The following is a 72,089-nucleotide window of genomic DNA, read 5'->3' on the forward strand; positions in this document are numbered from 1 at the left end:
TTGGTTTTAAAGTCTTAATAAATATTAGAATAGTTAAATGACTATTTTGCCTAATATGAAATTAAATTTTAAAGGGCAAAAAAGGCGAACGATATTTCGCTAAGAGTCTTCGTGTTTTTAATATAATATAAATAGATAGATAGATATAGATAGATTAAATTATTTGTTATAGAATATTAATTTAACAGTAGTAGTTCTTGGATTTTACATGGTTACTTATACTTTTTTCTTCGAGGAGCTATATAAGCAACATTTTCATTCCTATATCTCCAAAAGACTAAAAATGTCAATCTTCATTTAACAAAATTTTTGAAGAATTGTGTGCTAAATATATAAAAATATCTGATAATTTTAAATTTACTATATAAATTATTAAAATAAAAATAATTTTCATAAAATATTTTCAAATAATTCTTTCAATTCACACCAAGTATGTGTGCAATACACATGTATAGTGACTAGCTATAGAATAATTACTAACATTATTGAATTAAAAATTATCGCTAAAACATCATACAAGGATACACCTTGTACTATGCAATGCCACGGGACACTGCATCGTCGAATTTTATTTACTAATTATGTATAAGAAAAATAAAAATATAGAAAATGACACCGCTTACAATTACAATAAGTTGTTTATTTATTTATTCATTTCTTCAAATTATGACACCGCTTATGAAAAATCATGCACACGCTATTGATCGAGACCTAATGCATTAATACTTCATTATAATTTATTCACATACAAGAGTGAGTTGCTCTAGTGGTGAGCACACTCCACTTCCAACCAAGAGGTTACGAGTTCGAGTCACCCCAAAAATAAGGTGGAGAGTTCTTGGAGGGAGGAAGCCGAGGGGGTCTATCGGAAACGGTCTCTATAATTTATTCACTGTTTCGTGTTAAACTAGAAATTTCGATTTCCCAACCAGGGACTCAAAGTTCTTTGGAAACTCCCCCTTTCTATTTATTTTTCCTTCTTCTTTTCGAAAAAGCGAGAGAGTACATGCAGTCGACAAAATTAAGTGGGCGTTTGGACACAAGAATGATAAAATTCGGAAAAAACGAAATTCTTTTTTTTAAGTGAAAAATGATATTTAAAAATTAAAGTTGTGCTTGGACATGAATTTTTGTAAGAATCCTTTTCAATGAAGATATACTTTAAGTACACATTACACATGAATGATTTATTGACATATGTTGCATCAATCTTTGCACGGGCGCCTATTAATTAATTCAACTTCAAATGTTTTCTTGGTGCACTATTAATTTTTTATTTTTTTCAAAAAGTTATTCTCAAGAAAAAAAATCTTTAAGAATATCAAAAATCATTATTCATTGTGTATATCTTGATTGATTCACGTAGATTAAAGTCTTTCACTTACAAATTCTATAAGAATAACTTTTTGTAATTTACATCTCATTGGAATTAAAAATCGACATTAAATTGAATGAAATGTTTTTCTGCCTTTTTGACTTACCAAAAGAGCCTGTCACAATAGCATTCAGTCATGGGCTTCGGTAGGCGGTAGCGACTTCTGTCGCTGCAAAAGACCAATTCCTTGTGGTGATATCAATTTCCATCGGAATGATACGTCCATAGGTAGATCTACGATTTGACGCTTCCAGGTGCCACAGAGCTTTGAACGTTTACGTGTTACTATCTATACATTGAAATAGAGTAAATATTTTGTCGGTTTAAGTAACTTTAGACTTCAGTAGTATATAATATATATAAATCGATTGAACGGAAAAAATATAGTATACTCTAGTTATGATAGAGCAAAATTTGCAAAAGAAAATGTTATTTTAATTTTGTATGAAAAAAGCAAATACTTAACTAATATATGAGACACAAAAAGAAAGCCGGAAGTTAATAAATAAAGTAAGATACTTAACAATAATTACAAAAGAAGAAGAAAAAAAGATAATAAAATATATAGAATATTAGAAAACTTAACGTGACTTAGCAAACCAAAAAGTTTAATAAACTGTTGTTAGGGGAGTTTGACCTTCACAACCAAGGTGAAATCTCCTACCTTTTGACAATGGCACTTTTCTATCATTCTATATGTCTATATATCTTCACAAGTAATAAAGGTGTCAGATTCATCTTTGAGACTTGATTTATGTTTAATTCAATAGAACAATAACTAGAGTTTGCAACTTAAAATACTAGTCCAATTTTTATCGATTAAATGGATCATAATCTCTTACCATAAAAATGGTTGCATGCATGGTTGATGTGTGAATAATAACAGTTGTGTACCATAGTCAATATCTAGATACAGATAAGGGAGCATATAATCTATACGGTGAACTAAAACAATAGTTAAAGAGCCTAAGATAACTAAGTTAAGAGATAATTGAATATGCTATGACGTTAGTTTTTCATACATCAAATCTAATTAATTGACTCTCTCGCGGTCCGTTTTAACGTAATCAATACTGTTTTTTTCTTCTTAAAACGCTTTTGGGATTCAGAACACAAAAACGAAAAAGTTGTTTTCCAAAAAGAATTCTTCCAATAAAAAAAGTCTTCCGAAATTTAATCTAATTCTACATACTTCAAAAAAAAAAAAACTAATCGCAATCAAACCCAAACGATAGTATTTTCTTTAATCTAATCCAAAACCCACAACTACTACAAATAATATTAGCAAGTTTTTTATTAAATGCTAATTCTATGTTTGGATCATTGTTACTGATGTTTGGCATATTTCGATATGTGTTGATGTTACTTTACCCATGTTTTAACCGCTTCTTGATGTTATTTGATCTTTAAAATGCCCAACATGGTTTAATTATTGGTTTTATGACTAATTGAGTTATGTGTGGTGAATTAGGGTGTTTGGAGTGCAAAAATATGAAGAAAAGATGCTCTAGGTAGAGGAAAAGAGATTGGATGCGTCGCATCCAATCTAGAAAAAGATCAGATTTCGCGCACCCTTAGCAGTGAAGTCAGCCCATAGCATCTGCCATAGCATCCGCACCTGGGCAAAGCTGAGATGGAGGAACTAGGGGTGGATGCGTCGCATCCACGACGCATCCACCCTCGCATGCAAAGCTGAGAAATAGAGGACAAGGTGGATGCGTCGCATCCACCTTCGCAGGCAAAACTGAAATGGAGGACGAGGTGGATGCGTCGCATCCACCTTAGCATCAATCCCTGAAGCCGATTTGGACTAGGAATAGGAGAGCTTTGGCCCACGACTTTTGTACGCAATATATAAGCCAAAAACACCTCCTTTAGGTTATCTAACATATTGGAGAAGAGGAAAAAGGCACAAAAAAAGTTCTAAAACCACAGAATTCGTCTTGAGTTCCTATTCTCTCTTTCTTTTATTGATTCTTATGCACTCTTGTGAATTTTTGATGATTGCCTGAATATGAGTGGCTAAGAACCCTATTGTTCTAGGGTCATGGGTATACATGAATGTTGATGTTTGAAGCTTAATTTGACGAAGTTGATTTTATCATATTGGGTTATTTATTTAATTCTATTTTTTAATTATTTTGCCGAGTAGCTAACAGTGAAATACTATCTATGAATCTAGAGTTGAACTCGAAAGGGGGAACTCTAGATTGCATATAGAATTAAATAGAGCAAGTTCTTAAACCCGGGCATCGAGTAAAGGATTCGCAATTGGGATAGACATATACCTAATTGCCTTGCTCGGTTGCAATACAGGAATTGTAAATGCGTTCTTATTAAATTTAATTTCATAGACATATAGGTATTAAGTTAGCTTAAATAGGCGAGTAAGGGCTCGACAGATTCTTATGAGTGATATCAACCCTGTGAACCAACATTCCAGATAAATCAATTAATTATTTTAAGCTAAGAATGCAACATGATTGTTGAATAACCCGTGAACCTGGAATATTATCTCTCATTGATTGTTATTTAAAACTATTTAAGTATTGTGTTGATTTCTAGTATTTCGTTACTTGATAGTCTTTAGGTAGTAAATTAGACAATTATTTATTTTATAAGAAATCGCTTGAATCGATAAGCTATTTGAGTTTGAATTAGTCAAAAGTTAATCATAATTCCTCGTGGGAACGATACTCTATTCACTACTCTATTATTTGACGACCACGTATACTTGCGTGAGTGTGTTTGGTCCCAACAAGTTTTTGGCGCCGTTGCCGGGGACCTAAAAATTAGCTACTTGACTGAGTTAAGCTGTTATTACTTATTTGTTCAAGTTTTAATTTTCAGTTTACCTTGTTTGTATTCACAGGCTCTCCTCTTGAATGCGGAGGAGTAGAAGTGCAAACAACCTACTTCCTTTTGATCCAGAAATTGAACGAACACTTCATAGAGTGAGAAAGGAAGTCGAAGCTAGAACGAGAATAGAAAGAGAGTTGGATATCGTAGTTCAACCACAGCCAATAGAGATGGCAGGTAATGAAGAGCGTCCGGTGATTGAAGCCGCAAGGCCCAATCTTGCGAATATAACTCAGGCTATTGTGAAGCCTGATATCACTGGGCATTTTGAACTCAAACAGTACATGGCACAGCTGATTCAGTCCACGGGACAATATGTGGGTCTATCTCATGAGGACCCGCAGAGGCACATTCAGAACTTCTTGGAAATTACGGACACTTACAATATCCGAACGTTTCCAAGGAGTATGTCAGGCTGACACTATTTCCCTTTTCACTGTTGGGGGAAGCTAAGGAATGGTTGCAAAAGGAGCCCGCAAACTCAATCCACACTTGGGATGATTTAGCAAGGAAATTTCTAATCAAGTTTTTCCCTACTAAGAAGACAAAATCGCTCAGAAGCCAAATTCTTGGATTCTAACAACGGGATGTCGAGACACTTCGTCAAGCTTGGGAAAGATACAAGAAGCTACTCAGAGACTGCCCGCATCATTGTCAGACTGATGAGGTATTGGGTCACACTTTTGTTGATGGGTTGATGAAGCATCAAAGATGAATCTTGACTCAGCTTGTAGGGGTAGTTGCATGGCGAGGCCGTATAGTGAAATACAACTCTTGCTAAATAACTTCACTACCAATGACCATAATTGGCAAGGAAATGGGGATGCAAGAAGAGCAATTAAACAGAAGTCAGCCGGGTTGATTGAGCTTGATGACTTCTCAGCCATGAGAGCAGATATTACAAATCTGGCAAATCAGATGAACCGAATGACAACACAACAAATGCAACATGTACAACAGATGTCTATTTGTTGCGAAATATGTGGTGACAGTCATATGAGTGACATGTGCCCCACGAATCCTGAATCTATATACTATGTGGGGCAACAAAACAGAGGCTCTATGAATCAACATGCACAATATCGGAACACTTAAGAAAAAGTACCCAGAGTTTCTGAAATCAATTCGCGAGGTGCAACAATGGGGACCCATCTTGAAGGGTCACGGCAAAGCCAACCTCACTATTGTTAGAGAGCTTTACGCCAATTGGCGTCACGCCAGGGGCAACATTGTGAGAGTAAGAGGGGTAGATATTAATGTGTCAGCTGAAGCTCTTAATAATTTCTTAGGGGTGCCACACACACTAATAGATATGTTTGACTCCATATGCAAAACACTAGATTATGCACACATTAAGTCTGTCCTATGCCCTACCAGGAAGGATGCAGATTCGAAGCATGGGAGTATGGAGTACCATTCTATAGCCAAGGAATTCATGAGTGCGTTAGCACGTGTGGCTCTAAATTTCATATGCAACCGCCCGATGCCATGCCAACACAAAACTGATGTCCCTCGTTACCGCGCACTAGTATTGTATGCTTTATTGGAGGGGATACCTCTCAACTTAGGAGCCATCATGCATGATCAAATGCAGTGCACCAGGATGAATTACAAGTGGAAGCTGTTCTTTGCAAATACCCTATTGGCTTTCTTGACAGAGATGGGAGTACTATGTGACAAGGAGAATGACGACATTGAGGCTAAAGCTCCAGGACCATACGATGTCACTCATGTTCTAGAGCCGAACAAGGGAAGGTCTTCTAAGCTCACCATTCAACAGTTATTTGAGCAGATGCAAGCAGATATGCAAGAGAACAGGGCTGAGTTGATAGCGACTCGTGTCGAGTTGAGTGCCACCAGGGATGAGTTGAGTCAGACTCGTGCGTATCTAAGCCGAGTCCAGACTGAGCAGGCAATGATGATGAGGGAGATATCATTACTCCTCAGAGCTCTAGTTCAACGTGCAGATATAGACATCTCATAGCTGATTGCATCGTCCACTGCCGGACCATCCACTCCTGTTCCCCCTATAGTCCCTGAGGCTCCACACACCAGGCCTACTGAGGTCGATGTACCACCTGCTACAGAATCAGCTCCAGTTGGTGATGATAGGACAATGACAGCTCTACCTATGCGTGAGGATGATGTTGCAAGGCCGGAGGGGCTCTTGACTTGTTTGATAGTAGCATGTTCAGGTTTTGGCATGTGTAGTGCCTTTCCTATGTTTTAAGGGAGTTTCTTCGCACCCTACTTTACCTTATTTTTGTGCATTACAGTTCTAAGTGTGGGGTGGAGGGTATTCATATTTTTTTGTATGGATGAATGTACTAAACTGTTACAATTTGATTGTTGGGGGCTGTAAGGATTAATGGCATGTAATAGTAGTAAATTCATCTATATGGAGTAACTCTCAGTTGATTCTTGAAATTAGTTTAGTATTAGGAGATTGACGTAGTAGCCTTGAGTAATTAGTAAAATTTTTGTGTAAGTAGTAATAATCCCCTGTGATTTTTCTTTGTGCATCGGTTCTTTTCCATGGGATGTATTTTGAACCGGGTAGTAAAAATTTTTTTTTTTCTTCTTTCTTTCCTTTGAGAATAGATTAGAGTTTAGAAAATAAATAGAGGAAGAAATATGAAATTCATAGGGGCTCTTGACTTGTTTGATAGTAGCATGTTCAGGCTTTGGCATGTGTAGTGCCTTTCCTATGTTTTAAAATTGATCATGAAGCCTTTATAAATTGGATAGCATGTTTTGTGGCACCTATTTCTCGTTTTCTTGACTTGTGTTCACTTTGCGCTTAATGCTCAATATCTCGTGGCTCCGTGAATACTTGCATTGTTTGAGAGTCGAAATGGGGCCGTCCTTAGTGAGTCATGTGCCATGTGTGGTGAGATTTTTGTGTTGCCCATGTATTGTACTTGTGTCTAGAACTTGCCCGGAATGTGAGTTGAAGCGAAATATTTGGTGATGCTCGGTTTGAAAAATGATTTTAGGCTTTCTTTGATCTTTTTGAGCTTATTACTTATCACAAATAAAATCTATCCCTAGTAACCCTTTTGAGCCTGTAGACCTTTTTATTTGGTACCCACATTACAAGCCTATACCCTTTTTATTCTTAATTGATATTGTTTTGATCCTTTTACCTCTTAAAGCACTTTAATTGTTAGATGAGCGCTAAAAGAAGCAAGAAGGGACTAAGTGTAGGGTGACTTTTGAGTGGAACCAATGAAAGAAAGAAGGGTGCACTTATTTTGTAAAATAATACACCACTAGCGGAAATAAAAAAAAAAAAAAGAAGAGAAAAATCTGGAAAAAAAAGAAAGAAAAATATAGATGAATAAATTATTGTCTTGTTCTTGCTAGTGGGTATGAATTAAAGTAGTGCTTAAAGAAAGAGGAAATATTGTTGGGGTGATATTATTTGTAAAATTGAAGTGGTGTTGAAGAATTTGCGCTTAAGTTATTTGATGATGTGTTAAAGTGCTTAGGAGGTTGAGTCACTATTCCTAAAATATATCCTACCTTTCCCTTAGCCCACATTACAACCATGAAAAAGTCCTAATTGATTTTAGATCGAGCGAGCTTACAATAGTAGAGATTTATATTAAGGGCAAGCCTATGGTACCAATTGCATGCATGTGACTTCTCTGTGAGAGTGAGCGATTTTCTTTGATATATGTGAGTCATTAAAATATTTGATCATGAGATTCGAATGTGTGGATTGAACTCGCTCTCTTGTTCTTGTTGTGAGGGCACATGGTTTCACGAGGGATAGGTAACGTTATTAGACTTCTCTATGATGTTGGTTGTTCAAGCCATGAGTGCATTGTGATATTGAGTCGGTTTTTGAGGTTAGGATTGTTGTGAGCATATTGTCTTTGTTCGAATATGTTTAAAGAAGGGCATAAGTAAAGGGAAGTGTGTGTGATGCATAGTCTAGAGCCTAATTATTGCAAACAACCATGGTCATAGATGCAGTGTGCTTTGAATGATAAGAGCTTAATTTTGTTTTGTCTACTATATGATGGTTTGTTCGAGGACGAACAAAGGTTTAAGTGTGGGGTAGTGATGTTTGGCATATTTCGATATGTGTTGATGTTACTTTACCCATGTTTTAACCGCTTCTTGATGTTATTTGATCTTTAAAATGCCCAACATGGTTTAATTATTGGTTTTATGACTAATTGAGTTGTGTGTGGTGAATTAGGGTATTTGGAGTACAAAAATATGAAGAAAAGGTGCTCTAGGTAGAGGAAGAGAGATTGGATGCGTCGCATCCAATCTAGAAAAAGATCAGATTTCGCGCACCCTTAGCAGTGAAGTCAGCCCATAGCATCCGCCATAGCATCCGCACCTGGGCAAAGCTGAGATGGAGGAACTAGGGGTGGATGCGTCGCATCCACCCTCGCATGCAAAGCTGAGAAATAGAGGACAAGGTGGATGCGTCGCATCCACCTTCGCAGGCAAAATTGAAATGGAGGACGAGGTGGATGCGTCGCATCCACCTTAGCATCAATCCCTGAAGCCGATTTGGACTAGGAATAGGAGAGCTTTGGCCCACGACTTTTGTACGCAATATATAAGCCAAAAACGCCTCCTTTAGGTTATCTAACATATTGGAGAAGAGGAAAAAGGCACAAAAAAAGTTCTAAAACCACAGAATTCGTCTTGAGTTCCTATTCTCTCTTTCTTTTATTGATTCTTATGCACTCTTGTGAATTTTTGATGATTGCCTGAATATGAGTGGCTAAGAACCCTATTGTTCTGGGGTCATGGGTATACATGAATGTTGATGTTTGAAGCTTAATTTGACAAAGTTGATTTTATCATATTGGGTTATTTATTTAATTCTATTTTTTAATTATTTTGCTGAGTAGCTAACAGTGAAATACTATCTACGAATCTAGAGTTGAACTCGAAAGTGAAAACTCTAGATTGCATATAGAATTAAATAGAGTAAGTTCTTAAACCCGGGCATCGGGTAAAGGATTCGCAATTGGGATAGACATATACCTAATTGCCTTGCTCGATTGCAATACAGGAATTGTAAATGCGTTCTTGTTAAATTTAATTTCATAGACATATAGGTATTAAGTTAGCTTGAATAGGCGAGTAAGGGCTCGACAGATTCTTATGAGTAATATCAACCCTGTGAACCAACATTCCAGATAAATCAATTAATTATTTTAAGCTAAGAATGCAATATGATTGTTGAATAACCCGTGACCCTGAAATATTATCTCTCATTGATTGTTATTTAAAACTATTTAAGTGTTGTGTTGATTTCTAGTATTTCGTTACTTGATAGTCTTTAGGTAGTAAATTAGACAATTATTTATTTTATAAGAAATCGCTTGAATCGATAAGCTATTTGAGTTTGAATTAGTCAAAAGTTAATCATAAGTCCTCGTGGGGAACGATACTCTATTCACTACTCTATTACTTGACGACCACGTATACTTGCGTGAGTGTGTTTGGTCCCAACAGTTACCCATCGTTTTATAATGTATTGTATTGTATTGTATCGTTTTATGGATACAATGTTTGAATAAATTGTATCGTTTGCTCTTGTAATATTTTTATTGTTTGGTTTGACTGTATCGTACTGTACTGTAGTTGGTAAATTTACCAAAATACCCCCAATTATTTTAAATAAAATTTATCAAGAATTACATACAAAAATAATTTAAGAAAACATCTTTCTACTAAGGGTGTGTTGGTTATGAAGGAAAATGTTTTCCATGGAAAATGTTTTCCTAGAAATGTTTTCATGAAAAATGAGTGATTTTATCACTTATTTTCCCTTGTTTGGTTGGTAAGAGGAAAACTTAATCCGAAAAATATTTTCTAGTGTTTTGTTAGAGAGTAGAAAATATTTTTTTATGTTACTCTCCTCACCCCTTCCCCCAAGTCCCCGTGTTTCCTTACTTCCCCCCCCCCCTCCAAATACCCAACCTCTATTTTCTTCAATAATTTAATTATTTTTCTATAAATTCACACAAACCCAAATGAACTAATGTGCTGCTTTACTTTTTTACGCAAAACAACGTTGAAATTTATGATCCATAACTATAAAGAAAATACTCTTTTTTTGATTGACAAAGAAAATACTCTTTTTACAATATGAAAATAAATTAATTATTTTATTGAAATAAATGAAAATACTTTTTCTAAATCATGAAAAAAATACTCATTTTGTTGAAATGAAAGTTGGGAACATGGGAAAATTGGAAAATATTTTCCTTCATATCAAATGCACCCTAGTTCATCATTAATTACGGAGTTTGGAAACAAGAGCAAAAACCTGAAAAAAAAAAAGATTAACTAATATTAGCAAAAAAAAAAAATTAAAACGCTGGAAAGAGACAAAGAATCGAACGGAGACTTGGATAAAAAGAACGGGGCAGACCAACTCTAGAAAAGACTTAAGAAGGCAAAGTAGGTCAATAAGTTAGAGATTTGGAGTTAAAATAAAAAATAATTAAATGATAAAATATAATTATAGAGTAATAAGTAAGAGCATAATTAGAAAAAAATAGGAAACAATCCCACCACACCGAATCAGTTGTTTCATAAAATGAGAATTTTAATTGTTCTGGAATAATGCATTTAACAATACAATACAATCAATTTTAAATAAACAATCAAAATAAATATTATTTTATGATAACAATACAATACGATACAATGAGTAACAACCATCCAAATAAGTTGTAAGTTGCGCTTAAATATGCTTCATAATAAGCATTTGACTCTTTCCGCAAAACCAATAACCTTTCTTTTGTCTTTTGTAAAAGAGATACCAACTGGTTGACCTTAAATAATTGGTTTAGTTGGTCAGCTTAAGGCAAAAGGTTCATGAATACACGTGTCAGTCCAATTTAGTTTGCCAACTTCGGATTTCAATTTAAATTATTTTGCTGATGAACATATTCCCCAGTCAGTTTTACAAATTTGAGTTTCTGTAAATTATTAATTAAAATTAATATGTACAAAACTATACCTTGAAATTGACACTAGTACTCACTGATAAAATATTTTAGCTAGACAGTTCATCATTATATGATTATATGACAAAAGCTACGTAAAAGGGCAAAAAATGTCCTTAACTTATTGAAAATGATTCAAAAATATCATCCGTTAATTTTTTGGTCCGCAAATATTCCTAATATTTATTTTTGGGCTCAAACTTACTCTTATATCTAATAGAAGGGCCAACAATATCCCTAACATATTGAAAATGGCTCAGAAATATCCTATGTTAACTTTTTGGTCCGCAAATACCCCTAATGTTTGTTTTTGGGCTCAAACTTAACCTTATATCTAACAGAACTAACATGGTAAATTTTTTGACTTTAACTTCGCCATGTGACATTTTTTTAATCCGCCACGTGTATTATTTGTATTAAATAAAACCCACCTGTATCTTTAAAATATCCAACGACCCTGACCCGCTCCTATATATTTGGACGGTCAGCTAAAAATAATTACATTCGCTAATTAAATATATAAAAAATATACATTGATTATATATAAAAAATATGTATATTATACATTAATATTTTAATATATATTTTACATGATATTATTTTTAGGACAAATTATACGGTGTAGTTTTCCCTTCAAATTTTGCAGATCTTAACAAGTTTAACAAATATAAATTTTAATTTACAAATATAAAAATGATAATATTCTATTTATGTGATTCTAAAGGAGAAGCAAAGAAACAGATGTAAATGAAATTATTTAAAACCTTTAATTATATACATATCAAACTGTTTAGCATATTAATTGACTTCACATGATTTTTTCAATGAGAATTAATAGTGTTTTAATATATAACGATATAGCTAAAATATTAGCAAAAAATGCCGTTCCATTGTCACATTTGCTTAATAAATTCGAGTTATAGATCATAATTAATAGGAAAAACTACACCGTATAATTTTTCCTAAAAATAATATCATATAAAATATATATTAAAATATTAATGTATAATATACATATTTTTATATATAATCAATGTATATTTTTTATATATTTAACTAGCGAATGTAATTATTTTTAGCCGACCGTCCAAATATATATGAGCGGGTCAGGGTCGTTGGATATTTTAAAAGATACGAGTGAATTTTATTTAATATAAATAATACACGTGGCGGATTAAGAAAATGCCACATTGTGAAGTTAAAGTAAAAAAATTGATCAGGTTAGTTCTGTTAGATATATGGATAAGTTTGAGCCCAAAAACAAACGTTAGGGGCATTTGCGGACCAAAAAGTTAACGGAAGATATTTCTGAGCCATTTTGAATACGTTAGGGGTATTGTTGGCCCTTCTGTTAGATATAGGGGTAAGTTTGAGCCAAAAAATAAACGTTATGAACATTTGCGGACCAAAAGGTTAACGGATGATATTTTTGAGTCATTTTCAATACGTTACGGGATTTTTGGCACTTTTCCCTCAAAGCTATAAAGAGCTAAAAATTACATTACCAAGGAGATGCAATTTTGTAATTAAATTTAATCATTCTCCACGATCTATAGTACTTCAATTTTGATTGTCCACTACGTACTACTTCTATTAACTTATTTATTTATTTATAAAAAATGAACATTTGGATAATATTGTCAAAGTTTGAGAACACCTAACATTCGGATAAATTAATACCAACTTAATTGTGAATCTTGACGACCTCTGTAGGCAGCCTGCACCACAATATTTATTAGTTTATAGACCCAATAATAATTCCTTTTACAAACATATTAAAAGAAAAATTATTGCAGGATTCGTTCAGCCTGACAAAAAAATCAAATGTTTTTTCCATTGTCAAAAAGAGAAAGAAAAAAATATTTAATGTAATCGAGACCAAGAATGCTAGTCCTTTTAATATTTTTGAACTCTCTTTTATGTCAAGTAACTTTTTCAAAAAGAATAAAGAAATTATTTATCGGGACGGACGGATGAAATTAATTCTATAAAATATAATAGAAAATGTCTTGCACGATACATCTTCAATTATATTGTATATAATAATATGTACATTAGACACAGCTAGGAAATCAGTATACTTGTCAAAAGCATGAATGATGACGAATTATTAGCAATTACCTCACATGTGTGCATTGAAAAGTAACACCCTTCGCAAATGGTAAGTTGGCAACCATATAAATCAGAAAACTAATGCTAATCAAATGCAGTCAGAGACCCCACTATGAAAGTGCATTTATAATTTATAATTTATAATTAATGTAAACGATCATCATTAACCAAATCGTTCGATCAAGAGAAATATTTATGTAATTTTTGTCGTTATATTTTCTCAAAAGCAAGCTCGAAAGTATTGTTAGGGTTTTTGCTCTAATTTTCTTACCATATGAGTTTTACTTTTCTCTTAAAGTAAAGTCAAAGTATTATTATAATTATTTTTAGGAAAATATAATTCTCTTCCATATTTGGTTATTCCGTATTCTCACAACTAGAAGATACAATAGCATCCACAATGTAGCCGTTTAAAGAATTTTGTTTGGAGGAGGGGATTTTCTCTCAATAGGATCTTATATTTTCTTTTCATACGTAGGTTAATTGACCAAACCATATTTGATATTCTTATGCATATTTTAGTATATTTTTCTTTATGTTTAATTTATCGCCGTCCAAGGTTTGCCAATTGCAACTATTAACTTCCGCATGATGCCCTGTTATTTTCGATCCCAACAACTATTTGTCAATGATAATTCGCTGAAAATTAAACATAATACAAGGTTTGCGCTAATGGAACTTATAATTAATCCTGCTTACGTACTCCAAGTCCAGCTCCCATTATGGCGCCCTCAGAAATAATACACTTTTTAACATACATAGAAAATTAAAAAGGATGGCCAACGCTCATTATGTTAGTTCACATAAATTAACTATACTATGATTTACGAGATTAAATTTTATGTACCGACTATTTTATACAATCAAGTCATTTAAACAGTAATTACATATAATTCTATTTTAATAAGCATTGATTGCTGATATGTAACCTGCAATAAACCGTTAAAACTATATTATTAATATAAAAATTATTTGCATTGTCAATATATATAGTTTAAATTCGTCGTTTATTACTCGAGCGTTCGTTCGTTGGTCGGGGACGTTGAATACAAAGAAGTCGTCACCATTTTGCAATTTAATACAAGCCATATTCTATTACCTTCAAATTAACAAATGTTGGCTTTCCTTCGTTGACAATTTCAAGTATTATTCGGGACTGAATCTATTTGGCCAGTGAACAACCTATATGGCCAAAATTTTATCCCTTTCTGAGGCATTATCTGTTTCCCCGTCCTTTTTATGGCCTTTGCTATCTTCATCATTAGTAACACTTCTCCAAATAAGCTAAAGGTCAGTTAGCTCTCAATAGACTTTTTCCCCTTAGTTGAATTCTACAAAAGGATATGAACAATCCAACTAGGAGAAAAATGAGGTTTATGCTCAATTTAGCTTATGATAGAGGTTGAAACCAAAATAGAAATTTTTTCTTCTTCTGTTCTTAAATCCTTTTTTCTTTGTTTGAAAGTGCAAAGAATATTTATTAGTTGTTTGTTTTTATATATATAGAGAGAGGGAATGAATAGTGAAATGGGAAAGGGAAAAGAGAAGCAGTCCAACTCATCTATACTTAAGAAGTTGGAGAAATATCTATCAATGAATAAATTTAGTGGAGCCATTTTGTCAAAGAGCAAATCATGGCACGGCAGCACAACAAATATTAAGAGCAAAGTAGCCCCAGAGGGCTGTTTTTGGGTGTATGTTGGGCCAGAGAAAGAGAGGTTTGTGATAAAGACAAAGTATGCAAACCATCCAATGTTCAAGATGTTGCTTGAAGATGCTGAAAAAGAGTATGGTTATAATTATAGCCAAGGCCCTATTTTGTTACCTTGTGATGTTGATCACTTCTACAAAGTGTTGGCTGAAATTGGTAGCAGTAAACAGATTCAATCTTCAGGGTGTGGATCATGTAGTCCCTTATTTAGTCCTGGTAGGCGTTTGGGTAATAGCCAAATGGCCAAAGGTTATGGTTCTTATAGGGTTCTTACTCCACCAAGATTGCTCAAGCTCAACTCTATTCATTAGCAGGATCCCAGGGTCTAGCCTGAAGTCAGTATAAACTATAAGAAATCATAATTCACATTTAGATAAATATTAGTTGAGGTGTGTGCAAGTTGACTCGAAATCATTGCTATATAAAAAAATATATATATGTTAATAGCAATATTTGTTTAGAAATCTCTTTTTTTCTTTGTTTTTAGGTTTCTCTTGGTACGTGGAGTTTGTAAACCGCAGTTGTTTGTGAGATACACCTGTGGAATCAATTATATCCACGGGTTAGTTTTCAGTTTAATTGTATATGCAGTAGCTAAGGGCAGTGTTTTACTGTTTTGTTTGAAGATAAAAGCTCATACCTTGTACTATTATTACCCACTATAATTAGTACTTTCTTTCGTACTCCCTTTTGCTATCTTGTTTCGTTTTCTAAATACTTTGTATAGCTATTACTTGCTATTAATGCTTCTTCCATTCTTTTTTAAGCTAGAGTCTATCGAAAACAATCTCTCTGCCCATCCAGGTTAGGGGTAAGGTTGCGTACATCTTACCTTCCCCGGACCCTATGTAACGATCCGACCTGTCGTTCCGAAAGTTGTAGCCCCGTTTTTTCCATTTCTGCTTATTTATGTGTTGTTCAGTTATGTTGAATTGTATCGAGTTGGTAGGTTTGGGTTCAGAGTAGTTTTGGAGTGAAATGAGACACTTAGTCTCTTAGTTAGAAAGCTAAGTTAGAAAAGTCAACCGGAAGTTGACTTATGAGTAAACGAGTTCGGACTTGGATTTTTATGATTCGGTTAGCTTCGTTGGGTGATTTTAGACTTAGGAGTGTATCCGAAATGTAATTTGGAGGTCAGTGGTAGAATTAGGTTTGAATTGGCGAAAGTTAGAAATTTGGCGATTTTGGCCGGCAGTGAAAAATTAGGTATCGGGGTCGGAATGGAACTCCAGAAGTTGGAGTAGGTTCGTAGTGTCATTTGTGACGTGTGTGCATAATTTGAGTTAGTTTCGAGTTGATTTGATATGTTTCGGCGCGAGTTTTTGGAAGTCGAAAGTTCATTTAGTTTGTTTTGAGACGCGTTTCGTCGTTTAAATGTTGTTATGCATGATTTGAGGCCTTGAGTTGGTATGCGTTATGTTATGGGACCTGTTAGTATGTTCGTACGGGATCTCGATGAGTTCGGGTAAGTTTCAGATAAGTTTGGACTGCGTTGTGCTCGTTTTTCTTATGTTTCGACGTCATTTCTTCCAGCAAAAATGGTACCACATTAAGCAAATGAGCTCCGATATCTATTTTGATTGAAGCATTAGATCCGTATCATAATTACGGAGCCATAGAAAAAAGCATCATCGAATTTGAGCATCGTATGAGGAATTTATGGTCATTTTACAAAAAAAATGGGTTGCCAAATTTTTCAGAATAATTACGAAATTGTCACCGAATTCGTAATTAAAAATCTGCACCATTTGAAAATATTAAAACCAACATATCTCATTCATTATAAGGTCAAATTGAGTGATTCAAAAGCCTAACTTGACTAGAATTTCACAAGGAATCCATTGGAGGCATAAAAAACGAGTTTCAGGATCGTTTGACATGAGAAGCGAGGCAGAATAACTGGCAAAAAAATATATAAAATGAGGGTTTGTTCATTCGGTCATATTTTGAGTTGGGGAGCTCGGATTTGGGCGATTTTGGGGGCGATTTTCACCATAAGGATTGGGGTAAGTGTTCTATACTCAATTTTAATTATATTTCATGAATCCATCTTCGTTTTTGGGATTTGATTGATGATTTCAAAGTGAAATTGAGGGAGTTAGGGTTTGAGTTTTGGAGAGTTTAAGTGAAGATTTGAGGGACCAAATGGAGTCCGATTTTAATGAATTTATATGGTTAGACTCGGGAGAGGACGAGGTTTATTATTCTGTCATTTTTGACTAATTTCGAGACGTGGGTCGGGTTTTTACCGATTTCGGATTTTTAGCATATTTATGTAGTTTTTATTATGGAATTCGGTTATTTAGACTATGTTGATAGTAGTATTCTGATTTTTGGTTAGATTCGGAGCTTTTGGAGACCGAGTCCAGAGACGAGGGCATCCCGGAATAGGATTTTACGTTGTTAAGGTAAGTAACAATTTTAACTCTGGCTTTGATGGTATAACCCGGAGAATTTGATATCGTGTGACTGTTTGGAGGTGATACCCACGCGGTGACGGGCGTGTGGGTGTATACCTCGAGGGATTGAGACTTGGTCCGTCTCGTGAGGCCTCATGGTCATCATCTGAGTTTACGTAGTTACTTGTTGTTGAACTTGTCCGCCTTTATGTTAGAGATCATGCTTAGGCTTTATTCATGCTCACATTATTTGTACTCAGTCATAGAAATTATTGTACATGTTTACCTCAGTCTCTATTATTTGCTAATATGTTGTGATACTTGATGTGGGCTGTGTTCCCTTATTTGTTGATGATGGCGAGGCTAGTGAGGTACATCATTGAGTGAGGTCGGTGGCCTGGTTGTGAGGATATTAATACCATAGCGCGTGAGTTGTCTGCGTAGCAGCGAATGACAGCATTATGCCCAACCCAACCGCCTTAAGTAGAGGGCCACTACCCCTTCCCTTCCCAGGAGCGCATCTATAGAATAAAGAGAGCACGCAAGTGAGTTGACTGTGCGGGTCCAGGTATTGATACCATAGCGCGTGAGTTATCCGCGTAGCACGTGAGTTGACCGTGCAGATTCAGGTATTGATATGATGGCACGTGAGTTGTCTGTGCTTAGCTCTTGGGCTTTGGGAGCCCCTCCGAAGTCTGTACACACCCCCAGTGAGCGCAGAGTGTTGAGCGTTGAGTGCTGAGTGTGAGTGTTGAGTGATGGAGTGACATTGCTGTGAGGTTGTATTTACTTTTGATGTTGCTGCATTTACCTGTTAATTTTCCTTGTAGTTTTACTGATTTATGAAATTACCTGTCTATTACTGTTTGTACTTAATTGTGAAAATAATAATTGGATTATTCTGCTTAGCTCATCACTACTGCTCAGTTCCTTAGTTATTTCTGTTACTACAGAGTCGGTTGTACTCATACTACACCGTGCACTTTATGTGTAGATCCAGGTGAGTTAGAACTTAGAAGGCGGCGATCGTTGAGTTCAGGCCGGCTATCTTTGGAGACTGCAAGGTAACTGTTAGCGTCCGCATGACCTTGTTACTCCTTTTATCATTCTTCTTTTGAGACTGTATTGACAGTTAGACAGTTATATATCCTAGTTCATAGTTTTAGATGCTCATGACTTAGTAACACCCCGATATTTGGGGCTCGTTTCCGTATTTTCTATAATTATATTTAGAATTGATTTAGTTTATGGAAAAAAAATTCAAATATTTTATTAAATTTTTATAATCGATTTAGTAGTAATACTTTGGAAAATAGGCTTGCCTTGTAACACGATAGGCGCCATCACGACCATGGTTAGATTTTGCGTTGTGACACCCTACTTGAGGGATTACACTAGGTTGTTGTTCGAAGATAAAAGCCGACTAAAGAAAGCAGTTCCTTCACCAACTTTAATTTGATCTTATATACATATTAAGAGGTGACAAATGGGCGGGTCAGATCAAATATGGGCATGTCGAAAATGGATAATGCAAAAAATGGATAAATTATCCGATCCAACCCATATTTAATACGGATAAAAAACGGGTTAGCTGACGGATAATATGGATATCTATATTATCCATGGCTTTTTGAATATGATCACTTTTGGAAGAATTCCTAGTCTCCCAAACTTGAGGAACCCCCAATTTGAGGTTTTACAAATATAAAAGTTAAATTCATTAGTTATCCATTAATTATTCATTTTCTAAGTGGATAATGTGGTTATTATCCATATTTGACCCGTTTATTATCCAATCCATTTTTAATGAATAATATGGGTGGATCAAATTTTTTTAAAAACCATTTTGCCGCCGCTAAGGCATATTATGGAAGAGATGTAAAGATGCTTACATGCAGAAAATTGCATGTGATTTATGAGTCTCAAAATATACTGTGCAACAAATAATAAATGGTGTTTGGTTAATTTTCCTACCTCTTTTCTGTATGTTTGAGGTGTCTATTCGACAAGTCTTCTATTTTTTTCCTTCACTTGCATATAGAAAGTCTTTTTTTTTTACGTAGTGTAAGAAATAATTTTCCCTTAGGCAGATGGCCACTTTATTTAATTTCACCTACGCATCTATCAATCAACTGATTCTGAAATTATCATAAGCGCATGCACTCAAGGTTAATATAATTACATTCTCAAACCTGCTAAAATTAACCAAAGTTTGCTACGTGTTAAGGAAGACATTTCTTGAGTCAGATTTTTACACCTAGTTTTGATTATATCCCTTTTTTCACAGTAGTTAGACATTTTAGAGAGGAAGTAATTGTTATTTGTTACTTTGTTAGGTGCATGAAATGTAATGAGCCAACTAGCTAGCCACGAGGTACTATATAGAAAACAGTCTAGTAGTGTTTATTTAAACAGGATTGGGTGGTCTGAGTCAACAGAAATGGCTATATATTTGCTACCATATTAATGCAATTGACAACTAAAGGGGACAAAAGATAGTGAGAGTGAGAGGGCATAGGTGATAACTTTTGAATTTTGATAATAAACATATAAAAGGACTCTCATGCTCTTTCGCCCAAATTCAAATTGTGTCTTTTGGTGGTCCTTTAACATCAATATTTGGTGGACCAAATAGATGAGACCCATAAGCTTTGAAATAATTAATGCACACCATATTTGTCAATTTGCACGTCCTTCTGTACATATATAATTGCAATCTACACAATCTTTTATTTAGACACCCTCGAATATAGTAGTACTAATAGTTTTGGAGATTGATTGAGTCCGTTTGGATTGACCTAAAAAAAAAAGCGGTTTTTTAGTAGAAATAACTTTTAATCCAAAAAGTAATAAGTTGGGGTTGCCCAACTTATTGTTTTTGGCTTGTTTTGAATATTTTTTAACTTATTTTAAATACTTTTTAACTTTATTAAACAATAAAAAAAAATTCAAAGCTGATTTAACTAGTTTAAAACCCAATCGAACACCCTCTAAGACGCTGACTACAGTGACTCCTAATCTATGACTTGGCTTGTGCATATTATAATGCACAAAGGAAACGTGTGCCGACTTTACAATTCCCTCTCTCATGTTCTTTGTCTATGGGTCCCAATATTTTTTGTGGTTTGCACACTATTACACACGAAAAGATTTACCCAGTGCACACCACAGAGTGCTCACTCGAAGGGCTGAGGCTCTGACAGAGGTTATAGCTGCCGCGAGTTACCCTTTTAAAAAGAAATTCCATACAAATAAGATATGAATAGTCAAAGCAACAAGAACATATAATTAGTTATACTTAACTTGTATGAATTATATATAAGAATTATATGTAATGGGAGAAAATACATGTCCGACAAGTGTCATCTATTATTCATCCTATTTTTTTGATCAAACGAACTAAATATTATAATTTGTTATGAAAATATTATATTGTGGATATCCATTTATTACTCCGCTATAGATAATCTTCCTGAAAAAGATTATCCATTTAGTACTCTGTTGAAGTTTATCTACAAGCAGCTGATGCAGGCAGGTTGCAAGCAACCCAATGAAATAATTTGCAGCAGCGTCTTATTAAACAGGCATGTTGCAAGCAGCTCATGCAGACAACTTACAAACAGCTAAAGAAAAGCCTTGCAGCTACTTCCTGAAAAGCCTCGCAGATGCTTCCTTTATTCTATAAATAGAGGAGTTTTCAGTTCATTATGAATATAAGTTTGAAAGTAGAATAATATATCAGTTTCTCTCTATACTTGTCTTTACTTTACAGTCTTTATTTTATAACACGTTATCAGCATGATACTCTGCCATCTCGAGAAAATACTTTAAAAGTATCAGATGTACGAACTTTCTTTTTCTAAATAATGTCAAATCTTTCTAAACTTGAATTTGTAGCCCTGGATATATCGGGCAAAAGCTATATATCTTGGGTGCTTGATGCTGAAATTCATCTTGATGCGATGGGTCTGGCAGACACCATCACGAACAAAAATCAAGCATCAAACCAAGACCGTGCCAAAGCAATGATATTCCTACACCAGCACGTTGATGAAGGCTTGAAAATGGAATATCTCACTATTAAAGATCCAATCATATTGTGAAATAATTTAAAAGATAGATATGACCACCTGAAGATGGTCGTTCTTCCACAGGCACGTTATGACTGGACTGTTCTAAGACTACAAGATTTTAAATCTATCAGTGAGTATAATTCTACTATGTTTAGAATTATTTTCCAATTAAAATTGTGTGGTGATAATATTACTGATCATGATATGTTAGAGAAAACTTTCACCACTTTTCATTCCCTGAAGTGAATGAGACGAACTTCCACCAAGCAACATAATGGGCTATTAATGAAAAACCATGAAATCCGACCTACTGATTCTTGTCCATTCCCTAAAGTGAATGAGACGAACTTTCACCAAGCTAAGCGTGGAAGAGGTCATGGCCCTAGTCATGGTCATGGCCGTGGTCGGGGAAGAAACTTTAATCATGATAACAATAATGCACCAAAAAACCCTCCTCACCACCGGCAGTGGAAAAGGAAGGAACAAAAGCATGAAGCGGTGCAAGCAACAAATGCAGAAAATGCATGCTATAGATGTGGCGGAAAAGGGCACTGGTCACGTACCTGTTGTACGCCAAAGCACCTGGTTGAGCTTTATCAAGCCTCCCTGAAGAAGACATAGAAAAATGTTGAAGCAAATTTCATTTTTGAAGATAATTTAGACTTCATGCATTTGAATGTAGCTGATTAGTTTGCACTCCCAGAAGGAAAAACAAGTCATGTGATCGGTGATAAATCTGTAGAAATATAAATATTTTATTTTTTGTTGTTTGTAGTAGAAAGTATAGTTATATAATTATTGTACATAAATAAAAGTTATGCTTTGCTAATGATATTTACTATCATATTTATTTTGTTTATGTCATTTTGAAGAATATGGATAATCCTCAAATTATGTTTGGATCAAAGACCAATCATGAAGATATTTGTGTAATTGATAGTGGAACAACTCATGCCATATTCAAAGATCAGAAATACTTTTCTTATTTGCATGAGGAAAAAATAAATGTTTCAACAATTTCTGGTAATATAAGTTTGATTGAAGGCTCTGGAAGAGCTACTGTATTTCTGTCTAAGGGAACAAAACTTATAATAGACAATGCATTATTCTCCTCCAAGTTCCGAAGAAACTTGTTGAGTTTTATATATATCCGCCAAAATGGGTATCATATTGAGACAATAGATGAAATGAATATGAAATATCTTTGTATTACAAATAATGTTTAGGGCCAGAAGTGTATTGTACAAAAGTTACCAACTTTATCTTCTGGCTTATACTATTCAAAGATTAGTACAGTTGAAGCACGCTCTATCGTAAACTAGAAGTTTACTGATTCAAATATTTTTGTGCTTTGGCATGGCTGTTTGGGCCATCCTGGATCAATAATGATGAGACGAATTACTGAAAATTCGATTGGGCATCCATTAAAGAACCTGAAGATTCTTACAAATAATGAATTTTCTTGTGATGCTTGTTATCAAGGCAAATGATTACTATACCATCACCAATGAAGGTTGGCATTGAATCCCCTGCCTTTTTAGAATGTATACATGGGGATATATGTGGACCTATTCACCCACCAAGTGGGTTTTTTAGATATTTTATGCGTCTTCAAGATGGTCTCATGTGTGCCTACTATCATCTCGCAACCTGGCATTTGCAAAGCTATTAGCCCAAATAATTCGATTAAGGGCATAATTCCCAGATTATCCTATAAAGGCTATTCGCCTTGATAATGCTGGAGAATTCTCATATCAAGCTTTTGATGATTATTGTCTATCAGTTGAGATAAAAGTTAAATATCCTGTAGCTTATGTTCATACTCAAAATGGCCTTGTAGAGTCATTTATTAAACGTCTGTAATTGATAGCAAGACCAATACTTATGAAAACAAAATTGCCCACTAATGTTTGGGGCCATGCTATCTTGCATGCAACATCGCTTATCCGTCTCAAACTGACACATTATAATAAATATTCTTCGTCACAATTAGTTTTTGGTCATGAATCAAATATTGCTCATCTACGAATTTTTGAATGTGCTGTAAATGTGCTAGTAACACCACCACATCACAGTAAGATGGGCCCGTAAAGAAGGTTATGAATATATGTTGGGTTTGAAAAACCTCTATTATTCACTATCTTGAATCATTGACGGGAGATTTATTTACTGCTCGATTTGCAGATTGTCGGTTTGATGAAACAAATTTCCCATAATTAGGGGGAGAGAAAAAGAAAATCAAAAGAGAAATTACGTGGAAAGTTTCATCATTATCTCATTTTGATCCACGTACCCTTATATGTAATCAGGAGGTCCAGAAGATCATCCGTTTATAAAATATAACAAATCAAATGTCATACGCGTTTACTGATTTGAAAAGGATAACTAAGTCACATATCCCTGCAGAGAATGTACCTATACGAATTGATGTCCTAGTAGGACCATTTACTAGCATGAGAACTAGTGAACCTAAAGCACGCCTGAAGCGTGGTAGGTCTTTGGGTTTTAAGGATCGAAATTCTCGAAAAAGAAAATCGACAAATGATCAAAACGATACTATAAAAGGATTTCCTGAAGAGACCCAAAATCTGATTAGTTCTGGGATTCCCGAAGAAATCACTGAACCCGAGACTCAAGTGAGCGAAGATCTTTTAATAAGTTCTATTGGTGATGGGATTAATTTAAATCGATCTGAAATAGTGGTGGATAATATTTTTGCTTATAATATTACACTTAACATTATGGAAGATAGTGAGTATTTTGAACCCCGATCTGCCGAATAATGTCGACAAAGATCTGATTGGCCAAAACGGCAATGGGCAATTCAATCAGAATTGAACGCACTTGCTAAAAGAGAGATCTTTGGACCAGTAGTCCAAACACATGCTGGTATAAAATCAGTTAGTCATAAATGAATTTTTATGCGAAAAAGAAATGACAAAAATGAAGTTGAAAGATACAAGGCTCACCTTGTCGCACAAGGATTCTCACAACAATGTGAAGTCTATTATGAAGAAACATATTCACCCGTTATGGATGCCATAATATTTCGATATCTCATCAGTTTAGCTTTATGTGAAAGGCTTGAAATATATATGATGGATACAACTTATCTGTACGGGTTACTTAATAATGAGATTTACATGAAAATACCTGAAGGATTTAAAATGCCTGAAGCAAATTCAAAATCTCGAAAAATGTATTCAATCAGATTACAAAGATCTTTGTACGGTTTAAAGCAATTTGGGTGCATGTGGTATAATCGCCTTGGTGAATATTTATTGAAAGAGGATTACATAAATGATGTTATTTGTCCATGTATTTTTATAAAGAAAATGGCACTAGAATTTGTTATACTTGTTGTTTATGTTGATGACATAAGTCTTGTCTTGTTGGAACTCTAGAAGAGCTCCAAAAGGCAATTGAATATCTTAACAAATAATTTGAGATGAAAGATCCTGGAAAGACAAAATTTTGTCTTGGACTGCAAATTGAACATTTAGCAGACGAGATCTTTATGCATCAATCTGCTTATACAGAAAGGGTCTTAAAACGCTGTTACATGGACAAAGTGCACCCATTGAGTACACCAATGGTTGCTCGATCACTTGAAGTAAATAAGGACTCGTTCCGACCTCCAGAAGAGGATGAGGAACTCCTTGGTCCTGGAACACCCTATCTCAGTGCAATTGGTGCACCTATGTATCTTGCTAATGCTACAAGGCCTGGCATCACATTATCTGCTAATTTACTAGAAAGATATAGCTCTTCTCTTACACTGAGACATTGGAATGGGATTAAGCATATTTTGCGATATTTAAAGGGAACTCTTGATATGAGTTTGTTTTATATTAACAAAGGTAGTGCAGATCTTATTGGTTATGCAGATGCAACTTATTTATCTCATCCCATAAATCTCAATCTCAAATTAGGTACGTGTTTACATGTGGAGGTACTGTCATATCATGGCACTCTACAAAGCAATCAATTATTGCTACTTTTTCAAATCATGATGAGATAATAACTATTCATGAAGCAAGTAGGGAATGCGTATAGCTGAGATCAGTGATTCATTTTATTCAATAAAAATGTGGTTTGGAATGTGATAAAGGATCCACAATTTTATACGAAGACGATGTTTCATGCATAGCCCAATTAGAGGAAGGATTTATAAAAGGAGATAGAACGAAGAACATTTCACCAAAATTATTCTACACACATGTTCTTCAGAAAAATGGTGACATCGATGTGCAACAAATCCGTTCAAGTGACAATCCATCAGATTTGTTCACTAAATCTTTACCAACTCCAACTTTTGAGAAGATGTTATACAAGATTGGAATGCGGAGACTCAAATATTTGAAACAAGGTTTTCATCAGGGGGAGTGAAATACGCGTCGTACTCTTTTTTCCTTACTAAGCTTTTTTCCATAGGATTTTTCCTGTAAGGTTTTTAATGAGGCATCTAAAAATGTGTATTACTAAATATGTGTTCTCGTTTTCCTTCACTAGGATGTTTCCCACTTGATTTTTCCTAATAAGGTTTTAACGAGGCACATTATCTTTTAATGAACATCTAAGGAGGAGTGTTATGAAAATATTATATTGTGAATGTCCATTCATTACTCCGCTATAGATAATCTTCCTGAAGAAAATTATCCATTTAGTACTGTGTTGAAGTTTATCTACAAGCAGCTGATGCAGGCAGGTTGCAAGCAACTCAATGAAATGATTTACAACAGCTTCTTATTAAACAGGCAGGTTGCAAGCAGCTCATGTAGACATCTTACAAGCAGCTAAAGAAAAGCCTTGCAGCTGCTTCCTGAAAAGCCTCACATCTGCTTCATTTCTTCTATAAATAGAGAAGTTTTCAGTTCATTATGAATATAAGTTTAAAAATTAAACAATATATCAGTTTCTCTATACTTGTCTTTACTTTATTGTCGTTATTTTATAACATAATTAACAAAATTTAAAGAGAAATACAAGCAAGACATAGGTTCATGAGTTGCTTTTTGTTTCTTAGTAAAAATATGACAATGTGAAAATATAATAATAAAAAAATATGTGTTGAAGTTGAACCATACGCCACGTGTCTCTATTGAGAAATTTTCTTTAAAAAATATATTATTTTGAAAACGACTCTAGCCGCTCTCATCCAATAATTAATAGGCGAAAAAGTTGTAATTCATTGCCCTTTTCGTTATCATCAAACCAAATATTATCGAACACACGTTTTGCTACCAAACTACCTTCGTTTACTTCATCCATAGCCATTTCTATTCACAATTAAATAAAAAGAGTAGCTCTTCAATTTAATATCTTGAAGTAGAATTCGAAATCGTGGCATGATCTTACACGTTTATTCTATTAGAATGGAGAAAGGGGTTTAGTTTAATCCCTTCGCTCGAAATTTACACCGTATATATGATGTTAAATCTTATATATATATTAAATATTAAATTACTTTAAATTTTTTGTGCATTTACTTTTTTTATTTTTTGAATTTCTTTAATAAAAATTCTACTTCCGCCGCGGCATATAGTTCACGTTAGATACACTAACACAATTTATATCCAGAACGTAAAGTATTCCAATCTTTTCCAGCAAAGTTAAAGATACAAAATAGTATTGTAATCAATTATTCCTAGTTAAACTTGTTACAGTTTGACCGTGAAAAATTGCAATTTCCTCCAGAAATATTTCTATAATTACTAAAATTACCCTATATGTTTTCGATCAATCCACATTGCACCCTACATAAGGAAAAAGAACTCCCGCTCTTGTTCCTGCTGCAAATCTTCCCTGTAAAACCCCTAAACCCTAAATTCAAAAACTTTATCAAAATGCACATTTTCCTTAAAATTTCTACAAAGCTCTTACAATCCAAATCCAAACCCTTCAATTCCCTCACATGGATCCCACCACTTTTCTTACAATCCACTAAACAAATGTCGCAGTCAACTTCCATACCCAGAAACCAACAGCGCGTTCGCGACCACGGCTACGACGATTACATGGAAATTGAAAAAAAAATCCGCAAAGTCATGAAATTCCAAGAACAGCTCCTCACTCAGACAAATTCAATGATCCCTATTTCTCGCCTTGACATGCTCGCTCGCCGTTTCGGGTTCAAACAATACGAAGCAGGCAAGTTTATTCTCAAATTCCCTCATGTTTTTGAGGTTTTCGAACACCCAGTTCAGAGAATACTTTATTGCAGGCTCACCCATAAAGCACTGCTTCAAATTGAGCAAGAAAAATTAGCTCTTTTAGCTCAATTACCTGAAGCTGTAACCCGTTTAAGAAAGCTTCTAATGCTTTCTAATACGGGGAGATTAAGGCTAGAACATGTTAGGATTGCAAGGAAAGAATTTGGTTTACCTGATGATTTTGAGTTTTCTGTTGTTTTGAAGTATCCTATGTATTTTAGATTGTTTGATGCTAAAGAGACTAGGAACAAGTACATTGAGGTTGTAGAGAAAGACCCGATGTTAGCTGTTTGTGCCGTGGAGAGAGTTAGGGAGAAAGAGTATAGAGAAAAGGGTGGTGAAGAAGAGAATGTGAGGTTTTATTTTAGGGTGAATTTCCCACCAGGTTTCAAGATTGGGAAGTATTATAAGATTGCTGTTTGGAAATGGCAAAGGCTGCCTTATTGGTCGCCTTATGAGGATATCTCGGGTTATGATTTGAGGTCGCTCGAGGCACAGAAGAGGATGGAGAAGAGAGCAGTGGCCACTATTCATGAGTTGCTGTCATTGACGGTTGAAAAGAAGATTACTTTGGAGAGAATCGCGCATTTTAGGTTGGCGATGGATTTGCCAAAGAAGCTGAAGGACTTTCTCCTTCAGCATCAGGGAATATTTTATATCTCGACAAGGGGAAATCAGGGGAAATTGCATACGGTGTTTCTCAGGGAGGCTTATAGGAAGGGAGAGTTGATTGAGCCAAATGATCTGTATTTAGCTAGGAGAAGGCTGGCTGAGTTGGTTTTGATGAGTCCAAGGAAAGCCAATATGGATAAAGAATTAGTTAATTATAGAAGGCGGGGAGACGATGATGAAATAGCTGCTGTGAGAAGAGACAACGTCGAGAATGAAGGAGATCATTCAACAGTTCAAGAGACAGTTAGCGAAGATGAGGAGAGAGAAGAAAGTGTGGACTACGATGATGATTGCAGCAGTGACTCTAAGTACACAGATGAAGAAGACAGTGGTGATGATGTTACTGATGATTTAGGAAAAGAAACATCATAATATTACTAATTATTGCAACTTCGAAAGCAATATGTTAAATGCCGTAAACGGACAACGTGAGATATTATTTCATTTGTGTAAAAAGAACAAATCACTGATTGGTATTTGTTTCTTAATCAGAATGTTTTTCTGTCATTTTTGGCTCAATTGAAATTTCTTCCAAAGACTTTCAAGGAAAATATTAGAGAAGACATAGTGAATCCATTTTGATCTTAACATGGACATGGTGGTTAGAAAGATTCAGCAGTACTATCCAAAGAGGTGATTTATGTCCTTCATAAAAGAACTTTTGGCTTTGGAACACAACATAGTGAATTTTCGCCGGGAGGTGCAATGTTTTACATTGGTATTCTTGCCTTCCTCTTGCCAGCACATCTCCAGAAGCATCGTATTTATTACAGCCTGCATAATGGTAAAAGAACTATCTACGGGTAACTTCCAGCTTGTCATGTTGACTAAGAGGGAAAGGAAAAGGGAAGATCACAGATACCGCCAGTCTCTTTGAATTAAAAAAACATCTTATGCTAGTATGCACACACGTGAGATTTATTTAAGAGAAAGAGAACAGAGGAGGGCTTGATTAAACTAGAAGCATGTCGCTTGGTTTTAGCACTAAGACAAGGCCTTCATCCCTTTCAGCTTGAAAAGTGAACAAGCATGTTCTTTATGAATTCCACTGGATCAAGTGTTCATTTCACAAAGAGGTAAATATTAAGAAACAAAAATCAGCATCTTTAAAATGTGTATTTATTTCTAACCAACAGTTTTTTAGGCAGATGTTATTTTTTTTTTTAATCATTTGGTTTTTTGGTGTTCTCCAGGTCGTCAAATCTTGAAGGAGAGTTGCATGATTTGGGAACTATGATATAAACATATCTTAAACTAATGGAATTATCTTATCATTCATCCAAGCCATTCTGCTAGGTTTTGAGCACTTTCAGGAAGCAGCCAAGGGGCTTCTATCGAGTAGAGAGGAGATTGGACAGTTTCTTTGACATAGTTTTAAACTTTTAATGAGCTTTGTCCACATCCAAGGTAAAAGCCATCACTATCATCCAAGAAATTTGAGGCTAAAATCATTGTTAATTGTCTCAAAGGTTTCAGCTTTTTGTCAGAGAAGCATGTGGGTGTCTAAGATTTTGAAAGATCGATAGTCGAAATCGAGTGGTAGGGCTCAAAGGGTAGTTGTTTGACTTTGAGCCCTCACAAAGAGGAATGACAAGAAGAATTTTATAAAGGAAGATGGGATTGTCAAATGGAATGAGGAATTTAAAGTATGTAACTTTCAGCTTATAAAGGAGGTGTTCATCCTTGGGAGGTTGCCCTTAGTGTGTTCAAACTGAGTTCTTGATTGCCTTTACCTCTGATTCTGTTAGTTTTTCTGGATTCTGATTTTTTACTACTATGGTTCTGTTAGACGTTTTGACTTTTGCTTGCTTTCATTCCTTTTATGGGTTTTAGAACTGTCGAGAGAAAGACAAAATGAAATCAAAGATCAATCTTGGATTTTCTAACGAGTAAGAAGATTTTAAGCCTTTCTTGATCATTGTCATGAAATGTTGTTCTATGAATCATGATCATATCATACAACCTACTGGAACTGTGACCTCAAAGTATGGACCTTTCAGGATGAGTATTACCTTGAATTTCCTCTAATTAATATACTTCCTTTTCCTTTTGTCAGTTAGGTGGTTTGGTAGAGAACCACTATTGATCTCAACGGAATGGAGATTAAAAGGATATTTAGAAACAAGCAAAAGAGCATCAATTGATGCCAAAAAGAAATAACAATACAAGTGTCATAGCACATCTCCCCATTTTTCTTTCTGAAATACATATAAGATCCTGTCTACATTCCTCCACTTTAGTAACAGTATATATCAGCAGGCTCTGAATTTCTTCTGGGGATCAATGAAATAATAATAGCACAAAGTAAAACATAACCAATTACTCAATAACTCAACATTAAATATATCAAATTTCATGGCAAATGAAAGCTGCTATATGGCTGTTTAGATCTCCATGAGTTCTTCAAATGTCTTCATAGCTGAAGCTGGCAATCCAAGAAGCACATTGATGTTTCTCCTCTCTTTCCCATGGGAAAGAAACAGAGAAACTTCCTTCTCGGGCAAAGCCACAGGCCCTGATACAACTGGCTCTCCCCACCCAAAATCTGTAGTGTGGAAAGAAAGCCTAGACCAAGTAGTAATGAGAAGAGTAGCAGTTAAAGATGGCCTAACTCTTGTTGCTTCAAAATAGTCTATAGCAGACCTCATGTAACTGTCTGTCACCATTTTAACAGCTTCTTGAACCAACTTCACAGCAACAGAAAGTGGATTCTCAACTATCTCTGCAGCATTACAGAGTGCATTAGTTAACACGATCCCGTTTCCAAAATATCCTTCTGGAATTGAGGGATCAAATCTGGATCTTCCATCTACTGCAAAGAGAAGTTTTGTCTTTTGATCAGGCTTCATTTGCAATGCCTGAGTTCGCGCTTTCCAAACGAAAGCTGAAAGAGCTTCAAATGTAGTGCACTTGGTAATATTTCCATCTTCTTTAGCTTTTGCTTTTAGTTGCTCTAGCTTCTCAGGGTCAAAACAGAAGGACTTGTATAGCATTTCTTCTTGGTACAGCTTAGTAGAGTCTGATATATCTTCAATTTCAGCAAACTCGTTGTGAGCATATTCAAATTTTGGTGGATTTCTAGCCTTGAGTATGCTCCTCTCTAGGAATGGAGGGACTTTGATTGGTACACCTCTGGCAGTTTCACCCCAAGAATTCACAAATTCCATTGCTCCAATCCCATCAAACATGCAATGGTTCATGCACAAACCAAGCACAAATCCCCCACATTTGAACCCTGTCACCTGAATAGACAAAATTATCACTCAGTATCTCTGGAGAAACAAACATACTATTAGTATCTATGAATTGGTCTTTCTTCTTCTGTTCTCTAGCATCCTTGATGCTTTTTAGTTCTGAATCCAATACTTATTAAAGATCCTAGTGAATAACCTTTATGTAATAAGTGGTCCTCAAAATGAAGTTTTGATAACTTTTTGAGAAATTTTATCCTAGATTTGGTCAGGCGATTGTGTGATGGACACAAGTGCATATACCAGAATTGCACAAGTGACTATGCCAAGGGAAAAGTTACATGGTCTGTAGGGGGTTCAATTGAATCCCCTTCGTCGGAAAATGATACTATGCAAATTGTGTGTGTGTGTGTGTGTGTGTGTGTATTGATTGTTGTATCCCTTGACATAAGAGAAGCTTCTAGTGTAGCGACAAATGTAGCTCATAAAGTTGATTTAGAGTGCAGGTTTAAATCCAAGATGTAGCATCTTTGCATTTTTTAAACAAAATTCTCCAAATAAACAAAAGAAACATATATAGTACCTGAGCAATCAGGGGAGGCATTTCTAGTATGTTTTTAGCACCAGGAATATCGTAAACAAGCTTGCCAAGTGTAACAGGATCAGGCTTAGTAATATCACCAATGTCTTCTATGCTACAATTTGCTTCTGCCTCAACATAAACTGCCCCTTCTCCACTGCAGTTCACTATAAGTTTCCCTTCTTGGCTTATTGTCAATCTCCCAGCGAGTGGATAATAGTGAACAAGAACCTTTGATAAAGCTTCCTTGATTACTTCAACAGCATTCTCATTCCTCTTTTCCTCTGATTTGAAGCAGTAAATTGTTCGAACGGGGACGGCTATGTTCTGATCAAGATTGGATAGGTAATATAGTCCTTTGTCTGTTTCTTCTGCTGGAGAAACCAAAGTTGGTTCTCCTTGCTTCACAATGAGCTCAAAAGCAACATTGTTTTTACCATTCTCCATTTTGCAAGTTCAAAAATCCTGTATAAAATAAGGAAAGAAAAGAACGTTAAGGGATTTAAGTGGCATGGCATGAAATAACTAGTAGAAAATAAGAGTACAAAAAAAGTGAAAATTACCTATAAGACAGAAATGTGTAATTAATGTTCTAATTTTGAGGCTTAGAATGGTATACTTGTTGGTGTGGAGATAAATGAGTACTGGAAATATTTATATAGCAAATGCATGAGTAGAATAATTGGCTATTTGTTGAGAATTGGTTAACAAAGATGTACTACTGAAAAAGACTGCAGGTGCTGTTTTTATATTTAGAGCTATTCATAAGCTGTCTTAATGGTGGAAGAGAAGACTAAGCCCCCCAAAAAATGAAGTTCTAATTTTATTTTTGAAGTGTTTTGCTTTGAAAAATAAGTTCTAAGAAAGATTTTGCTATTGTCATGTGGGTGTGGTAGGCTACTGGCCCCAAAACCAAATGTTACCAATTTACAATATCTGGCGTAAGGACTGAAGGAAACACTGGTAGAGTTTGGTAGAGTTGGCCTCCAAATTCTGCTGATGACTTGAATTGGTCTAATATTTTATGCAGCAATAGGTCATATTTTCAGATATAGCAGCTTCTGTCATTTTAAATCCTCTTTCTTAATATTATGTTCTCATCTAGAAAAAGACGACGACAACAATAACAAACCCTGTGTAATCCCACAACGTGAATTTGGGGAGGGTAGTGTGTACGCAAACCTACCCCCAGGGGCGGTTCAACAGATCTCGGGGCCTAAGGCGAAACCATATTCGGAGGCCCTTAATCCCACTATTGGGATCTGGGGAGGGTAGTTTGTACGCAGACCTTACCCCTACCCTGGAGTAGAGAGCCTGTTTCCGATAGATCCTCGGCTCCCTCCCTCCAAGAACTCCCCACCTTGCTCTTGGGGTAACTCGAACTCACAACCTTTTGATTGGAAGTGGAGGGTGCTCACCACTTAGAGCAACCCACTCTTGTCAAATATACTAATTAATGAGGGAAGAAAATTATCATAATTTATAAATTTATTGTATAAAATAGCCTCAATCAAGTAATAAAAAATATATACTGTAACACTTTTTTTATTCTAATTATTTATATAAATTATATAATATATAATAGTAACAATAATAATAAGAATTTAAAATAAATTTGGGGGCCTTCAAAATTTGGGGGCCTAAGGCAATGGCCTCACTGCCCAAAGCCTTAATATCACTTCTATTCAAACACACAACGAATACAACATGTGTCAACTTCAATTGTATTCGTTTAAATCCTCCATGAAAATATAGTTGGTGTAAATCATGGTGTAATGCCAGAGGTAACATGGACTGGAAGTTACTACTTTTTTCTTGCAATAGAAGGTTTAAGAGTTGAGTACTAAAATGGGTAATCAGCATAGTAATCTTCACATTACGTAATTCAAGGGAAATGGGACCTTGATCTTTTGACTTATTTTATGGTTTCCATGTAACCAAGTTGGACTCTTTGCTTATTGTTAAGAGTTTTATATTATCATGGATCTCACGTCGAGTCTTGTGTGGACGTTTAAAATTTTTGTTTTTTTTATTTTTTTTTGTTTTTTCACACATAAGAGATCTAAATTTAAAATACAAAAGATTTTTGTTAGATCATATTCTTCTATTCAAGGCTATATTCATCGATTTCTCTGTGTGGGCGCTGCCTGCAAATTGCTTGGAGTTTCTCATTCTCTATATGAGTTCTGAGGCCCACGGATAAAGATGAATTACTTTATTAATCAGCAGAATAGGTTAGGAAATTAAAAAATGGTTTAACTCCTATACACGAAAAAATGATTGTGGACTTTTTTGTTGAAAAAAGAAAAGATTGCTAAAATCCTTTGCTATAGTTGCAGGAAAAAAATTAAGCAATAGCTTGAAGGCAATTGCCAAATTGTCAGTCATTACTTTGACAATTCTCTAAACAATTGAATGAAGAATTATATCTGCAGTTCTTATGAAGCAAGTATTTGTATAAGCTTTTGAAATCAACCAGGAAGATTATCAGTTTATTTTCCGAAACTAAATATGTATAGACATAATTTTCAAGAATACATTACAAAACATGATAATAGCATGTAAAGCACTTAATTTGGGACAAATGAGGTAAAAACTTCAGTTTTGTACATTCAGGATTATTACAAGTTTAAACAACTCAAGAACAAGCGCACTTTTAATTTGCTCCAAGTGAATTTTGAACATGGCAATCATTAGAACACCACAGAGAAGGACTAAAACCGCTAGACAATTGCTCTATTAAGAGATGTCAATTGCATGCCAAATAGTTTCTGCAATTAATATTATCATAGTAGTTAGTTTATTTGTAGTCAAATCAAATGCTAACTCCAGTTTGTTCTGCCTAATTGTGCAGGTTGTTAACAGTGTTGTTATGGAGTTAAACAATTCCATCTACTTTGGGATAGTCAAACAACAACAACAAAATCCTTAGGTGGTAAATTTTATAATTTCCAAAATTTGGTGGACCTGCCAAAGCCAAAAATAGACGTGATTAACAAAATCAGATTCTTAAACATCTGCCAAGTTCGGCTTCAAAATGAGCCTGCTAGACCTATTTTCCCACCTCTAGTTTCTGAATACAAGTACAATGTTGTTTAAACACAAATCAATGACCAAACAATCTCAACGTAAAAAAGACAGTAATAGCAATTATTACGTAAACCCTCAGTTTTTTTGATCTTTTATTCAGCAGTACACATGATACAGATTATTATAGTCATTCACCATATCTAACTTCTGGCAATCTGCAATAGTTCTAAAAAAAATTAAAAAGTACAAGCTCAAACCCTGATTATCAGCAAGAGATGGGATAAGGAAATCCTAACAGTTACATCTACAGATTAGCTAACACAGAAATGCCTATCTTACACACTATCCTAGTGAGGCCACCATTTGTATATCCTCTAACTAACAGTATAAATTCTCTCGCTTACATGTCTATACAGAGGACAACATGCAAATCAGAACAATTAACAAAGCTCGTATGGGTAGCAAATCTTTCTACTTGACAAATCAAGCATCACTACCATCACCTCCTTCATGTTTTTCTGCATCATCACCACCTTCAGCTTCATCCTCCTCTTCTTCCTCATCACTCATGCTATTTATTACTTCAGTGATTACTGCCTTCACCTCTGCTTTTCTGTGCATCAAATCCACATCAAAGTGGCTACCTGAAATAAAGCCCCAGTAAACAAGGTTAAAAAATGAGAGATCAGTACAACAGAATCTTGAATAGCAGGTAGAATGAGAATTTGAAAAAACGCACCTAGTTTCCTGATAATATCAGATAAAGTTGCCTGCATTCAAGTAGTGCAAGAACATGATCAGTATGAAGCTCAAGCACTACTTAAAACTTTTTTGTTTGATAAGTAGTAAAAGAAGTACGGCTTACAGTGTTAAAATCAACTTCTTTAAGAATATTTGCTACTACTGCATGCAATTCTTCTTTGGTGGGCTCTGCTTTGGCCTTCTTTACACTTTTCCCTTTTCCTATTCCAAAAGGTTCAACAGTCACAAATGTGGAAGATACACAAAACTAACAAGAGAGACTGTTTGGTGTAATGATCTGTAAATCCTAGAATAAGGATACAGTCACAAATGTGGAAGATACATAAAACTATCAGAATACTCATTTTGAGAAAAGGATAAGGCACAGTGTATCCTGAAACATCGCTCTTAACAACAATATCTCAAAAAACTAAACCTGAAGCTCTTTAGTTTTTCATCATAGAGAAGAATGGAAGCACGTATATTATACTAGTATTAACTGGAAAAAAAAAAACAAGTTGTACCTTCCTTTTCAGAAACCTTTGCAATAGACTTGCTTGATTGTCTCTTGCCCGAAGATTTTTCCTTCGCAGATTCAGTTTCTTCTTTTTTACTTTTCTTTTCAACTTTTTGTTTCTTGGGTTTAGATACTGAATCCGCAGCAGAAGCACCTTTCTTGGAAGCTGAACCAGAAGTCTCTTTGGTAGATTTTGATGAGCTTTTCAAAGACTTAGCAGGGCTGCCCTTTTCCATATCCTTAGACTTCTCTACAGCTTTACTCCCAGAATCCTTCTTTGAACTCTTCTTTGAATAAACCTTCTCATGAGACTTGTCTTTGGTTTTCTCTTCCACTTCCTCTTGTTCCTCATCTTTCTCGGAAGTAGTCTCTTCCTGATCACTTCCTTCTTTAGCAGCTTCATCATCATTCTCAGAGACATCTCTAGTATCTGATGGTTCATCATCAGCTTCTTCTTCTTCTTCAATTTTTGATGACCGCTTGCGCTTCACCCCAATGTCAGATTTCTGATCCTTCTGCTTTGGACATGACAAAGAAGTCAGACAACCTTTCAGCAGTCAGAGGACTATGGCAGACATTCATGGAAAAAGTAACAGCAAAACATCCCTTGACAACAGAAACATCAAAATTTGCCAATATGAGCTGTCAAAACCCATAGATGTTGGTGTATAACTGTCACATAAAGTGTTTAGAAATATTGACAAAGCCAAAGGCATAATAACATGCATCCCCTGCCAACGACTGAATCCAACAGAAAATATAAAGCAGTGCCTAAATTTCTCTTCGAAATGTAGTTCAAGTCTAAGTTACAAATGTATGGATAACTTAGTTGCTTCAGTTGAATAATTTACATATTTTGCTAGTACTCACCAAAATCATGATGATAATAACCACTATAACTTTTTTATTCTGATACACTATAACTTTTTTATTTGTCACAAAAGTTTGAACAGATTCTCCTTGAGTAGAGTGTAAAGGCAAAGAGTTAAAACTGATTAATTGACTTAATGTACACTATAGAGATTATTTCTGTACCATCATTTTATTGTCTTCATCCAAAAAAATAGTTATTCTTAAGTTGCCCAACCTATTTACTTGTGCAAACAAAAACACTAGTCGCTCACATATCCAGTAACCAACAACCAGTCCATAAAGCAGACTTTCAAGTTTCAACAGGTGGATTCAAGCTATAGGCATCATTAACGCTGGCAAGTGGGCCGGTCTAGGCCCAGGACCGGCCCGGGACCGCGGGCAAGGACCGTTAGGACCGGTTTTAGTGGGCCTGGACCAGTCTCTTGGGCAGTCCTATGCTTTGGCCTGCACGGGACCGGACAGGTCCCTTCGCGGGCCAAACGGTTCCAACGGTCAACTTTTTAAAAAAAAAGAAAAGAAAAAAAATTGTTCTATTAGATGTAGTACTATATATATTAATATTTAAGTTTTAGCAACAACATATGAATATAGCATATATTAATATAGCATATGTTAATATAGCATTAATATGTATACATATGTTGTTGTTGCTACAACTTAAGTATTATCTTTAACTTTCTGACTGTAAATATTTCATGTAATGGCATTTTTCGAATTCAAACTCTTCTTAAATACAATATCAAAAGGTGATTTAAATAGGAGTACTAAACTTGGAAATGGTTGCAGGCTAACTGAATTTAAGTGAATCATTTCATATCTTTTCTTAAAAGCATCCAAAGAAGTAGAGATTTTCTAAAAAGAATAAGATGTTAAAAAATAGTAAAAATAAGGGAAAAGTAAGTTAAAAAAGGTTACTTTACTTAATTGCTGTCTAATTGTTTCTCATCCTTGGCATGTGTTAATTACATGTATTTGGACAGTAAGTGAAGAATAAGATTTGAGATATTGATTAAGAATATAGTAATAATCAAGTTGTTAACTTATTTAATTAATTTTTCAGTTAACTTTGGTTTGCTTTATGTACGTCTCACAGGGCTCTAAACATTATTATAAAATAATTTGCAAAGCACAAGAATTTTCTTGATTGCTCGATAAGATTCTCAAGATCAGTGTTAATTATTCGATAAATGTCTTCTGTCCACCAACCAGCAAACATGATATAATTTAGCATTAATATGTATACATTAATATAGCATATGTATACATATGTTGTTGTTGCTACAACTTAAGTATTAATATAGCACTACATCTTATAGAACTATATATAATTTTAACATCCTTTTGTCTCTAATTTCTATTTAATTTTTTTTAAAAAAATCTGTTGGGCCCATATAGCCCATTTAGCCCGGGACCAAACGGTCCCGGTTCCGGGCCGGTCCCTACAAAAAACTGTTTGGCCAAGGACCGTTTGGCCCGTTTAATTTGGGACCGGCCCACTTGCCACCCTTAGGCATCATGGTGTGTTCTTTCATCTCACTTCCTTTTATTACATGTTTTCCATTTCACATTTCTACTATGTGAGGGGTTTGTTGCTACTAAAAGATATAGTTCCAATTGTGAAGCATGTGTACCAACATAAGCATTAAAAGTTTAAAACATGCTAGTAGCAGGTAACTTTGTTGGTTTTGATTGGAAAACCGCAACAAGCTTTTTTCAATTTTCCAAAGAAGTTGAAACTTTTCTTCAACTTTCCAAAGAGTTGAAACTTCTTTGGTGGGCTCTGCTTTGACCTTCAATTTTCTTTAGAGCCCGTTTGGACATTAAAAAAATTTCCCTATTTTCCAAAACAAAATCACTTTTTTCGAAATCAGTATTTGTTCATAAAATTTTCAATTTTCACTTAAAGATGCATTTTGAAAATTTTCGAAAATTTGAAAAACTCCAAAAAAATGTTTTTCAAAATTTTCACTCACAAACTTCATAAACAACCCAAAATTATATTCATGTCCAAACACAACTCTAAATTTCAAATACCATTTTCACTTGAAATTTTTTTCCCCCTATTTTGGAATTTTACAATTCTTATGTCCATACGCCCACTTAGTTTTTCAATTTTCCAAAGAAGTTGAAACTTTTCAAACACCGGAAAAAAAATCCCCTTTTTTCAAAACCGTGTACGCAAACAATGCCTGCAAAATAATTTTCATTCCTCCAACCAAATGCCACTAATAATATTTCAGCGTACTCAAACTGACTGATAGCTCGTGTCAACAAATGGTGAAGACCAGACCATAACCTAGCTTAACTAGTCATGCTACAAAAGAAGAAAGGCAACAAAAAGAGATTGATACTACATGCAGCTTGACAAGTTAAATGATCTCTCTAGTAGTAGCGAAGAGTTTAAACTGGAGACAGGAGACAACACAGAACTGGAAAAAGGAAAGAGAGGAAGCACATGCTAGCGTAGTCAAAGACTTGCTTGAGGCTGGCACTTGTTAATTCTAATATGCAATAAATCCACAGTGCAAATTACAAGATAATTAGTGTTTCTTAACCAACGCCATAGTGGCACTAGTTAGCATGACCCTTAACAAATATCTTACTTCATTTCCATCTCCTCTCTTAAGCTCTTAGGTTCATTTAGATTGTCAGTTGTTTGAAGCTCAGAGAACTTAATTGCAGCTATCAGCTACAGAAAGTTCTAGCTACTTTTAAACATTGCCATTAGCTGAATGTGCCAGTTGGAATGAATGCCTTGAGAAGAGAAGGACGAGATTGAGAGAGAACCTTTACTGATTTCCCAGTAGTTTTATCTGAGGAACCTGTGCTTTTGGCAGCTGTGCCCTTCCCCTTTTGCTTCTTACCCTTCTAACATTAAAAAGAACACAAAAGTTACAACTTCACAAATATTAGAGAGAGAGAGAGAGAGAGAGAGAGAGAGAGAGAGAGAGAGAGAGAGAGAGAGAGAGAGAAGATTCAGCATACCTGTTGCTTATCAGCAAGCAAGGAATCTGTTGTAGGATGAGGAGATTCCAGGAATTCTAATAATTTCACTGAGAGCTCATCCTGAAAATTGATACAAGTAAAATGACTGATCGGGAAAAAACTAGGTAATAAAATTTGCTGCAGTGGATCACACGGTTGACAAAGACTCATTTGCAATACATGCCTTCTTTGCAGCAGATTTAATCACTGGAATATTGAGGACATCGCAAAAATCCAGTAGCTTCTCCTTAACACACTTGTCCAGCCTCTCTTTGACTTTCCCCCTTTGTTTTTCCTGCTTGATAAAATAAAGTAGGCAAAAGATAATCTGATCACACATTCAATTAAGGGATCATTTAGTAACTTGAGGTAATCACTTGATTACGCACATTTCACATGTAAATATATAAAGAAAGCAAAAGGAAGATTCAATCACAAGATAGAAAAGAGATAGAAGCAAAAGTACCTCATCTTCAACCCAAACAAATCCTGAAAACTGCCCTATGTTTTTCTTCAAACTATGTGCCTGCAGAGGTAAAATGCCAAAGACATCATCAAAGCCTTGCAATAAAACAAGCAAAGACCAAGCCCTATACACATAGCCCCCCAACCTCAAACAAACACGCTCACACAGTTGAAGATGTCAAACCATGAGAGATAGCATCTCTAGATGTAATGTTCAGGAGTTCATAATTAAGAAGATGATCCTGACCTTTGTTTTCTTGCCATAAAGAATATTGTGTAGTATCTGCAGGTTGTCATCATGTTTTCTCTTGGATAGTTTATAAGCCACTGAAAATTTCAAAATATTGAAGATGTCAGAGATAGAAAATCAAGCTTCAATATCACGCAGCTATAATTAAGTAAATCATAACATTGGACTCATAACTAGATAGTATGCAGTATCTGAGTCAACAGATAAACAAATAGAAACCTTTTGTAAAGATTTACATTTTTATTTATGCAAGTAAACACTGCTTTACTTGAACTCGGTTCTTCGTGGTCCCTGTGAATCAAATTAAATGTGTCAAATTAAAGATTGTGTATATACCTACTTCCGCGCTATTTGTCCATTATACCAAGATCTATGTAAGAAGCCCACTGCAAAGTACACCAAATGTGTACAAAATCAAAATCCACAGAATCAATTTTATCACTTCAAAAGCGAAGTGGGTGAGAACCATGAGGTTTTAGGTTCAAATCCCAGCGGAGGCAAATACTAGGTGATTTCTTCCCATCTATCCAAGCCTTGGTGGATAGAGTTACGTGGTACATGATGCTGGTGGGAGGTGGCAGGTATCACGTGGAATTAGTCAAGGTGCGCGCAAGCTGGCCCGGACATCACGGTTATCAAAATAAAATAAAATTATCACTTCAAAAGATAGAAACTTATCCGGGTAAAAAGAATTAGAGCACTACGAGTCTAGCAAAATTGGTTGTTCTGCACGTTGACAAAAATATGTTGGTCTCCAGACTCCAGCAGTGTTGAGAATGAATCAATTGTTGCAACAGAAAAAGAAGATGCTACCAAAACAAACTCATGAAACAAGAATTTAATTGGCAAAGAAGTACTTCCATATGACGCTCCTATTTTGGACATTCAAAGATGTTTGACACCATCCAGTTTGTATACAACTTTCATAAGTTTCAACAACGTAAATGATGTTTTCATCCAACAAATTCATCAATCACTATTTTCAATATTTTCTTCCACTATCACTAATATAATATGCCTTCTAAAAGGTAGGGGTAAGGTTTGCATACACTCTAACCTACCCAGACCCCATTTGTGGAATACACTAGGTTTGTTTGTCATTGTTGTATCACTAATATAATATAAAGGCCAAATTAAAATCATAATTCCACATCCACTCAAATACCATCACATAAAATAAAACAGAAGGAGTATATCAAAATATCAGTCAAATTACAATCTCAGTGACACTCATCGAGTAATGACAAAAATCAAAACATTTTTTTTTTTGCCTGGAAGGAATCAAATTGATTAATCAATCATTAAACCATTAATAAATGTAAGCCTAACCATTTAAGAGGGAAAACAAAATGCTCGAGCAGAAGTGAAATCATACCATTTGGGATGTCCTTCAGCTGAGTACCACTACCCTGCATTTAAACACACTGATTCATAAGAGGAAATTCGCATCATAACTGAAATTGCAAATCAACTATTTACACTGCCATTTATTCTCTAGTTTGAACCTAAAATCTAAAAAGATACTGCTGAATATTAGTTAGGAAGTCATGACGATAAACAAGAAACAAATCCTTAAATTTGATATCAACTGAAAAATAAAAAATCAAGAATTTTAGAAACAGAACATTCAGAATGATACCTTCCTAATTGACAATGGCTTAGGCGTCGAACCTCTAGCACCCGAAGACTCAGAGTAGCGCTCCACAGTTTTCCTTTCCCTTGCCGGCCTTGAGCTTGGTGTCACTGGCTCTTCGGTACTCCCTTTTTTTCCCTCACTTTTGCTACTATTTTTCTTTTTGCCCTTCTTCACTGGTGTTTTCTCTTGCTTTTCCTCCTCCTCTGATTCCTTTTTTTCCTCCTCCTGCTCTGATTCGTCTTCTTCCGCTTCTTTTTTGTCTACTTCCATTTCATCTACTTCCTCTTTGTCTTCTTCTTTCTCATCCTCATCATGGGCTTTAATCTCTGGCTTTTCATCTTTTTTCTCCTCCTCCCCTGCTTCGGTTGTCTTTTTCTCTTCTTCTTGTTCTTGTAAGGAAGATTTCTCCTCCGTCACCTCTTCTGGTTTCTGATCTTCTAGGGTTTCTTTCTCGGACGCCATAGAAGAAACAATACTACTGAGCAGCAGTAAACGAGTGGTAAAACCCTAGTTTGGGGTTTTTGGTTTTGGGGATTGTTCTTTTCTCTGTAGGAGAAGATTGAATGTAAGAGAGAGAGAGAGAGAGAGAGAGAGAAGTTTGAAGATACAGATCTAGAACTTGAAATGTTAAAGAGGGAAAATGCGGGCGCAATTTGGAATTGAAGATGCTAAAAATACTACTCCTTCCGAAGCTCGAAATTTTCGTTTGGGATTACAAAATTCTAAATACTGGGAATTCCCGGTTATGAAACGGCAATTGCCCGCCTGTCCTTTTTGCTTTTTTCACTTGTGGGCCGGTAATTGCAGACGTGTCCCATTAATCTGTATTTGCAGTCGTACCATATATTTGTGTTACTTTTTAACATGTAACCTATTTTAAAAAATTATTAATTTGGTAGCCAGCTAACAAAAAAATCATAATAATATGATAATTATACCCCTAATAAAAAATATAGAAGTTACATCACGCATTAATCGCGTTCTCCTCCATCACTCCGTCCCTCCTCAAATCTACTCTCCTCTCATCAGCTTTATCAAAAAACCAAAAAGTTGAACCAAATTCATATTCCAAATTCAAAATTACAAAATACATTGTAAGTATTGCAATTCATCTTCAGAATTCGAATTAGTTTGTGAAACTGATTGATCTCCATGATATATGTTTCTGCAATTATTTTCGTAATTCGTCATGCTTTTTAAGTTTTAAACTTAAAAAAAAAAATCAGAATTCAATTAACGCTCATTTAATCACACTTGCATAAAGTTGTTTGACGGATATAGCTTGAAGTTTTTACTTATATATCTTCAAAAACTTTTCAAAACTTCAAATTTAATGCATGAAAGATATAAAATAAAGTTGCTTCACGTTGAAGTCTGAAGTTTTAATCAAATACAAGCTAAAACTTTATGCTAATGTAGCATGAAGTTGTTTCACGTTAAAGCTAAAACTTCATGCTAATGTAGCGTGAAGTTGTTTCATGTTGAAGCTAAAACTTCATTCTAGTGGATGCTGAAGTTATTTAGTTCATTTGATAAAACTTCATTGTAACGACCTGACTTGTCGTTTTAAGAATTTAAGCCCCGCCTGACGGCATAAGGCCCTGAGTAGCTTCTTATTATGTGTGTTGACTTGCGTGCGTGGTTGAATTCAGTTATCGGATGATTTGGAGTGATTTGGGACACTTGGTCCCCAAAACGGAAGCTTAAGTCTTAGGATTTGCATCGTAGTCGGAACTATGTGAAGACGACTCTGGAATGGAATTTTGATGACGTCAATAGCTCTGTATGGTGATTATGGACTTAGGAGCATGTCCGAAAAATTATTTGGAGGTCCGGAGAGGAATTTGGTTTGAAATGGCGAAAGATAAATTTTTGAAAAGTTTGACCAGGGGTTGACTTTTTGATACCGGGGCCGAAATCCGATTCTGGAAATTGGAATAGCTTCGTTATGTCAATTATGACTTGTGTGCAAAATTTGAAGTCATTCCAGATTGATTTGATGTGTTTCGGCACAAGATATAGAATTTAAAATTTTAAAGTTCATTAGGCTTGAATTGGGCTATAATTCATGGCTTTGATATTGTTTGATGTGATTTGAGGCTTCGATCAGGTTCGTGTTATGTATTGGGACTGGTTGGTATGATTGGACGGGGTCCCGGGGGCCTCGGGTTTGATTCGGGGTGATTCCGGACCAAGTTTGGGTGTTTTGATACTACTAGTTGCTGGTTCTGGTGTTGTTCTTCGCGTTCGCGGGGAGCCTCTCGCGTTCGCGAAGAAGGATTTTGCTGTTAGGACTTTGTTCTTCGCGTTCGCGAAGAAGGAAATTTTGTTGTTCGTCGTCTGACTTTAGAGGCTCATATCTCGCAATCTATAAGGAATTTGGAGATGATCCAAAAATGAAAGTTGTAGCCCTTTGTGTCTAGTTTTTAGAGAGGTAAGCCATTTGTTATTTGGAGTTATATACAAAAAAGTTGTGGTGGATACACTATAGGCTGTACGGGAAGAGTTTGGAAATCTCTGTTGCACAAGGTTGATTTTAGAAGCTTATGTCTCGTAATCTATAAGGAATTGGGAGATGAGCAACAAATGAAAGTTATAGCCCTTGGAGTCTAGTTTCCAGAAAGTCAAACCATTCATCATTTGGAATTTTTTACAAAAGGTTATGATCATTATACTAAAGGATGACTGAGAAGAGTTTGAAAATGACTTTTGAAGAATTTGTTCATCGCGAACGCGAGGGGAGTCTCGCAGACGCGAAGAACAAATTCCTGGGCAGCAGAATAAAGTCCAAATTCATGTCATTCTTCTATTTTTGGCCCAAGGAAGCTCGGGTGAGGCGATTTTTCGAGAATTTTTCAAGGAAAACATTGGGGTAAGAATTCCTAACTTGACTTTGGTTAAATTACATGAATCTATTGTTGTTTTTATCACTAAATTAGTGAATTGGGTTGAAAAATTTAGAAAACCCTCTTGGTTTAAATTTAAGATTTGGAGGTCGATTTGTTATTGAAATTCAATAAAATTGGTATAGTTGAACTCCTATCGGAATGGGTGTTCGAATTTTATGAAAATTATGCCGGGTTCCGAGAGGCGGGTCCCGTGTTGACTTTTGTTGACTTTTTAGAATAAAATTTTAAGTCGACGTATTATTACCCGGAATTGTTTTCGATGAATTTTAATGAAGTTATACAATTAATTTGGATAGATTTGAGCGGTCCAGAGGTCAATTCAAGCAAGAAGGCAATTTTGGAATATCGGCATAACTTCAAAGAGGTAAGTGTCTTGCTTAACCTCGAGTGGGAGAATTTTTCCTTAGGCATTGAGTCTTATGTGCAATTTGTGTAATTGAAAATCATATACGCAAGGTGACGAGTACGTACTTGGTTTATATGTGCAAATTTTATTGAGTTAAAGTTTTGAGCATATTGTGTAGTAAATTGGATAATTGTTGGCATATATTTAATCATCTACTTGTCGTGCCTAAATCCTTATTGTTGACTCTGTTGTTATATGACAATTTGATGTGATTGTTATTTGATTATTTATGAAATTTCGTGAATTTGCTGGTTTGATAATTATTGAAATTTAATTTTATTTTGGATTTTCCCATCTGCAAATAATTAATTAAATGAGCTTAAGAAGAGGTGTTTATATAATTATTAAAAATCTGATTTTTATGAATACTTTGCTTTATGTTGAGTAATTTTTATCTCTATTGATTTTTTTGGGTGTTGTACGCATTGTGTGGGGCTTTTGGCTATTTGTTGTGAAATTAATTGACTTGGTTGTAGCTTTGGAATTTGGTTGTGGCTATTGGGCAAATTGTGATATGAATTGATTTTTGTTATGTTGTTGTGATAATTTCTTGTGTAAATTATTGTGTTGTGTGAGTTGTTATTTTGGGGAGATAAGGGTGGCATTTCACCGTTGATATTATGTGGTTATAAGGGTGGCATTTCACTATTGTTGTGTTTGTTGGAATATTGTCTGGGCGGAGCGATAAGAGTGGCTATAGGAGCGATAAGGGTGAAAATATGAGCGATAAGAGTGGCTATTGATATTGTCTGGGCGGAGCGATAAGGGTGGCTATAGGAGCGATAATGGTGGCAATAAGAGCGATAAGGGTGGCTATTGTCAGGGACGATATGTGATGATGTGGGGTTGTAGTGTTGATGATTTTTATGTGATGTTGTGAATTTTCTTGTGTTTATTTTTATGTCTTGTGCAATTGGTCTTGTTGATAGTAAATTGATAACAATCTGTTTTATGTTGAAATTGAGAGCATGTGACTATTTTCAGGCGTATTATAAAATAAAATGTGGGCACGAGGTGTCGTGAGTAAATAATGAGAATATTTGGCACGTGAATTGTCTGTATAGTTGTGATATGAAATGTGGGCACGAGGTGCTGTGATGAAATAATAATGATAATTGGCACGCGAATTGTCCGTGCAGATGTGATATGAAATGAGGGCACGAGATACCGGGAAAATATGATGATTTAATTATGGGCACGTGGTGCCGTGGAAATATGAAAATGGGCTGAGACCCGTATTTACGAAAAATATAAAAATGGGTTGAGACCCGTATTTTTATGATTATGAAATAAGGTGTCACATGGTGACTTTTTAATTGAAAGAATTATATTCAAAATATTTATTTGGAAGGATTTTTACTTAGAAAGTATTATATGAAAGAATTGTATTTGAAAAATATTTATTTGAGGAAATTATATTTGAAAAGATTTATTGAAAGAATTATATTTGAAAAATAATTATTTGAAAAAATTATATTTGAAAGAGAGTTATCTGGAAGAATTATATGTGAAAGACATTTATTTGAAAGACTTGATTTAATTGGGTGTAATTGTGTTTATTAATTATTGAGTGATATTAATGGTATTCTTGTTGTCTGTTGTGCATATCACTGATTGTTTCATGTTGCCCTATTGTTATTTGTTTTCTATTATTTTGTATATTATATTGCACAGGTTATTAGACTAGTGAGTGTCTTGACTGTACCTCGTCTCTACTCCATTGAGGTTAATCTTGATACTTACTGGGTACCGACCGTGGCGTACTCATACTACGCTTCTGCACATTTTTTTGCAGAGCCAGATATTGAAGATAACGGACTTGAGCAGAGTTAAAGCGGGATCGTAAAGATTCAAGGTAGAGCTGCTTGGTCGTCGCAGTCCCTTGGAGTCTTTTCATTTCATTGTACTGTTAACTTGTAATCAAACAGTATTGTATATTCGGTCCTCGTGATCATTCCACATATTCAGTTAGATTTTGTGACTCAGTACTACCAGTCTTGGGAGGTTGTACATTCATATTTGTTCCGCTGTTAGTTTTGGTTACTTATTTAATTAAAAAAAATGGCTCAAAAAATGTAATTGAAATCGGCTTACCTAGTCTTAGAGACTAGGTGCCATCACGACGCCTGTACTGGGATTTTGGGTCGTGACATTCATACCAACACTTGCTGAAGGTTTATCAAGCAATCTACATTATGCTGAAGTTTTTTGGTTCATTTGCTAATACTTTAGACTAAACATGCTTAAGTTTTTGTCTTACAGTATATAATTTTCTAAAGAATTTTTGTTGATGCATGCTGAAGTTATTTAGTTCATTTGCTAAAACTTCGTACTAAAACATGCTAAAGTTTTCCCTTGTAGTCTACAGCCTTGTCATAAGTTTTATTCGAAACTTCAGTCTAAACAAGCTGAAGTTTTTTAGTTCATTTGCTAAAATTTTAGGATAAACATACTTAAGTTTTTGTCTTGCAGTATATAATTTTCGAATGAATTTTTACTAATGCATGCTGAAGTTATTTAGTTCATTTGCTAAAACTTCATACCAAAACATGCTGAAATTTTGTAGTATTATGTTGAAGGAAAAATTATGTTTTTCCTTCTGTTATTTGAAAAGAATTAATATAAAAAAATAACGCACAAAAAGATTAAAATAAAAACATATAATATTTCATTAAACTACATTAACGGAAATTAAAATTTAGCTAAAACAGCATTAAAGCTAAAACTTCATGCTAATGGATGCTGAAGTTATTTAGTATATTTGATAAAATTTCATACGAACACTTCCTGAAGTTTTCTCAAGCAATCTATAGTATGCTGAAGTTTTTTAGTTCATTTTCTAAAATTTCAGACTAAACATGCTTAAGTTTTTGTCCTGCAGTATATAATTGTAACGACCCGACCGGTCGTTTCGCTTCCTAGATCCCCATTCCCCTAAATAAGACTCCTCGTATGTGTTTTTACTGTTTTATGACTCGCGGGGATGGTTAGTTCAGGATTTAGAAGGGTTTAGGTAGAAATCGGAATACTTAGTTCCTTAGTTTGGCTTTAAAGGGCTAAGTTTGACTTTGGTCAACATATATAGTAAACGACCTCGGAATCGGGATTTGACGGCCCAAATAGGTTCGTATGATAATTTTGGATTGGGGCGTGTGTTCGAATCGGGTTTTGGATAACCCAGGAGCGCTTCGGTGCCTAAAGTTAGAAGTTGGCTTATTGAAGGCTTAAAGGTTCTTTAAATTTGGTTTGGAGTAGGTTTTGGTGTTATCGAGGTCCGTTTAGGATTCCGAGTCTGGGAATAGTTCTGTATGGTGATTTAAGACCTGCACGCAAAATTTGGTGCCATTTCGAGTATTTTATATATGATTCGACGCATTCGGAGCAAGTTGGAAGAACTTGAAGTTCATAAGTTGATTCTATTGGTTTTGGGTTGCGATTCTTAGTTTTAATGTTTTTTTTCCGCGTCCTGAGGGTGCGGGAGAGTCCGTTTTATGTTTACAAACTTGTTGGTATGTTTGAATGGGGCCTCGGGGGGGATGCCATTCGGACGATGCGCGGAAGTCGTTTGGCCTTGGATGAATAGCTCAAGCACCCAACTTCTGGTGCAAACGCACCCGCGGAGGGCCAGTCGCAGGTACGAGCTCGCAGAAGCGAGCTAGGCTGCCACAAAAACGGCCCAGCGTAGGCAGCCTAGAAATCGCAGATTCGGACAAGGTGGGCGCAAATGCGGCTCGTATGCCGCAGGAGCGGGCTCGTAGAAGCGAGCCACTCTTTCGCATATGCGGATTTAGGCCGGTTAAGGGAGGACCGCATCTGCGATGAATCTTCCGTAGATGCGGCCAAGGAACCATAGAAACGGGAAAACCGTTGGGCAAAAGCTTTATTTAAGTCGGGACTTAGGCAATTTTGGGTCCATTTATTTCATTCCTTGGGCAAGTTTTTGAGCTTTTGGAAAGAGGTTTTCACCTAGCTATTGGAGGTAAGTAATTTCTATCAAATGTAAGTTAAATACGTATATTATGGGTAGATTTTAACATGTAAAATTGTGAAAATTTTTGGGTTTAGATAAAAAATCTAGGGTTTGATAAAAATAGGATTTACCCACGAAAATGGTTATGGGATTGAGTGAAAATTATGTATTTGAGTTCGTGAGGTTATGGGTAACAACTTTCTCCGAAATTTCCAATGAGGATTGTGTAATTACTCTAATAGTTAAATTATGAACTTTGAAACATGTATTGATTAATTTATATAACATTTGACTAGTTTCGGATTGTCGGCACCGAGTTGAGGCCTTAGGGTGAATTTGAAGTCGGAAAGCGAGCTTTGAGACGAGGTAAGTCTCTTGCCTAACCTTGTAAGAGGGAATTTACTCCATAGGTGATTTAAATTAATATTTGCTTCTAATTGTGGGGGCTACATACGCACGAGGTGACGAGAGTCCGTGCGTATTGACTAATTATGCTTATGTCCGAGTAGTTTAGGACCCAAATTATGAAATACTTGTAATGTTTGCACCCTACTTGTTAATCAAAGTGCCTAAATTACATTGGAACTTGATAAAAGAATTGTAAAAGACCGAATGTCACTTACTTGAGTTTTGGCGGGTTACTTGACCATTAATAGAAATTGTGCTTCTTTGCGTATTAGCCTTGTAATAACTTTTAAATCGAATGTTCATAAATTATCCTCTCTTCTTGTGAAGCGGACCGAATGCCTCAGCAATAGATAGATGCATCTATGGTTCGTGTCTCACGACCCTCGGCAGTGTACATATTATTCTGGATTGGGACGTACGACCTCGGCATAATCATGCGTTATAATCTTTAGAGCTTAATTATATTTGATATTATTTCATGGCTTGAGAGGTTAAAATTATATGAGACATAAATTGATTTGGGATTTACCATTTGTGAAAGAATTATTTATTTTTCTGCTTGTTATTGAGTTATTATTATTATTTACATAACCCATGCTTATTGAGAATTTTTGTATCTTTATTGTTAGTCCATAGTAAGTATCGATGTCGACCCCTTGTCACTACTTTTTTGAGGTTAGAATAGATACTTACTAGGTACATATTGTTTATGTACTCACGCTACACTTCTGCACTAACCGTGCAGGATCTGAGGCAGGTGCATCTGGTAGTCTTACCGGCGCGCACCACCGTTACCCTGAGTCCTAGTGGTGAGCTGCTTCCTGAGCCGTCCTGCAGCACCTAGAGTCTCTCTTTTGCACTTATTTCCAGTCTATTTTTATTTTGGATAGTATTTAGAGTTTCGTATAATCTACTAGTTGCTCATACACTTGTGACATTAGGTCTTGACACATATTATAGTAGACTTTATGGTTTGTTTTTTTGAGTATTTATATCACTATGATTGCACTCAGTTGCTTTCAATTTATTTATTAAACTTTCTACTTCTTAATCTCTTAATAAATGAAATTTAATTACTTGGAAACTTATTAAAGGGAGAAATCACGTAATAGTTCACCGTTGTCTTGCCTAGAGGCGACGTTGGGCGCCATCACGACCTATAGGAGAAATTGGGTCGTGACAACATGGTATCAGAGTACTAGGTTCACGTAAGTCTCACAAGTTATGAGCAGGCCTAATAGAGTCTTGCGGATCGGTGTAGAGACGTCCGTACTTATCTTAGAGAGGCTATAGGGTGTTAGGAAATTACTCTTTCTTCACCTCCTATCGTGCAGTTGATGTTGTGCTAAGTATCTTTCTTTTATTCCCTCACAGATGGTGAGAACGTGCACGGTAGATGTACCCGATCATGGAGGAGCTGCTCCCCTATTGCTAGAGGCCGAGGGAGGGCTTCTGCTTGTGGTAGAGGACGAGGACGTCCTAGAGTTGCTCCAGTTATTCCACCAATGGATCCAGCAGAGGATCCCATTATTGAGGAGCAGGGCGAGGTGCCTGTAGCAGAGCCAGCCCCAGTGGATTTCATGTCCGCACCGGGATTCCAGGAGGTCATGGGCCGTATGTTGCGGTTCATGGATTCTATAACTCAGGCTGGTTTATTTCCAGCGGACCCAACTACATCTCAGGCGGGAGGGGGAGCACTGACCCCTACTGCTCAGGCTCCAAGTCATGGAGTTTTCATATATCAGACCCCGAGCGCACTACCCGTGGGCAGAGCTCAGCCAATTGCAGCAGTTATACCTGATCCCAGACCAGCTACGGCCAGTGACCCGTAGAAGCTATTGGACAGATGGACTAGGCTACATCCTCCTGTATTTGGGGTGAGCGGCATGAGGACCCCCAGGACTTTATTGATCGGTACAGGGACAAACTGCACAACATGAGGATATTGGAGTCCCGTGGGGTGGATTTTACCACTTTCCAGCTTGAGGGCAGGGCCCGTAGCTGGTGGCAGTTCTATCTTTTTGGCAGACCAGTAGATTCTCCTCCGATGACTTGGGACCGGTTCACTCGTATTTTTCTGGATAGGTGTATTCCGCCCTCTCATAGGAAAGAGTTACGGTTTCAGTTCGAGCAGCTCCAGCAGGATCATATGTCGGTGACCGACTATGAGGCGAGATTCTCTGAGTTGTCTCGCCATGCACCTATGATACTTCCTACCGACGCAAAGAGAATGCGGAGGTTTGTTGCAGTTTTGCACTCTGGTATTCAGGCCATTATGGCCCTAGAGGTTGAGATGGGGACTTCTTACGAGCTACTTGTGGAAATAGCTCGGAGGATCGATGGTGTACGTCAGTGTAGCTAAGATCAGGCGACGAGGGATAAGCGGTTTCGATATTCTAGAGTGTTCAGAGGTGCCCTGGATGGGGGTAGAGGTCAGTTTGTGAGGGGTCAGTCTAGCAGGACTACATATCCAGCATTGCCGCCTCATCGGGGTGCTCCAGTGCGACCTTATTTCAGCGCCATGCCAGAGAGTTCCTACTGCCCACCAGCTATTCAGGGTTCCTCCAGTGGGTATTCAGGCGATCAGGGTCAGACTTCAGGTCAGCAGTCCACCGTACCGAGAGGTTGTTTCGAGTGTAGGGATCTCAGTCATGTGCGGAGGCTCTGCCCTAGGCTTTGGGGCAAGGCACTGCAGCCAGGTCAACAGCCTATGATTTTAGCACCGGTTACCCCATCAGCCGTCCGGCCGCCCAGAGGAGAAGGGCGGGTGGGTAGGGGTCGTCCTAGAGGTGGAGGCCAGTCTGACGGAGACCAGTCATGTGGCGCTCCAGCTAGGTTCTATGCTTTTCCGGCCAGACCAGATGCAGTGGCCTCAGATGCTGTGATCACAGGTATTATTTCTGTCTGCGCTAGGGATGCTTCAATACTATTTGATCTAGGGTCTACATATTCATGTGTTTCATCTTTGTTTACTCATTTTTGGGTGTTCCTCGTGAGTCCTTGGGTACTCCTGTTTATGTGTCCACACCAGTGGGTGATTCTGTTGTTGTGGATCGGGTCTACCGGTCCTGTATCATGACATTCTGTGGTTATGAGACTAGAGCAGATCTTCTGTTGCTTGGTATGACCGACTTTGAGATCATCCTGGGCATGAACTGGTTGTCTCCATATCATGCCATCCTTGATTGTCATGCCAAGATTATTACCTTGGCGATGCTAGAGTTATCTAGATTGGAGTGGAAGGGTTCGTCTTTCAGTATGTCTAGTCGGGTTATCTCTTTTCTCAAGGCTTGACACATGGTCGAGAAGGGGTGTTTGGCTTATCTAGCTTATGTTCGGGATACTACTACAGAGACTCCGGCGATTGATTTAGTGCCCATAGTCCGAGAGTTCTCTGATGTGTTTCCTTCTGACCTTTTAGTCATGCCACCAGATCGTGATATTGATTTCTGTATTGATTTGGCTCCAGGTACCCAACCTATCTATATTCCACCGTATCGCATGGCCCCAAAATAGTTGAAGGAGTTGAAAGAAACAACTTGAGAAGTTGCTAGCAAAGGGGTTCTTCAGACCGAGTGTATCACCTTGGGGTGCACCAGTGTTATTCGTGAAGAAGAAGGATGGGACTATGCGGATGTGCATTGATTACCGTCAGTTGAACAAAGTTACCATTAAGAATAAGTACCTGTTGTTGCATATTGATGATTTATTTGACTAGTTACAGGGTGCCAGGGTATTCTCTAAGATCGACTTGAGATTGGGGTACCATCAGTTGAAGATTCGGGATTCGGATGTTCCGAAGACAGCTTTCCGGACTAGATATGGCCATTATGAGTTTCTAGTGATGTCCTTCGGTTTGACTAACGCCCCGGCGACGTTTATGGATTTGATGAACCGGGTGTTCAGGCCATATATTGACTCATTTGTCATTGTCTTCATTGATGACATTTTGATCTACTCACGTAGCATGGGGGAGCACGAGCAACATTTGAGAGTGGTGCTTCAGACCTTGCGGGAACAAAAGTTATATGCTAAGTTCCCCAAGTGTGAGTTCTGGTTGGATTCTGTGGCATTCTTGTGGCATGTTCAGAGTTGGCCTCGACCTACCACGACGACTGAGATCAGGAGCTTCTTGGGGTTAGTGAGTTATTATTGCCGGTTTGTGGAAGGCTTCTCATCCATTGCATCACCTTTGACTAGATTGACCCGGAAGGGTGCTCCGTTTTCGATGGTCCTATGATTGTGAAGTGAGCTTTCAGAAGCTCAAGACCGCATTGACTTCAGCACCGGAGTTAGTGTTGCCTTCTAGTTCGGGGATGTATATTGTGTATTGTGACGCTTCACGCATTGGTTTGGGTTGTGTATTGATGCAGGAGGGACGAGTTATTGTATATACTTCACATCAGCTGAAGTCCCACGAGAAGAATTACCCTGTTCATGATTTGGAGTTGGCCGCGATTGTTCATGCTCTTAAGATCTGGAGGCATTATCTGTATGGGGTGTCCTGTGAGGTTTACAGCGATCATCGTAGCTTGCAACATTTGTTCAAGCAAAGGGATCTCAATTTGAGGCAGCGCATGTGGCTTGAGTTACTAAAAGATTATGATATTACCATCCTTTATCATCTGGGCAAGGCAAATGTAGTTGCGGATGCCTTGAGCAAAAATGCGGAGAGTATGTGTAGTTTGGCATTTATTTCAGCAGAGGAAAGGCCACTAGCTTTGGACATTCAGTCCTTGGCTAACAGACTTGTGAGGTTGGATATTTCAGAGCTCAGCCGAGTTCTTGTATGCGTTGTCGCCCAGTCTTCACTATTCGAGCAGATCAAGGCTCGTCAGTTTGATGATCCACACTTATTGGTTCTTAGAGAGACGGTACTACAGGGTGGTTCCAAAGAGGTTACCATCAAGGATGATGGTGTTCTGCGTCTCCATGGACGCCTATGTGTCCCTAATGTTGATAAATTAAGGGAAAAGATTCTAGAGGAGGCACATAGTTCTCAGTATTCTATTCACCCAGGTGCTACGAAGATGTATCGCGACCTGAGGTAGCATTATTGGTGGCGGCGGATGAAGAAGGACCTAGTTGAGTATGTAGTGATGTGCCTTAATTGCCACCAAGTTAAGTACAAGCATCAGAGGCCAAGTGGCGTACTCCAGTAGATGGTTATACCTGAGTGGAAATGGGAGCGCATTACCATGGATTTCGTAGTTGGGTTTCCGGGGACCTTGTGGAAGTTTGATGCAGTTTGGGTCATTGTCGACAGGTTGACCAAGTCGGCACACTTCATTCCGGTTATTACCACGTATTCTTCAGAGAGGTCGGCTCAGGTTTACATTCAAGAGATTGTTCGGTTGCACGGTGTGCCTGTCTCCATTATATCAGATAGAGGACCTCAGTTTATTTCGCATTTCTGGAGGGCAGTACAGAGTGAGTTGGGGACCCGGGTAGATCTTAGCATGACCTTTCATCCGCAGACCGACGGGCAGTCGAAGCGAATAATCCAGATCTTGGAGGATATGCTCAGAACATGTGTGATTGACTTCGGAGGGTAGTGGGATCGATTCTTGCCTTTGGCCGAGTTTGCTTACAACACCAGTTATCAGTCCAACATCGAGATGGCTCCATTTGAGGCTTTATATAGTCGGCGATATCGTTCGCCCATCGGATGGTTTGAGCCCGGCGAGGCTAAGTTATATGGTACTGATTTAGTGAAGGATACCTTGGAAATGGTAAAGTTGATTCAGGAGTGACTTCGCACAACACAGTCCAAACAGAAGAGTTAAGCTGATCAGAAGGCGCGTGATTTATCATTCATGGTTGACGAGAAGGTTCTCTTGAAGGTCTCACCGATGAAGGGAATCATGAGATTCAGAAAGAAGGGTAAGTTGAGCCCAAGGTTTATAGGTCCATCTGAGGTGTTGAGACGAGTTGGGGAGGTTGCTTATGAGCTTGCTTTGCCTCCCGGTCTATCGGGAGTTCATCCGGTTTTCCACGTCTCTATGCTCCGGAGGTATCATGCCGACATGTCGTATGTGTTAGACTTTAACACGGTTCATCTAGATGAGAGCCTGGGTTATGAGGAGGAGCCAGTTGCCATTGTTGACAGACAAGTTTGCCAGCTGAGGTCCAAGATGATTTTTGTGGTAAAAGTTCATTGGAGGGGCCAACCAGTCGAGGAGGTGGCTTGGGAGGCCGAGGAGGACGTACAGAGCAGATATCCACACCTATTCAGCACTCCAGGTATGATTCTAGACCCGTTCGAGGATGAACGTTTGTTTAAGAGGTGGAGAATGTAACGACCCGACCGGTCGTTTCGCTTCCTAGACCCCCGTTCAACTAAATAAGAATCCTCGTATGTGCTTTTACTGTTTTATGACTCGCGGGGATTGTTAGTTCGGTATTTGGAAGGGTTCAGGTAGATATCGGAACACTTAGTTCCTTAGTTTGGCTTTAAAGGGCTAAGTTTGACTTTGGTCAGCATTTCTAGTAAACGACCTCGGAACCGGCATTTGATGGTCCCAATAGGTTCGTATGATAATTTTGGACTTGGACGCGTGTTCGGATCGGGTTTTGGATAACCCGGGAGCGCTTCGTTGCCTAAAGTTGGAAGTTGGCTTATTGAAGGCTTAAAGGTTCTTTAAATTCTATTTGGAATAGGTTTTGGTGTTATCGAGGTCTATTTGGGATTCCGAGCCTGGGAATAGTTCTGTATGGTGATTTAAGACTTGCACGCAAAATTTGGTGCCATTCCGAGTAGTTTAGGTATGATTCGATGCGTTCTGAGCAAGTTGGAAGAACTTGAAGTTCATAAGTTGATTCTATTGGTTTTGGGTTGCGATTCTTAGTTTTAATGTTGTTTTCCGCATTCCAAGGGTGTGAGCGAGTCCGTTTTATTTTTACAAACTTTTTGGTATGTTTGGACGGAGCCTCGGGGCCCCGGATGCCATTCAGACGATGCGCATAAGTCTTTTGGCCTTGGATGAATAGCTGAAGCACCCAACTTCTGGTGCAATCGCACCTGCGGAGGGGCAGCCACAAGTGCGAGCTCGCAGAAGTGAGCCGGCAACGACAGAAGTGGCCCAGCGTAGGCAGCCTAGAAACCGCATATACGGACAAGGTTTGCGCAGATGCGCGACCGCAGAAGCGAAAGCGGGCGCAAGTGCAGATCGTATGCCACAGGAGCGGGCTCGCAAAAGCGAGCCACTCTTCTGCAGATGCGGATTTAGGCCGGCTAAGGGAGGACCACATTTGCGATGAATCTTCCGTAGATGTAGGGCCGCAGATACGTCCAAGGAACCGCATCAGCGGAAAAACCGCTGGGCAGAAGCTTCATTTAAATCGGGACTTAGGCAATTTTGGGTTTATGTATTGCATTCCTTGTGCGATTTTTGGAGCTTTTGGAGAGGGGGTTTCACCTAGCTATTGGAGGTAAGTAATTTCTATCCAATGTAAGGTAAATACGTAGATTATGGGTAGATTTTAACATGTAAAATTGTGAAACATTTTGTGTTTAGATGAAAAACCTAGGGTTTGATAGAAATGCAATTTACCCATGAAAATGATTATGGGATTGAGTGAAATTATATATTTGAGTTCGTGAGGTTATGGGTAACAACTTTCTTCAAAAATTTCTAGAATTCGTGCATGTGGGCCGGGGGTATTGAACTTTGGAACATGTATTAATTAATTTTTATAACATTTGACTAGTTATGGATTGTCGACACCGAGTTGATACTTTAGGGTGAATTTGATGCCGGAAAGTGAGCTTTGAGACGAGGTAAGTCTCTTGCCTAACCTTGTAAGAGGGAATTTACCCCATAGGTGATTTAAATTAATATTTGCTTCTAATTGTGGGGGCTACGTACGTACGAGGTGACGAGAGTCCATGCATAGTGACTAATTGTGCTTATGTCCGGGTAGTTTAGGACCCAAATCATAAAATACTTGTAATGTTTGCACCCTACTTATTAATCAAAGTGCCTAAATTACATTGGAACTTGATAAAGGAATTGTAAAAAACCAAATGTCACTTACTTGAGTTTTGGCGGGTTACTTGACTGTCAATAGAAATTGTGCTTCTTTGCGTATTAGCCTTGTAATAACTTTTAAATCGGATGTTCATAAAGTATCCTCTCTTCTTGTGGAGCGGGCCGAACGCTTCGGCACTAGATAGATGCATCTATGGTTCGTGCAGCATGACCTTCGGTAATGTATACATTATTCTGGATCGGGCCATACGACCTCAGCATAATCATGCGTGATAATACTCAAAGCTTAATTTTATTTGATATTGTTTCATGGCTTGAGAGGTTAAAATTATATAAGACATAAATTAATTTGGTATTTACCATTTGTGAAAGAATTATTTATTTTCCTGCTTGTAATTGAGTTGCTATTATTATTATTATTATTATTATTATTATTATTATTATTATTATTATTATTATTATTATTATTATTATTATTATTATTATTATTATTATTATTATTATTATTATTATTATTATTATTATTATTATTATTATTATTATTATTATTATTATTATTTACATAACCCATGCTTATTGAGAATTTATGTATTTTTATTGTTAGCCCATAGTAAGTGTCGATGTCGACCCCTTGTCACTACTTCTTTGAGGTTAGACTAGATACTTACTAGGTACATGTTTTTAATGTACTCACGCTACACTTATGTACTAACCGTGCAGGATCTGAGGCAGGTGCATCTGGCAGTCTTACCGACGCGCACCCCCGTTACCCTGAGGCCTAGTGGTGAGCTGCTTCCTGAGCCGTCCTGCAACACCTAGAGTCTCTCTATTGCACTTATTTTCTGTCTATTTTTATTTTAGACAGTAGTTAGAGTTTCGTATAATCTACTAGTTGCTCATACACTTGTGACACCAGGTCTTGGCACACATTCTAGTAGACTTTATATTTTTTTTAGTATTTATATCACTATGATTGCACTCAGTTGCTTTTGATTTATTCATTAAACTTTCCACTTCTTAGTCTCTTAATAAATGAAATTTAATTACTCGAAAACTTATTAAAATGAGTAATCACTTAGTAGTTCACCGTTGGCTTGCCCAGCAGCGATGTTGGGCGCCATCAAGGCCTATAGGAGAAATTGGGTCGTGACAATAATTTTCTAATGAAGTTTTGTTAATGTATGCTGAAGTTATGTAGTTCATTTCCTAAAGTTTCATACCAAAATATGCTGAAGTTTTGTAGTATTATGTTAAAGGAAAAATTGTGTTTTCAATCTTTTTTTTTCTGAGTTTAAAGAGAATTAATATCAAAATATAACGCATAAAAAGATTAAAACAAAAACATATAATATTTCACTAAACTAAATTAACAGAAATTAAAATTACATAAAGAAATTACTTAAAACTAAAAATAATATAATAACCCTTTAAATAAAAGGATTATACAAAAAATAAAAAATAAAAAATTAACATCCATTCCATCATCTTCGTCATCATCATCATCATCGTCAGACCCACGAGCGGCTCCAAGACTATCATAGGTGCCATCTCTGGCCAGCCTCTCGAGCCTATCGAGCTTGGTTTTGATTTCTTCTAAATCCCTTTCGTACTTCTCTATGAACTCATCGAGTTTCAACTCGCATGCCTCTATGATATCTTGTTTTGTTTCGTCAATGATTTACCTGATAACAACATCCATTTTTCTCCCATTTGTATTTTATCTACTGAATATATATGTGTTTGAGTGAATAAACTCACAACGCATAGCGTACTTATATAGGCGTATTTGTTTTTGCATTATATATGAAAAGGCATAAAGGAATTTTGAACGTTCAATGTAAAGGGTGCATAAATGTCACAAAAATATAATTATTATACAAGCACATACCCCAACGCAAAATAATTACTATATTAAATGCGTTTGACGTTTTACGATTAAAAATGCATAAAATATACTCATGTATACTATACGATTAATGCATGCTAAAACTTCATGTTAATGCATACTGAAGTTATTTAGTTCATTTGCTAAAACTGCATACTAAAACTTGCTGAAGTTTTGTAACGCAGTCAACAGTTTTGTCATGAATTTTTTCCGAAACTTCAGTCTACATACGCTAAAGTTTTTTTAGTTCATTTGTTAAAACTTCAGACTAAACATGCTTAAGTTTTTGTCTTGTATTACTTTATGTTCTAAAGAATTTTTGCTAATGCATGTTGAAGTTATTTAGTTCATTTGCTAAAACTTCATACTAAAACATGCTGAAGTTTTATCCTGCAGTCTACAGTTTTGTCATGAGTTTTATCCGAAATATCAGTCTAAACAAGCTGAAGTTTTTTAGTTCATTTGCTAAAACTTAAGCCTAAACTTGCTTAAGTTTTTGTCCTGCAGTATGTAATTTTCTAATGAATTTTTTCTAATTTTTTTTTGTTCATTTTCCTAACACTTCACTCTAAACATGCTGAAGTTTTCATTCTGCAGGATGAGTTCGATTTGCCTTGTTACTTTCAATGGGAGGTGGACTTTTGATTATAACTACTTGGATCATGATAGAAACTTGTTTTGGTTAATAAACAAGTATCATTCAATACTTTCCTGAAGAAAATTAGTGAAGTTACAAATTTTGATTCAACCAAATATTCACTAGAAATACGGTTTGATATCAAACTAAATACAAGCTGCTTGTAACTTCAGATGAAGAACTCAGAACCTGTATACATTTGCTGACAACTGATTCAGCATTCAAGAATTTACATTTTGTCGTCAAAAAAATACAACTACTTTCTGACAGTATAGCTGCTTCAAAATCTGCAACATTCAAACCATCTCTTGCACATATAATAGATTCAGAACAACTTGCTGATTATCAACATGAAGTAGAACATCTAATAATGGAAGTAGACAACGAGCGACAACCTTCTAACATTACAACTGATTCAGAATATGGAACGCTGCAAGAATTACCTGCCGCTACAATAAATTTATAACAGTTTGGTGAGGCCCAACAAGAAGAAGGACAGTTAATAATGCAAATAAAAAACCAACACACAATCCAACAAAGTTTTTTGTTATCTCCTGCAATGATAAGCAACAACAAAGATGAAGAAAATACAGAAATTATACTGATAACATCATATATAATTGAAGAAATTACTAAAACTTCTATTGCTTCTAATAAATCAAGAAAAAGAGTGAGGAGAAAGTTGAAAGAATCTCCACCATGTAAAATATTTAGGCATAATGCACTGCCTAAAGAAATAAAAGTAAGACCAATTTTTGAGAACAAGAAGAGCATAACTAAATTTTTCTGCAGCTTGGAGATAAACCAAAAAGTTGAATTCACTGCTGTTAGTTCATGTTCAAAGAGATACGAGCTGACATGTAAAATACTTAGGCACGATGCATTGCCTAAAGAAATAAAAGTAGGATCAATTTTTGAGAACAAGAAGAGAATGACTAAATTTTTCTGCAGCTTGGAGATAAACCAAGAAGTTGAATTCACTGCTGTTAGATTATGTTCAAAGAGATACGAGCTGAAATGCATCGTGGAGAAATGTGGTTGGAATGTACGTGCTACCAGAACAAAAATTCCATACTTTTCAGGGTGATAAAATTTCAGAATAACCATGAATGCTTGGTTGATGCAAGAAAATCAAATCAAAAGCATGCTACATCAAATTTTATAAGTGAATAAATTTTAGAACATGTTCGGGATAAAAAGATTGAGGTTGCACCAGCCTTTCTAGAAAGTGAAATGAAAAAAAAATTAGAATTGACATTGGATATCACAAGGCATGACGCACTATTCAAAAAGCTATTGCATGTATAAGAGGAATACCGGAAGAGAACTACCAGATTCTTCCTTCATACCTACACATGATGGTGCATAGAAACCCAAGGATGTACACTAGCATAAAAAAAGATGAGCATAATCGGTAAGCAAAAAAATAGTAACCATCAGTCTGAAGTTTCAAATGTTCTTATTTGAAAACTTCACACCTTATGATTTATTTTTTTGTGTTTCACCTGTACAGGTTTGCTTACATGTTCTTTACTTCTGCGACATCAATAGCTGGTTGGCATTACTGTAGACCCGTGATTGCAGTTGATGCAACGTTTTTAAAGTCAAAATATCGTAGTGTTATATTTGTTGTTGTATCAAAGGATGCAAACAATCAAACTTTTCCTATCTTTTGGTGTAGCAGATTCAGAAAACAATGATGCATACATTTGGTTCTTCGGGGAAATGAGAAAAGCAATTGAAGTTCGCCGTGAACTGGTTTTCTTGTTAGATAGAAACCAATCGATCGCAAATGGGATTAGACAAATTTATCCTAAAGCTCACCACAGTATCTACCTCTATCACTTTGAGACGAATTTAAAGTAAAGACATGCAAAAAGCACAGTAATAAATCTTTTCCAAAGCGCTGCAAGGTCATACAAACATGCAGATTTTAATCAGTTAATGTCCCATATCAAAAGTGTTGACAAGAAAACATATAATTACATAATGAAAGAGCCGCCAGAGAGATAGGCTCGATCGTGGTTCCCACAGCGACATTATGATATGCTGACAACAAACATGGTAGATTCAACGACCTAACCGATTATTTTGAGAGTATTAACCCCAAACCCCTATTTACTGCTCCCTCTATTTCATTTTGTGGTTACATGATTTTCCAAGAGGATTTGTTTTTTGACTTTGGAGTGAAATGGGACACATAGTCCCTAAATTGGAGGTTTAAGTTGTAGGAATCGACCGTAGTTTGATTTGTGTGAAGACAACTTCAGAATGGAGTTTCGACGGTTCCAATAGCTCCGTAGGGTGATTTTGGTCTTAGGAGCGTGTTCAAATGTTGAATTGGAGGTCCGTGGGTTATTTTAGCGTCAATTGGCGAAAGTTGGAAAATAGGATAATTTTTCGAAAGTTTGACAGGGAGTGGACGTTTTGATATCGGGGTCGGATTCCAATTCCAGATGTTAGAATAGGTCTGTAATGTCAATTATGACTTGTGCACAAAATTTCAGGTCAATCAGACTTGATTTGGTAGGTTTCGGCGTCGGATGTAGAAGTTTGAAGTTTTAAAGTTCATTAGGCTTGAATCGATGCACAATTCGTATGTTTAGCATTGTTTGATGTGTTTTAAAGGCCTGACTAAGTCCGTGTGATGTTTTAGGACTTGTTGGTAAGTTTGGTTGAGGTCCCGGGGGCCTCGGGTGGATTTCGGATGGTTAACGAATAAAAATTGGACTTGTGAGAATGGCTTAAGGCACCAGTTCTAGTGTAATCGCACCTGCACAAGATTGACCGTAGGTGCGAGCTCGTGGAAGCGAGCTATTGGGCACAGATGCAGGGCTGGGGGACTTTGCCAGTGGTTGAAAATGTGACGTGAAGACCGCAGGAGCGGAGTCGCTTATGCGGAGGAATGTGCGCAGAAGTGGGAAGGCCTGGGAGGCATGTTGGTCGCAAAAGCAGACTTGGTCCGCAGGAGCGGGTGCGCAGATGCGCGTTTGGATCCGCAGAAGCTGACGTGCCTGGACTAAGTTAGAACCGCACATGCGATGGAAATTCTGCAAGTGCAGAGCCGCAAATGCGGCTGTGGACTCGCAAAAGCGATTTCACTAGGCAGAAAAGGGGCAATTCCAAGGGTTTATTTCATTTTTCATTTTGGACATTTTGAACTCGGTCTAGGGCGATTTTTGAGAGCACTTTCGAGGGATTTCTTGAGGTAAGCCACCTGTGAACATTTTTATTCAATAATCTTGTTTCCCTATTGATTTTCCCACCTAGTTAATGTGTATTTAAGGTGGAATTTGGGAGTTTGAGGCTAGGGATTTGGAGAGTTTGATTTGAGGATTTGAGTGGCGACTTGGGGTTGGATTTTAGTAATTTTGGTATAGGTGAACTCGTTATCGAATGGGTGTTCGTAATTTGTGACTTTTACCCGATTCCGAGATATGGGCGCCTGGGTTGACTTTTGGGGCAATTTTTCGATTCTTTGCTAAAGTCGTAGATTTATTATTTAAATTAGTTTCTCGTAGTTTTATTCATGATATGTAATTGCTTTTGGTTAGATTTGGGTCATTCGGAATTGGAAAATCGAGCGAAAGGCATCCTTATCGATTGACTGAGCGAGATTTGAGGTAAGTGACTTTTCTAACCTTGTGTTGGGATAATCACCTTAGGATTTGGTACCGTTCTAACAATTTGTGATATGTGTACGCTGTGTACGCGAGGTGATAAGTGCGTGGATGGGCTGATTGTGGAAAATTCGGTTCTTACTGATTTGTCATCTTTTAAATTCCTTAACTAAGTTGCCTTAGCATATGTAGTGATCATGTTTAGCCTAGTATCACATGTCTACGTGCCTTAATACTTACTTGCAATTTGTGTAACATGCTTAGTTGAATTACCTGCTTTCCCTTGATTTGAATTAAATCTTTAACTATAAGATTCTTAATGTAAATTCGTGTTTCCTTCGATTACCTGCTACATATTTACTTTGGGACTATGAGGCGGTTCCTCGGGAGATCCCCTTGTACTGCATATTTTCTTTGGGACTACGAGGCTATTCCTTGGGAGATCCCCCTGTACTGTATATTTACTTTGGGACTACGAGGCAGTTTCTTGGGAAATCCTCTTGTACTGCATATTTACTTTGGGACTACGAGGCGTTTACTCTGGAGATCCCCCATGTACTGCATATTTACTTTGGGACTATGAGGCGTTTACTCGGGAGATCCCCCTGTCTTGCATATTTACTTTGAGACTACGAGGCGGTACCTCGGGAGATCCCCCTGTCTTGCATATTTACATTTGGGGACTACGAGGCGGTACCTCGGGAGCGCCCCTGTTGTTTACCTCTATTTACTGTGCTGATATTTTCTGAAACTTCTTATTGTTTAAATTCTCAGTCATTTCAAAATTTTATTATATCTTCTCCCTTACTTTTCTTTTAAACCAGTAGGGCCCTGAACTGACCTCATCACTACTCTACCGAGGTTAGGCTTGGCACTTACTGGGTACCGTTGTGGTGTACTCATACTACACTTCTACACATCTTTTTGTGCAGATCCAGGTTCTTCCCACCAGACCAGATACTAGTGAGTTGGACTGCTTGTGGAGACTTCAAGGTACATCTGCCAGCGTCCGCAGACCTCAGAGTCCCCCTCTATCCCTACTATGTTGTTTTTCTTATTCTCTTTAGACTCTGATGTATAGAGACACTTAGTATTTGCTCTTAGAAGCTTGTGACTTATTTCCACCAATTTTTGAGAGTTGTAATTATTGATTTGCAGTTTTATATTTATTTCATGTGTTGAGATTGGAGTTCAGTTTATTATTCATTTATTCCTAAAATTGTTAGGCTTACCCAATCTTAGAGACTAGGTACCATCACGACATCTTACGAAGGAAAATTGGGTTCGTGACAAGTTGGTATCAGAGCTCTAGGTTCATAGGTGTTTTGAGTCACAAGCAGGTTTAGTAGAGTCTCACGGATCGGTACGGAAACATCTGCACTTATCTTCGGGAGGCTATGGAACTGTTAGGAAAAGTTTCACTTTCTTTGTTTCTTTATCTTGCGAGATTGTGAATTCAGACTCTAAACTTCTGCCTTTCTATTCTCTCACAGATAGTGAGGATATGTACAGCTGGATAGGATGATCAGACACCCGCGCCCCCTGTTAGAGCCATGAGAGGCCAAGACCGGGGTAGAGGCCAAGGATGTCCACGTGGTGCGGCCAGAGCACCCGCATGATCTACTACAGAGGAGCCATCAGTAGCTCCAGTTGGAGGGCAGGCACCTGAGACATTTGTTACTGCACCAGCCCTCCATGAGACTCTAACCCAGTTTCTGAGCATGTTCAACACCTTGGCTGAGGTAGGATTGATGCCTCTTGCTCCTACCACATCTCAGGCCGAGGGAGGAGCACAGACTCCCGTCGCCGGTACCCCAGAGTAGCAGGTTCATATTGACTAGGTTCCAGAGATCATACCAATGCAGCCGGTAGCTCCAATTCAGCCCGAGATTAGGGCAGCAGCTTCTGAGGCGAAGCAGGTCAGGCTCGAGAGGTATAAGAAGTACAACCCTCCTACTTTTAGTGGCTTGGAATTAGAGGATGCCTAGGGTTTTCTTGAGGAGTGCCACCGTATCCTCCGTACTATGGGTGTTGCGGATACTAGTAGGGTTTCTTTCACTACATTCCAGATTAGAGGAGCAGCCTATCAGTGGTGACGCGCATATGAGTTGGATAGTCCGGCTGAGGCAGCTTCACTCACTTGGACTCAGTTCTCAGATATGTTCTTGAGGGAGTATGTTCCCCAGAGTCTCAGAGATGCTTGGCGCGCATAGTTTGAGCAGTTGCGCTAGGGTGCTATGACCGTGTTGGAGTATGTGGTCTGATTCAGTGATTTGGCCAGGCATTCACTAGCCTTGGTTGCTACTGTTCGAGAGTGGGTTCGTCGATTTATTGATGGGCTCAACCCCAGCATCGGATTGAGCATGGCCGAGAGTTGGAGATGGATATTACGTATCAACAGATAGTGGAGATTGCTAGGAGGTTAGAGGGCATACTGACTCGGGATAGAGAGGAGAGAGAGGCGAAGAGGTCTCGAGAGTCTGGAACTTATAGTGGTACTCGTACCCCAGCGGCAGCTCATCAGGGTATGGGTTATATGGGTCGCCCTATTCATTCAGCACTTCCAGCGGCCAACGGTCCTCCTGCCACTACTAGGCCCTAGGATCCTTATTATGCACTGCCAGTGTCTAGTGTACCTCCTCTACGTGATGCTTTCAGTGGTCAGTCTAGTCGATCAGGCCCGAGTCAGTCACATTAGTTACGTCCTCCGAGAGCTTGTTTTTAATATGGCGACACTCGTCATGTGGTGATGGATTGTCCTAGATTTAGGAGGGGTACACCTCCACAGATTTCTCAAGCACCGCGTGCTCCACTGGGTCCTCAGGCTATGGTTACAACACCAGTTACGACCTTACCTGCACAACCAGCTAGAGGTGGAGGTCGGACATGTAGAGGTCGCCCTAGAGGGGGAGGCCAGGCCAGATATTATGCCATTCCTGCTAGGACGGTTTCAGTTGCATCAGATTCTGTTATCACAGGCACTGTTCCGGTCTGTCCTAGAGATGCATTAGTCTTATTTGATCCAGGCTCCACTTATTCCTATGTGTCATCTTATTTTGCTCCGTATTTGCGTGTATCCAGTGATTCTCTGAGTTCACCTATTTATGTATCTACACCCGTGGGTGATTCTATTATTGTTAACCGTGTGTATCGGTCGTGTTTGATTGTTCTTAGTGGTTTTGAGACCAGAGCCGATTTATTATTGCTCAGTATGGTGGATTTCGATGTTATTTTGAGCATAGACTGGTTGTCGCCCTATCACGCTATCCTTGATTGTCATTCCCAGACGGTGACGTTGGTTATGCCAGGTCTACCTCGACTAGAGTGGATAAGTACCTTGGATCATGTTCCTAGCAGAGTTATTTCATTTCTTAAGGCTCCGTGAATGGTTTAGAAGGGGTGTGATGTGTATCTAGCCTATGCGAGAGATGTTAGTATTGATACTCCTACCGTCGAGTCAGTTCCGATAGTGAGGAATTTTGCATATGTATTTCCAGCAGATCTTCCGGGCATGCCGCCCGATAGGGATATTGACTTTAGCATTGATTTGTTACCGGGCACTCAGCCCATTTCTATTCCACCTTATCGTATGGCCCCACTAGAGTTGAAAGAATTAAAGGAACAATTGCAAGAATTGCTCGATAAGGTCTTTATTCGGCCCAGTGTGTCGCCTTGGGGTGCTCCTATCTTGTTTGTAAAGAAGAATGATGGTTCTATGCGAATGTGTATTGATTATCGCCAGTTGAAAAGGTTATAGTGAAGAACAGGTACCCAGTGTCATGTATTGATGACCTATTTGGTTAGCTTCAGGGTGCCAGAGTGTTCTCTAAGATCGACTTGCGTTCAGGCTATCATCAATTGAAGATTCGGGAGACAGATATCCCGAAGACTGCTTTCAGGACTCGGTATGGTCATTATGAGTTCCTTGTGATGCCTTTTGGGATGACCAACACCCCAGTGGCATTCATGCACTTGGTGAACAATATATTTCAGCCCTATCTTGACTCCTTCGTCATTGTGTTTATTGACGACATTCTGGTGTACTCCCGGAGTCGAGAGGATCATGAGCAGCACCTAAGGATTGTGCTTCAGACCTTGAGGGAGAGAAAGTTATATGCAAAATTTTTGAAGTGTGAATTCTAGCTAGATTCAGTGGCATTTTTGGGTCATGTAGTATCGAGTGAGGGGATCAAGGTAGATCCGAAGAAGATTGAAGCAATGCATAGTTGGCCCAGACCATCCTCAGCTACGGAGATCCGGAGTTTCCTCGGCTTGGAGGGGTGTTACCGCCGATTTGTAGAGGTTTTCTCGTCTGTTGCAGCATTTATGACTAGATTGACCCAGAATGGTGCTCTGTTCAGGTGGACCAATGAGTGTGAGGAGAGCTTTCAAAAGCTCAAGACTACTTTGACTACAGCCCCAGTGTTAGTGTTGCCTACTGGATCGGGGTCTTATACAGTGTATTGTGATGCGTCAGGCATTGGTCTCGATGCGGTGTTGATGCACGACGGTAGGTGATTGCCTACGCGTCTAGACAGCTGAAGGTACATGAGAAGAACTATCCAGTCCACGAACTCGAGTTAGCAGCTATTTTTCATGTCTTGAAGATCCGGCGGCACTACGTGTATGGTATCCTTTGTGAGGTTTTCACCGATCACCAGAGTCTATAACATCTGTTTAAACAGAAAGATCTTAACTTGTGGCAGTGGAGATGGTTGGAGTTGTTTAAGGATTATGACATCACCATTCTCTATCATCCCGGGAAGGCCAATGTGGTGGCCGATGCCTTGAGTCGCAAGGCGGAGAGTTTGGGTAGCTTAGTGTCACGACCCAATTCTCCCTCCGTAAGACGTCGTGATGGCACCTAGTCTCTATGACTAGGTAAGCCTAACAAAATGCAAAATAACAAAATGGAAGTAAAACTTAACAACTAACTGCAACAGATAATTAAATAACTGGTAACAATGCCGCTTGGCATGTACAATAACCAACACTCTAGTAATACACAGTATTCCCAAATCCGGAACATCATAAGTCACAAGCTACAGAAGGAAACTAGTATCACTATACACCAGAGTCTAATAAAAGAAGTACGAAAGGTAAATGCCATAGGGGAGGATAGAGGGGGACTCTGAGGTCTGTGGACACGGCAGATGTACCTTGAAGTCTCCGTACAACAACAAACACTCTCAGCTAGTAGCGGGGTGATAAGAAGCACCTGGATCTGCATACAAAACATGTGCAGAAGAGTAGCATGAGTACGCCACAACGGTACCCAGCAATTGCCAAGCCTAACCTCGGTAGAGTAGTGATGAGGCCAGGTCCGGGCCCTACTGGGATATAATAAAAAGACATATGATATAATAAAATGATGTAAAACGGAGAATTTAACAGAAAGAATTCACAGGAAAATAACAACACATCACAATGTGATAACAACATGGGCGCTCCCGAGATACCGTCTCGTAGTCCCAAAAATAAGTACTCAACAGGGGATCTCCCGAGATACCGTCTCGTAGTCCCAAAAGTAAATATGCGAGGAGATCTCCTGAGGTACCGCCTCGTAGTCTTAAAAATAAATGTGCAGGGGGATCTCCCAAGGTACCGCCTCGTAGTCCCAAAAGTAAATATGCGAGGAGATCTCCCGAGGTACTGCCTCGTAGTCTCAAAAGTAAATGTGCATGGGGATCTCCCAAGGTACCGCCTCGTAGTCCCAAAAGTAAATATGCAGGGAGAACTCCCGAGGTACCGCCTCATAGTCTCAAAAGTAAATATGCAGGGAGAACTCCCGAGGAAACCGCCTCGTAGTCTCGAAAGTAAACACACAACTCAAACCGATAAATACAATAGTTAACAACAAGATTTCTACTTAATACTGATAAAGAACAAGGAAAAGTAGGAAATCAGCTAGGCATGCTTCATAGAGTTCAAATAAGCAGTTAAAGCACGTAGACATGCGATATTAGACTAAACAGGATAACTACACATATTGGAATAACTCAATTAAGAATGAAAGTAGACTAATACTCATTTAAACAGTATAACTCAAATTAAAGGCAAAACAGGTTGCTACTCAGTAAAAGTATCAGGTTTTACAACAAAGCCCATGTACGCACTCGTCACCTTACGTACACGGCGCTCACATATCACAACAGTACCAACTCCTAAGGGGATTTCTCCCACACAAGGTTAGGTAAGCCACTTACCTCGAACCAAGCTCAATCAATCAGTAACAATGCCTTTACCACGAATATCCGACTCCGAATGTCCCAAATAACCAAAATTAATTACTTACCATAAATACAACTATTAGAAATTAATCTAATTAATGAAATTAAAGCTAAAGCAAGAAATTAGAAAATCGCCCCAAAAAGCCTCCCCGGGCCCACGTCTCGGAATTGGGTAAAAGCCACAAAATATGAACACCCATTCACTCACGAGCCTGGTTATGTAATTTGTTTTGGAATCCGACCTCAAATTGAGGTTTAAATCCCCATTTTACAAAAATCCCTAATTCTACCCAAAATCTCCAATTTTCACCATGAAAACACAAGATTTTTGGTTGAAATCTTAGGAAATGTAGTGAAAGATTGAAAGAAATTAGTTTAGAATCACTTACCAATGATTTGGGGAAGAAAGGTTCTTTGAAAAATCGCCTCTAGGGTTTCTTGTTTTGAAAATTTGAGAGAATGAACCAAAATCCCGTCTAAGTCCCATTTTGATCAGTTGCAGATGTCGTATTTGCGACCTGGGGTTCACAAATACGAACCCCGCAAATGCGAAGAAACCATTGCAAATGCAAAGTCCTTCCCATCTCTGCTTTCATCGCAAATGCGATTACTTGTTCGCAATTGCGAACATTGATCTTCCACATTTGCGATCAAATTGATCGCGAATGCGACAAAGCCTGCCCTAGCCCCACTTCGCAAATGCGAAGTATTGTTCGCAAATACGAACTCTGGCCTCCCCGCAATTGCGACCTCTTGATCGCAAATGCGAACTTATACCGACCCAGGTACTCTTCGCAAATGCGAGCCTGGCAGGATTTGGGATGTTCGCAAATGCGAACACTAATCTCGCAATTGCGAGATCAGAGACTAGTACCAGAAATTGCAGAACACCAGCTGAGTTCTAAGTCTAAACCACTCCGTAGCCTATCTGAAACTCCCCCGAGCCCTCGGAGCTCCAAACCAAATATGCACACAAGTCTAAAATAATCATACAAACTTGCTCGCCCGATCAAATCGCCAAAATAACACCTAGAACTACGAATTGAACACCAAATCAAATGAATTTTTTAAGAAAAATTTGAAACTTCTATTTTCACAACGAGACGTCCAAATCACATCAAACCAACTCCGTTGCTCACCAAATTTGACATATAAGTCATAAATATAGTATTGGACCTATACCAGGTTCCGAAACCAAAATACGAACCCGATATCCAAAAAGTCAAACATTGGTTAAACTTTCAAAGTCATTAAGCTTTCAAACTTTCAGATTTCAACAAAGTTCGATAACTCGAGCTAGGGACTTCCGAATTCAATTCCGGGCATATGCCCAAGTCCCAAATCACGATACGGACCCACC

At 37.3% G+C, this 72,089-nt stretch overlaps 4 protein-coding genes across 7 annotated transcripts; 2 read left to right on the forward strand and 2 right to left on the reverse strand.

Annotated features, from left to right (window-relative positions):
• Positions 1-14,490: 14,490 nt before the first annotated feature.
• Positions 14,491-15,732, forward strand: LOC107787979 (uncharacterized). Its single transcript, XM_016609609.2, has one exon. It carries the CDS (start codon positions 14,854-14,856, stop codon positions 15,358-15,360), a length of 507 nt encoding a protein of 168 aa, XP_016465095.2. The 5' UTR covers positions 14,491-14,853; the 3' UTR covers positions 15,361-15,732.
• Positions 15,733-27,278: 11,546 nt separating this feature from the next.
• LOC107787983 (protein ROOT PRIMORDIUM DEFECTIVE 1) lies at positions 27,279-30,312 on the forward strand. The gene is made up of 2 exons (XM_016609616.2): positions 27,279-29,481; positions 29,599-30,312. Exon 1 carries the CDS (start codon positions 27,368-27,370, stop codon positions 28,775-28,777), a length of 1,410 nt encoding a protein of 469 aa, XP_016465102.1. The 5' UTR covers positions 27,279-27,367; the 3' UTR covers positions 28,778-29,481; positions 29,599-30,312.
• Positions 30,313-30,545: 233 nt separating this feature from the next.
• LOC107787984 (omega-hydroxypalmitate O-feruloyl transferase-like) lies at positions 30,546-32,869 on the reverse strand. The gene is made up of 3 exons (XM_016609617.2): positions 32,740-32,869; positions 32,180-32,641; positions 30,546-31,647 (listed from the first exon to the last, which is right to left on the reverse strand). Exons 2-3 carry the CDS (start codon positions 32,621-32,623, stop codon positions 30,790-30,792), a joined length of 1,302 nt encoding a protein of 433 aa, XP_016465103.1. The 5' UTR covers positions 32,624-32,641; positions 32,740-32,869; the 3' UTR covers positions 30,546-30,789.
• A 2,460-nt stretch (positions 32,870-35,329) lies between these two features.
• Positions 35,330-43,393, reverse strand: LOC107787982 (DEK domain-containing chromatin-associated protein 1). 4 transcript variants are annotated; one of them, XM_016609615.2, is made up of 11 exons: positions 42,677-43,393; positions 42,413-42,446; positions 41,035-41,114; positions 40,789-40,848; positions 40,507-40,617; positions 40,323-40,403; positions 40,125-40,202; positions 36,472-36,979; positions 36,072-36,169; positions 35,946-35,976; positions 35,330-35,850 (listed from the first exon to the last, which is right to left on the reverse strand). In XM_016609615.2, the coding sequence occupies exons 1-11, from the start codon at positions 43,133-43,135 to the stop codon at positions 35,690-35,692; spliced, it is 1,701 nt and encodes a 566-aa protein (XP_016465101.2). In that variant the 5' UTR covers positions 43,136-43,393; the 3' UTR covers positions 35,330-35,689. The 4 variants fall into 4 exon arrangements, with proteins under 4 accessions (XP_016465101.2, XP_016465099.2, XP_016465098.2 ...); XM_016609613.2 differs by having other exon boundaries at positions 36,472-36,982; positions 42,677-43,389; XM_016609612.2 differs by having other exon boundaries at positions 40,125-40,205; positions 42,677-43,389.
• Positions 43,394-72,089: the final 28,696 nt, after the last annotated feature.

Source organism: Nicotiana tabacum, chromosome 4, assembly GCF_000715075.1.
Source record: "Nicotiana tabacum cultivar K326 chromosome 4, ASM71507v2, whole genome shotgun sequence".
Lineage (NCBI taxonomy): Eukaryota > Viridiplantae > Streptophyta > Magnoliopsida > Solanales > Solanaceae > Nicotiana > Nicotiana tabacum.

What these genes read in the sequence shown, in the direction of transcription:
- LOC107787983 (XM_016609616.2), top strand. Translation starts at nt 27,368, where the DNA reads ATGCACATTTTCCTTAAAATTTCTACAAAGCTCTTACAATCCAAATCC.
- LOC107787984 (XM_016609617.2), bottom strand. Translation starts at nt 32,623, where the DNA reads ATGGAGAATGGTAAAAACAATGTTGCTTTTGAGCTCATTGTGAAGCAA. An exon ending in TGCCTCCCCTGATTGCTCAG is followed by an intron (nt 31,648 to 32,179) that starts GTACTATATATG and finishes TTGTCTATTCAG; the next exon opens with GTGACAGGGTTCAAATGTGG.
- LOC107787982 (XM_016609611.2), bottom strand. Translation starts at nt 43,135, where the DNA reads ATGGCGTCCGAGAAAGAAACCCTAGAAGATCAGAAACCAGAAGAGGTG. An exon ending in TTGTTTGGGTTGAAGATGAG is followed by an intron (nt 40,618 to 40,788) that starts GTACTTTTGCTT and finishes TTTATCAAGCAG; the next exon opens with GAAAAACAAAGGGGGAAAGT. An exon ending in CTACTGGGAAATCAGTAAAG is followed by an intron (nt 36,983 to 40,124) that starts GTTCTCTCTCAA and finishes TCATGTCCAAAG; the next exon opens with CAGAAGGATCAGAAATCTGA.
- LOC107787979 (XM_016609609.2), top strand. Translation starts at nt 14,854, where the DNA reads ATGAATAGTGAAATGGGAAAGGGAAAAGAGAAGCAGTCCAACTCATCT.